Here is a 71,923-nt window from a genome sequence, read left to right on the forward strand (position 1 = left end):
ATTTTTTTAAATAATAGGATGGCTGGGCCAATTCACGCCGGCCCTCCCCGTTGTCTAAACATAAATGCTATTGGAATGTATGGTAATTTTGTGCAAACTTGCATTTTTTTTTCTAACCATTGTAGCACCACAAATACTAATACAAACAAATACACAAACTCGCTCACATTTTTCACGCACACAGCACACCTCTAGCAACTCTTCTATAACCACAAACACAATACACAACCACTTGCATTCATTTGGGACTCCCGCACTGTGGAGGTACACTGTGTGGGTCCCAACATAAATGTGGGTGCAAAAGTATTTGTGATAGTAGAATTTTTACATCTCTAGTGTGGGGGATCCACAGTTAATGTGAGGGAGTATTTTTTTGGTTGTTTCTCAAATTCAGACTAATCCTTCAAAGCTGCCATAATTAATGAAAAAGCTGGCACTATTAAGAGGAGACCTTGCATATGGTAGATAAGAAGAGAACCGTAACAGAATCGGAAGTTCAATCATGATGACAGTATTGGCCAACCAACTCGTGCCACGTGGAACAGTCTCCGACGTACAAAAAAAAGTGGGTCAGACCCTGTTCCAGAAACTTTCTTAAAAAATAAGCAGCTTATTTCACATTTTTAAACTCAAAAATAATGTAAATGAAAAATAAATTTTTAATTTTTTTTGCATCGTATAAAAGATCTCAATGAGATCTTTCAAACAAGATCCATAGTGTATATTTTTAGATTTCAATAAACCTCTCATTTTTGAGCTTGAAATTGCCTTCTTAAAAAATAAGGGCTTTTTTTCGTTTCCGGAACGGAGCCTCAGTCTTGTAGTCAAATATTTTAGTAGTACAGCCCCAAGGGTTATATAGGAGAAAATACTCAATGCTCCTTGGGCAAAGTTGAGCATAAATTTGGATCATAGGTTGGTGTGAAGTCCATCTCCAAGTGTGTAAATTTGATATTAATGTGTAGTTTAAATTCGTGTTCAATTTTGTTCCTGGGCATTGAATAATTTCTCCCAATGGTTAGTTCGATTGCCTTGGTGGATTTGATACACACGCAATCAATCATGATTCGATTCTAATTTGAATCAGACCACAAGAAAATAATTTCTTGTGAATTTTCTAGTTCCGGCGTGGATGATCAGCCTTTGGCCGGGCTGGAGAGAGGATTAGCAGAGGTGCATGTAAGTTGCTCGAACACCCCTAGGCCCCGACAGTCCAACCAAAAATAAATAAATTTAGCACTAGTACATATATATATATAACTTGATAAGTTAAATGGACCTGATTATTAAATTATTACTTAGGAGAAATAATTAGTACTACGTAAGAGACAAAATATGATGTGTACTATATCTCCTATTAAATGATCCAATTAATGGTTAAGTGAAAATTGGTTCAATCTTGCATGTACAATATCGACTTGTGAAGTTGCTTATGACTTGAGTAATGTAAGTATTCCACGTTGCATGTGTTCAATAGAAATGCTTAAAAGCGTTTAATTTTTGGCAATTTTCATCCTTTAAACTCTTTTGTATTGAATTGGTGCATGTCAGATGTAATAGAGATATTGTAATAAATCTGAGTTGGTAATGCACTAAACTTCAAATCTTGTGAAATTTTTTGAGTCAATTTTTTCTAATTCTAAATAAATAAACTAGAAAGAAGTAACCCCTATGCTCTACGGCGTGTGTATAGACAAGATTTCACCATTACCTTAAAAGGTAGAAATTTTTCTGTCGTGTTGGACCTCATCACTAATTGCTCTTCCATGTCGACAATTTCTACTTTTAGCAAAAACAATTTCCAAGAAATTAACTCTATTTTGGCCTTCATGGTCACTGTGCTTTTACATAAAAGAGAATGGAGTAATACAAAAATACTTCTAATAAGAAGTGTTTTTCATGTTGAATTGTACAAATTTGAATGTAGAAATCATAGTTAATAAAGAAAACAAAATAATTATGAAAGTTATTTAATGATTTTTTCCCCTTGGTTGAAAGAACATAACAAAAACATGCCCACATCGATAAGGATTTAGTTTTCAGGGAAAGTAAAGTTGCTAATATTATTTTTCTATTTTACGATTTTTAACAAATCCAAAGTATTAAAACAACCACAAAAATGAACATTGAACTTCTCCAATTGGCACTTGATGAAATAAACAATTAATTAACTTCTTCTCCGCTTATGGTTCTGAACCATTGTAATGGCAACAACCTAAGTCACATAATCATTTAGCAGTATCCTATGCTTCCGTTCTTAATTACTCTAGCAAATTTTAATATTTTGAGATGTTTTCAAAAGTAGCTTTTATACTCGCTCAAGTGCGTCCTTATTTTTGCATCTTGAAGTTTTGCATTTGGGTGTTTGGGAGCTAATTCTAAAATGCATTATCTCAAATGCATTTTTAAAAAAGAACCGGATAATGTATAACCAAAAATTATTTTTGGAGAAACTTTTTAAAGTATGACGATATTATCACTCATAAAATCCTTCTGCACATAATCCTTCTCCCACTTTGTTGGTGCAATTTTGGAAACCCAATTTTTTTTAGAAAACACAATGATTTGCGCCTACAAATATTGCTAAACATTTCAATATTTGCCCTTCAACTTTTTGAAAAATTACTTTATTTTAAAAAGCAAGGGTAAAGGGGGAATTTTATTCATCCAAAAAGTAAAATGGTTAAACAATTTGAGACATGCAAAAGTCTAAGAGGGTAAAAGTCTGAATTGGGATGGATGAAGTATTATTCAATCACCAAATATATCGATGGGCACTGCTAATGCCACAAAGATTTTTGTTAGTTCCACGACAATTTGTGTAATCTGACACTATTGCCCTCAATTAGTCTTCACGTGACTCCTGACCTCTGCCTTAATCTCTAGAGACCCATTGTGCTTTTGATTTCCTCTGTTTTCTTTTTGGCCTCTCTCAAGCTCTATTGTTCATGGCCGGCGGAAACTACTGGAACTGAAACTTGATGGATTTGAAGTTGATGATGAGCATTTCACACCTCTCGCCATTCTACCCACCCTCCTTGTGCATGGCTCTTATCCAAAGGATCTCTAACGTCAGACCAAATCGTGAGAAGATAGAAAAGAAGTTGCTTGCAGAAACAGATTGTGATTTTAAAACTTTCAGTCTCTCCGCTTCTTTTTGTATACCTAAAAGGATTGAAATTTTTTACTATACTATACTCATACCGTGACTTTTTTTGTTTGATATTGAAATTAGGATTGCTCCTTGGTAATGGTGGATAGAAATAAATACAGGGAGAAAGAGAAAAGTGGGTGCAGTGAAAAAAGGGAAATAGATTGCACTCTTCTCAGAGGGAAATAGTTGAACCAGGAGAAAGAGAGGGGTTGTTTGGCTCTTTTAGGGGTAGAATAGTAACTACACACAAAGTGTCGTGGCAATAAAATAAACCTTCGTGGCATTAGCTGCGCCCATATCTTCTCAAACAACCCTTTTGAGTTATGTCCAAACAAGTAGAGTGGTTATTCATGAGGAATGCTAACGCACATCTTTCGACCATAATTTCAAACACAACTGTATCCAGAATCGTTTAATACATATTTATAGCTTCAAACGCAATAATTTCCGGAGTTGGGATTGAAAGTTGTGTATGTAGACTTTCTCTTTATTTAGTTTTGGACCAAATAACATTTCAAGAATTTAAATCTAGTGGTCCCAATTTCAAAACATTACATAAGGGGTAGTTTTTTTTTTTTAAATAATACGAAATAATAACTAAAGAGAGATAGATACACGACGATAATAATAATCGGAGAGAAAACAGGAATCAGTTTTACTCAAAACAACAAAGTCGTGGGGCTCGATCCCCTGTTTCAAGGCAAATTCACGGGGACTAAACATGTTCGGTGAAAATCGGTGTCGGGGCGGCGTCCAATGATAGCCAGTGGACCGCTTCAAGGCATTATCTGATTCAAAAAGATTCTAGGAATATAAAATAGACGGGGCCGTACCGATGGCCACACTTACTCAACAACTGTCAGTCTTCGCTCGTGTCATCAGCACGAGCTCTCCAGTCGAACTTCAGTTGACCGATTCCACTGCGATCTCGTCTCTCCGACCCCATCCTCGCCTTCCTCTTACTACTCTTCGCTTTTTCTCCGCCGCCACCGCCGTCAGTCGCCGCCGCAATCTGGCTTCTGTTCCGGCGGCGGCGTCGATGTTGTCGGAAAACCCAGTCGTGAGCGATATCATCGCCGCCGGAATATCAGGGGGCATTGCGCTCTCTTTGCTTCGGTTTTGGGGGGAAATCGCCAAACGAGGGATCTTTGACCAGGTTGGACTCCCAAACCCCTCTCTCTAAATTCTCCGCGTTTTCTGTTTGTTTTTTCTTCCCTTTATTTGGTTATCAAGAGCATCTGACCCATTTTAAGAACCAAATAACCCATTTTAAGACCCAAATTTAAAATTTGGCCAAAACCCTCAAAAATTTGGGCAAAACCATCTCCAATCATGACCCAAATCCTTCCATTTTTGGGTTTTACCCATTTCTTTGCCCAAACCTAGGACAAGAAAAGGCTGACTCATTTTTCCAACGGCTAGTTAGAGACCTGGCGTACTCTCTGAACTGGGTGTCGACGACCTTGCCGGTGCCGGACTGGGCCTAGGCGATGGCGGAGGCCTTCTCGTAGCCGTAGTGGTGCAGGGTCGGTGGTGGTAGTTCGGAGGGAGAGAGAGGATGCGGTGGGTGTGGATCGGAGGAGGAAGAGAGACAGAGTCGAGAGAGAGAGAGATGGTCTGAGGGAGAGAGGGGGAGTGAATTTGGTTTTGATTGCTCGGATCATCGAAATCCGATCGGAGAAGGCGAGAAATGGGAGGTACGCATATAAGGTTCTCACCTGAAGATTTCTATATATATATATATATATATATATATATATATCGATAAAATTTAGGTTTGATGATCGGAGATGTGCCTACTCAAAATGAGTTTTTATCCAAATTTTGACCCAAATTTGGGTCAAGGCTGGAGATGCTCTTAGGATCGTTTTATCTTACTCGTCCGCATATAGATCTCCCTCCCCTATCGTTTCAGTCACGGGTTGGTTGGCAATCGATGCATAATGATGCCCTTTTCGGCGTTGACTTTGCATTTAAACAAACTCTCTTTCCATAAGTTCCAAAGAAGCCATGACCTTTTGTTTGGAACTTGTTAATAAGGGAAGGGAAACTTTTTTTTTCATTGTTAATCATATCCTACTTTATCCTAGGCGACTTGCGGAGAGGATAAGTGTTTACGGGAATTGAACCCTGCCCATGTGCATGGGAGTATAAGGGAGACACCAACTACACTCCACTCGCACTCGCAAGGAAGGGAAAATTAAGAATGTTTCTTTTCCATTGTTTGGTTCGGAGAGAAAGATGAAAGAAAATGGAAAAATCTAGAAGTTGTGCACAGTATTATTTCCCTCACATTTTCTTTTCTTTTCTTTTCTTTTCTCCCAGTTTTCTCAAATTCCAAGCACAGCAAGGAAAACTTCATTGTACTTAACATTCAATTTTGCCATTTTCTCTCAAACCAAACAATGGAAGAGAAATTTTTTATACTTAACCTTTATTTTCTCTTCTTTCTCTATGTTCCAAACAAAGGAAAATTATGAAGTGCCTCGGGAAAAGCTGATATTACTGTAGCACTCCACTGATCCACCTTTGTGCCTCCCAAGTATATTGACGTGAGAAACTTCTAAGTTCTATGTTAGCCACTAGGCCCACTACATTGTCTATGCCTTTAGCTTCTCTTGCTATGTGCCTTATCGTAGACTTTAGGTATCGTGGATCAGATGTGTTCTTTGCTATTGCATACCAAGTTCCAGTGTGCTGACATGTGAAGCTAGGCAAAATTGTTTTCTGCTTTTGATAACTTAGGGTGTCCGGGCCAGAATCTCAGGGCAAAGTATTAGCTTGGCACAAAATTCTAGAAGTCTGGGTGAAGTTTTTTCTTAGGGAGTGACGGTGCTGTTGTCCTTGATCCTGAGGAAGGCTTGCTAAAGGTGATTGTCTGGACAGCTATGGGGTTATGTGAATTACAGGAGTGGATCCTGAAATCGTGACCATAACAGATGTTTGGCCAGAAAGTTCTTGCCATCTGTGATTTTGGTGCATTAAGGTGGGAAAAATAGACCGAATTGGTGAATTGCAGCATAAGTCAAGCTTCGTGGAAACGTTTATGTAGCACGAGAGAGAGAGTCGGAGTCAGAGTACGAGGGAGATAGAGAGAGGAATAAAGGAGGATGCAAGCTGTGACAGCTCAGTGCGTGAGAAGTTTTATGGAAGTTCTGTGTCACATTGGTGCTAATCTGTGACAGGAGTAAATATTTGTAGTTTTATTTTGGTGATCAAAACCACACAGTACATGGCTTCAAGTTTTCTGCCACAGGACCTGATATAGCCTTGTTTCTTTGATGTATTCTGTTGATTGATTGTAGTTATCATTAACAATCGCTATTTTGTAAGAATTAATTTCCACGTTGTACCCAATTGTTTCTCTGAAGACTATTGCCAATACTAGCAACATCTTTAGATAAAATCCATTGCACTAGAAGCCCAAATACTTGGACACTTTTATTTGGTAAGTGGTAACGTGCCCTTTATGTGTTAGAAACTAACCAGGAAGCTTGTGCATGTGAGCATTGGGCTAGTTTTCATGCTTTGCTGGCCTCTATTCAGGTAAATATTCATATGCCCAAGAAGATTTCGGTTCTGTCTCATGCTCTGTGTTTTCTGATGTTTACTAGTTACTATTGCAGTTCTGGTCATCAAGGAGCAATTCTAGCAGCTCTTATTCCTGGGGTTAATATAATAAAGATGCTTCTTATTGGACTTGGGATATGGAAGGATGAGGCTACTGTCAAGTCAATGAGTAGATTTGGGGACCACAGGTTACATTTCTATAAGTTCTCCTTTAAAACACCTTCATGTTACAAATGGCTTGCCCACGAATTCAAGTACCTTGAAAAGTACCCTTTGCGACTGTGCTAGTTGGGTGGCCTAACCTTCCCGTTGATTTCTGTCTGTCTCTTTCTTCTGTTTTTCTCTGGGTAATCCAGAAGAACAGAGTAGTAGTTCCAATCATCAACAGGATTGTTCTTTTTATTGCAGCATTTCTTTATAGTAGAACTACTCCTTGACTAAATTGGCAGTGAAGAATTGGGCTCTGCTCATCAGGAAATTTATGCGACTTCTTTTCTACATTTTCTTATTACCATGAAGCAAGCAGAATTTGTTAATCTTTTGGAACCTATGATGCACGGACACGGATACCGATACGGACACGGACATTCTAAAAAAATGGGGACATGGACACGGCGGGGGACACGTCACGTGTATATTTATTTTAATTTTAGTTTGACACTCAGAAATTAAAAAAAAAATTACAATTTGACCCCAATTTTTAAAAAAAATTCCAATTTGGCCCCCAATTTTTTTAAAAAAAATTACAATTTGTCCCCTGTCGTGTCCCATCAGTGTTCCTCCCATGTCCCCAGCCGTGTCTCTGTAAAAAATTTAAATTAAATTATGGGACACGCCACGTGGCGTGTCCTCGTGTCCCGACACTGCGATAGTTTGACCTCTAGAGGTGTCGGTGCTTCATAGTTTGGAACTATGAAGCAAGCAAATCTGGAGCTTTCGTTTCAAGCTTAACTTCAACAATCAATACCAAGCTCGACTAATAGTAGCTATGATGATAAATGTACACGTCACCTTTTCCTATTCACTCGAGTTGAAAATAGAAGTTCCTTAATGACCTTCTCTCTTTTCACTTTACAATATGAAGGGCTAGATTCGACTTAATTTGAGTGTTAAGTACCTAGGAAGCTTTTTAAAAGGCTTTTTAGGGAACTTGGAGTAAGGTGAAATATGGGCAAACCAATTCTACAGGTCGGTAATGCTCAAAGTTGGCTCAAGTTGATCCGAATTCTGCAGGTCCAAGTCAAGACAGACCATATGAGCTAACTCACTTACCCTATGATCGATTGATTTGTTGGCTTCTCAGTTTGTTCTTGTTCCATGTATCAGGGAACTTCTGAAGGGACCGCTATACTATGCTTCCGCAATCACTTTGGTTTGTGCTATTTATTGGAGAAGTTCTCCAATTGGAATTGCCACTATTTGCAACCTTTGCGCTGGAGATGGTAATGCACTCTGCAATCATAATGTGCAGTTTTCTTTTCTTTTTTTTAACTGAGTTCCCTGAAACTATTGAACGCGTGATACCAATTTTTTATTTTCAAAACTTGATTTGTTTCAGGTTTAGCTGACATTGTTGGAAGGCGATTTGGAACTCAGAAATTACCGTACAACAGAGACAAATCCTTTGCTGGTAGTATTGCAATGGCAACTGCCGGTTTCCTAGCGTCAATTGGGTAAGTTTCTTTTGTCTGGATCCTTGTGAGGATATTTCAGAATGTGGACTTCTTGTCACTGATACAAGCTTTTGTTGCAGATACATGCACTATTTCGCCTTGTTTGGATATGTTGAAGAAAGTTGGGAAATGGCTTTGGGTTTCTTGTTTGCGTCTCTTGCCGCAGCACTGGTTGAATCCCACCCTTCAAGCATGGATCTTGACGACAATCTCACAGTTCCCCTTGCTTCTATTTTGGTTGGCAGTTTTGTCTTCTGATTTCTGGCTGTCAACTTTCATTAGTATCCAGTTAGTCCTTGATACGTATCAATTGTAAGACCAAATGTTGTACCTTATTTCTTACTTGCCCTCTTCCCTTATTAGGGTTTCGGGTTGTTATTCTCAAAAGGCTGAATGTATGTGAATATATACCCACGGAAATTGGAATTAAATGTTAATCTTCTTATTTCTTTAGGTCAATTAGGGTGGCTCTTATGCTGTGTGGAAATGATGGCAAGCCTTTAGTTCACTTGTTAAAATTCGTCAAGGGAACTGCCCTTTGCTATGGCCATGGGTTTCTGAAAGTAAATGGATGTGGTGTTTTTTTTTTTCCCTTTCAATCTAGTAGCAGTGATTTTCAATCATTGGGATAAGAATGATGGTGAGATAAGTTTTTCTCCTCAAGATGCGGATCCAGGGGTGATATTGCGGCGGGAACAAGATCTAATATAGATCCTCCATCCATCTCTATGAGCGGAGTGTTGGGTCCGACATCGGAGTTGGGCGGGTTTTCGGTTGATTTTTGTTTGTTTGTCAATTTGTTTTTGATTTGTGTGTGTATATGGAATTTCCTTGTACGTCGAACAAATCCGTCAAAAGAAAGTAAAACCAAAACACCCTAACCAAAAAGGGTAAAACGGAAACCTAAAAGAGTACCTAATACGTCACATGCACCAAAGTGCCAGCATCGATCCACTGAAAACAAGAAGGTCCCGTGTCTGATAGGGATGGGATTAATGGATTGCATATGGGCTCCATACTCCATCCTAACTTTTTCAGATCCATTGCACACTACACATTTCTATAAGTATCTAGTTTTCGTAGCCGTTCGGTGGGACTAAATATACTCTCTCTCACGCTCGAAGCACGTGGTCAGCGACAAGTGGGTCGGTTAGATCCCTTGCAAATTATTCCGTGGTGTTAAGAGCAATGCTCCCGGATGGAAATGTGGAGCAATCCGCAATCTATCTGTACGTCCATTTTGTGTAGCCAAAAAAAATGAGACAGATATCAGCAATACCCTATCAAATGACCCAATCAGCTAACCTTGTTGTATTATTCTTGTGGGTGCATAATAGTATATATCTATAATACCACTAGCACATAGGTCCACATGGAGTACTAGAAATTGGAATTCCAATTGAAATCTGAAAGAATATTGAGTGGGTGTGAGATGGGCTAGCTGTGTTGGAGGACTTGTTCTTGGAAGTTGCAACAGATAAGATTGGAAAAGAGTTGAGACACAAGAAGGAAATTTTTTATCTAGTTTATATGAATGAAAGAAACATGGGAAATGACATAATTTGGCATCAATTAATCACTAGTTTTTCCTTCTTTTTACACCAAATCATAGAAACAGAACACATAATTAAGCATGTTCATATTTATTTACAGTGAAAAAGGTCCAACAAACGAAGAGAAAACGTACTTCTTCAACAAACGAAGAGAAAACAAGATAGTAGTAGTTAATAACCTCTATCCAAATCATCCTGATATCTGGATGGCTTCTCCAGCGGCGAGGAATCAGGAAATCCTCCGGTTCTTCAGCATCGACAGGGGATAACTCCACCATCTAACGGGCTCTGAAGATTCCGAAACATTTTCCAGGCCACGGCCACGGTCGCGGCGGCGGCGGCGTCTGAGGTAAGGTACAAAGATGAGAGAGAGAATCAGGAGAGAGAAGATAGATATGATGGTCAAGGCCATGACCTTGCCGTGCATTCCGTAGTGCTTGTCATGCTTTATTTGAAGCTCGTTTTGTTGGGTTCTTGGAGTGTAAGGAGCTATGGCTGGTGAAATTTGGAGTCCGTTAGCTACCAGCAGCCACGGCATTGATTCTTTCCCCTCTCTTTCTCTCTCTCTCTCTCTCCTCGTTCGTATATCGGTATGTGGATCTTTTTGTGCTGTGTTGAAATATAGGACACCAGAAGCAAGCCAAAATTTGCCAATACGAAGGAGGCAGTCCTATGGTACACATCCATTGTCAGAGGGTGTATCTACGTACCATGATTTTAAATTCTTGAATTTTAAAGTAAATAATTTGGAGCACCTATTTATTAAATCAATTAATAAAATTAAAAAAGGACTTAACAGGTAACATGTTGTTCTCTCCTCCATGACTTTTTCTCCCTCTCCCTCGTATGTAAAATACTACAAATTATATAACAAAACCACAATTGTTATGACAACACAAAAAATTAACATTTTCTTTCCACAATGTGTCGTACCAACAGAAATCGATCAAAAGATACTAGATACAAGACCAAAATATGTCGTAGCACAATCAATAATTATTATACCCAAGCAAATTATATAATAGAACCACAATTGTTATGACAACACAAAAAATTAACATTTTCTTTCTACAATGTGTTGTACCAACAGAAATCGATCAACAAATACTAGATACAAGACCAAAATATGTCGTAGCACAATCAATAATTATTATACCCAAGCAAAATACATGTAAAAAATATCACAAATTAAATATCGTATAACTTGACATCCTAACAACCCTGATCGATCATTCTAAAAATACACTCACTAATAATATTTAGATTGTACATTCAATTTATATTTGATATGAAATCTAATCCTCTGTTGTAGTTGAATGTAAGTTAGCCATGCAACCGTGACACAATAATGACAATTAAATTCGTTGAATTTTTTTATGTTTGTTGATTAAGTCACCTACGTAAATTTTTGCCTCGATCAGATTTAGGAAGCTCCATCATCGGCACGCAGATTGACTAATAAAATGATATTTTCTATTCAATTAAGTGTCTAGCTATAAGCCATCAACTTCATTCTTGGTACGAATGACCTAATTGATATTATGTAAATTGTAAAAGAAAGACAATTTCGATAATAAAAAAAAATTCTTACGTGGGGCTCAGATGAGGCATTATTAGATTTTAATGTTGTATTGAAATTGAACGACGAGATTTGTTAAAATATGAAACTTCAATGACTAACTATGTAATTTATCCTAAAAAATAACAACATTCTTTTAAAAAAAAAATAGGAATGAAAGGTGCAAGACTTGAACCCGAGATATTTTTTTAGATAAATGTCTAAACTCCAACACCTTATCACTATGGTACACAATTGAGATTTGTAATTCTAAAGGCTATTAATTATATAATACTTTCTTGTTCGTAGGGGGCTATTTCCCGGCTGAAAATTTGAGAAGACAGGGGCTTCAAATGCCTCCGTCTTAGTGTTGGGCTTGCATTTGTAGATCATATTATAACTTATGTCATTGGTGTAAATCAATATGTCGACTATAATAATTTTTTTTGAAAAAAAGTACAATGACAATAAATTTACAAAATTATTTAGATTGTACAACCACGACCTAGTTCCAAGGACCACCATTAAATTTGGATTGATATGCATAGAGCACCGATCAACGTGTCAAATATATAGTGCCAATTGTTAAGTGCACCGCCTTGAATATTGATAAGATTAGGTAGTAATATAATTAATTTCACCAATTACAAAAAGGGGAGTAATTTTCACACTCTATTTTTTGATATTCACACTTATTTTTTGTACTCCATTTTAGTGTCGAAAGTGTATATATTTAAGACAGTTGGATAATTAATTTTTTTTAGTGACATCTCATTCTTCCACGAAGGAATTTTGATTTTTTGAATTAAATTTTATGGAGAAATAATCTGATTTAGACTAATATTTTGAGAGAAAATTATAGTTGTATTCGAAAATTTGGATCTAGCACTTATTTTTTGGTGAATTTCTTGGATGAAAATTTTGTGCGAGAACTTCATTTTTTGTTTAAATTATTGCGGTATTGCGCAGGAGAAATTAAAATTTGAAAAGTGTGTGGAGGGAATTGATAATTAAGATAATATGGTGGAAATTTTCAAATTTTGAAAAAATTATGTGGTGGGAATTGAAAAAAATTAGGTTAAGTTTCGTACAACACATTGTGCTAAGGTAACGACAATCTATGGTATTGTTATAAAATTTGTGATTATTTTATTCAATATTTGGTATTTAATTTACGTATATATTTTGCTTTGGTATAACTATTGTGGATTTTTTTGACCGAAAAAATCCACAATAGTTATTTTTTTGACCGAAAAATAACTATTGTGGATTTTTTACGACATATTTTTATTTTGTTATGGAATATATCATCACCAAAAAGAATATACAATAGGTTGTGGTAAGGTAACATCACTTTATGATTTTATTATAATAATTGTGGTTATATTATTTAATTATGGTATGGTATTTTGTCGATTATAACTATCGTTAACTGAACAAGCTAATTGAATTTTTTTATACGACACGTTGTGGGTACGAAAACGTCAATTTATGGTGTTGTCATAACAAATTTTGTTATATTACTGAATTTGTGGTATTTTAGACATGTCTTATTATGGAATATTTTAATCAATTTTCTTTGGAACGACACATTGTGGTAAGAAAACGTCAATTTATATTATTGTCATAACAATTGTGGTTTGTTATATAATTTTTGGTATTTACATATGTTTTCTTTTGATACGACACGTTGTGGTAAGAAAATGATAATTTTAGGTGTTGTCATAACAATTGTGGTTATTTTATAGAATCTGTGGTATTTTAAAAATATTTTTGGCTTGGGTATAACAATTGTTGATTCTGGTATGACAATTTTTGATTTTGTTACGGAATATCATACGAGTCAAAGAATTTTTCGTACGACTCATTGTGGTAAGATAATGCCAATTTATGGTGTTGTTATAACATTTATGGGTAGCATTATTTAATTTTTGATATTGTACGCATATATTTGGTTGGGATACAAGTATTATGAATTTTGGTACGAATAATGATGGTTACATAATAACAATATTTTTTAATTATGGATAACATGCTAATGATCTGTTCAACAGGTAAATTTTAAAGTATAAGTCGTAACCAGCACCATAAATATGCATTAGAAAACCAAAAATCAGCATAATGAAAATCATAAATTATCGTAATTTAGATATATGGTATACCCTGTGTACCATAGCTTTTCCCTACGAGGGAATACCCGAAAAGGCTGCGTGTGAAACATGGAAGTCTCACGCTCCACTAGTGCAAGATATGCAAAGCAGTGTGTCTTTCATCCTATTTTATTTGTCTTCTTGTTGGCATACACTACGTAAAAAAAAGTGAAAGGAAAGAGAAACCTGAGGACTGAGGAGGGTCATGTTTCTCCATCTGCCCGCCTTTTTTTTTTTGTCGGGAATGTTGAGTGAAAATAAATACGCAAGAAAAGTGAAGTTAGGTAAAGTAAATGAAACATTTTTCTGTGTGTTCTGATCTTGACAATGAATCTTGTAGGAAAAAATGCAATTTCTTCTTTTAACAGGATCCATTTTGCAAGGAAATATTTCTTTTAATAACTGAACACAAAAAAAGTTAAAAGGAAAATTATTTTTTCTACCATTTTTCTAAGTTTTTACTCTTGAAATGGATTTGGATACACATAATTTCATGCATCTATAGTTTTCCGATTACTTTTTAACAGTATTTTTCCAATTTGTATTGGCGAAATTTTCAGTCGTTTTACAAATTTTTGGTTTTCAATGTCCACTCGTCATAGAACGTCATTAGTTTGATGACTACGCGCGACAAGGGGACAAATCAGTACCGTGGCAATTTGGAAGGGCGTTTGCAGTATGATGATTCTCTCTCAGGATCACTGTGAAGATTTTCATTTAGATAGTTCATCTCTGCAATTAATAGTTCGAATTGAATTTTTTTTTCTAAAGAAGAGTTAACTTTTTTACTGGAAGAGTTCATTTATAATCCGGACTATTGATATGGACAGTCCGGATCTCATGAGAATCTTCACATGATAGAGGATCCAGGTCCGAATTAGATCTTTATCCGATTCAAAGACCACAAGAACTGTTGCATGTTTTTTTCCTCCAAAATGGTAGAAGTTTCATCGATAGAAAACATAGGTACATAAGATAATCACCAAAGGTAGCATCTGTCCATAATCAAAGGACTAGAAAAAGCAACAAAGAAGGGTTGCCTTTCCAGATGTAAACACCCAGACCACTACTACCTGTTATAGCAAAAAACAAAGGGTCACCCCAATCACCGTTCTATGCACAATAGAAAACTCACACTGATAAAAAAAACCTAACATCCGAAGCAACGGGGCCGCCAACCAATTGATCGGATTCGTCGTGAATGGGTCACCCCAATCATAGTCCTACACACAATAGAAAACTCACACAGACAATAAAAACATAACACCTGATGCCACCAAGTCAATCGATCGGATTCGTCGTTGGACCAATACTGTCGCCACCTTCCTTTGTCTGAGAACCTTAATCTCCACCACGAACGGAATCTAAACTGGCGCCTCAATGATGAAGGGGAAGCCAAGAGAAAGGAAAAGAGAAAAAATCACAAAGAAACTCTCATATTTGAAATCGAAAGAGAAAATTCTCATTGAAAAGGAGGGATTAATTTAAAGCGATAGAAGTCATAATTAAGGAGGAAGGAAAACACCAATCGTCGGTAAGGTCCTCCCCTCCCCCGCCGCATGAGAGAGTGAAAACCCTAATGGAGGGAGGAGAAAGAAGAGAGGCGGCTAGGGTTTTTTTTTAAGAAAGAGATGCTCTGAGTTGTTGGGACTTCATTGGCAAGGAGAGTTTTCCATCTTTTTGGTGTTATTGGTACTTGGTACACAAACTACAGTGACACTTTTAACGTTAATAATAAAGGTTGCTTTATAAAGGTACTAGGAGTAATCAAGATGTCTGCCTCCTCGTCCTCGGTCCTCCACACAATGTTCTTCTCAATCCAAAGTCCCTTTCCGTGTTCATTTCTACTCAATCGGAACCATCTGTGGTGGAGATTCGTGGGCGGTGTTAAGGAATCTCGTTTCATGGGATAAAAATCTGAACCAGTTTTACATCACGTATGATTTCTATAGTACACAATAACCAAGGAAAATAGGAGTAAAAGGTAACGGGCTTGTTTGTTTGATAACTTTGGGTATTTTAGTTTTGATAGTGGGTGGAAAGAGAAATAAGATAATGATTGAAGAGAGGGGTAATGAGTGGAGAGAGATAAAGAGAGAAATGAAATTAATAATTGGAGAAATAGTATAATGATTGGAAAAAGATATGGGATAATGATTGAAAAATAAAATTAAAACAAAGTAAAATATCAAAACGAACAAGACCAACATGATTTTGGTTGATGTATTTTCTCGTGTTGGGTTGTTTGATTAGGCTAAGATATGCGTCTTTTGATGATTTGTAAATTGTAAGTGTTGCTGGGTGTTTCTAGCGCTCTCATAGCGTTTTCATATGCTGGTGCGTGGAGCTGAGGTGATCCTAAAAGTTGATCGAACCTGAGAACTAATGAATAAACACACTCTTAAATCCCAGGCAAAGACTTGGCTAATCCCTTGAGGTTTCTGAAGTATATGTTACATGTTGTCGGTAGCAATATGAAAGAGAAAAGTTAAACGTAAAATCAGACTTTGTCTTGGACTTTGTTTTTTTGTTAGAATGATTTAAGGCTTGATTCAATTATCTTGTGATCTTTAAATGAAAGTCATTGAACTACTGTGTTGAAATACTATTTTTACGATCCGAACAATTTATTTCATTTGTTGTTATTTTTTTATTATTTTAATAAAAAATCAAGTTATTCAGTTATCGATAAGAAACTAATACTATAATTGACTATCTTTAGTATTTATTTATTTTTGGAGCCGGGGGTGGCATGTGCCACCCGCACCATATATACCTCCGCCCCTGTATCCGCCGTTTAAATGTGGGTAATAAAGGCCGGATATTAACAGTTCAGACATACTGTCCACCTGTTATATCTGATCAACAAATATGTCGGAAATAAAGAAGTCAATGGGAGTTTCATTGTTTCAATTGTTCTCCCATAAAAACTCACTCCCCTTTTCTCTAGTGGTACTTTCCTTTGTGTCTCTATTAGGTAGTATTTGTTTTGCGAGAAAATGAGAGTGTTGTTATTGTCCGTTTGGATGAAAGATTTGATTTAGGTGGATATGTAATGATGGTGAATTTGAGGGTGGATATGTAATAAGGGGTGATATATTAAGAAAAATGAATTTGTAATGAGGTGTTTGGATAATTTTTTTAGAAAGGGGATTTGAATGGTGGATATGATGGAATTAGATATTAAATGACTGAATTGCCCCCACAAATGTTTAAACTTAATTTTATTTTAGAAAAATATTTTTTTCCGGAACAAATTAAAAGTAAACCATAACATATTAGACTATATGTTATTTATCAAAAAAATTAAAAATTGTACTTAATTGAAAAATGATGAAAGAGTATATATATACTATGTAATTGTAAACTAAAAGTGAACATATATAAATGTAATTGTAAACTAAAAAATCATTACATATATATGTACTAGCGAATACCCGTGTCTGAAGGCACGGCGCAACATATTTTGAAGACAACTAAAGCTACGGGTCGAGCAATGAGCCAATGGAGCATGTCGAAAAAAATGGATAGAAACAAAGTAAAATATGGTATATTTTTGTTGCAAAACTTTGATATGCTAATTACCTATGCCTGTAGCATTCCGCAACAAAAGTTTTTATTTGTTATGCTCCTATCCGTGTGTACATCACTACCAATGATAATCCCAATCACATATACCAAGTTAATTGTATTGATAGAATACACACTGAACTATATTAATCCAAATCACAAAACTCAAAACCAATGCCATGTTGCATTCATAGAATCCAATTTTAACATGCATAAAAAATCTAAAAATCTATATAGAGTCAAATCTGATACACTACGTAGGAGAAAAAAAAAGGTGTTCAACATAGGTTTTATTGTCTTGAAATTTGTCTCTCCATTTGCTTCCCAAGAGTTTTTGTACCAACGCATATCTACTTCATCCAAAAAGCACAATTAGGAACATGAATAACAGCCTAAAAAAATAATTAATGAGTAAGAATCCCTTCTTGTAAAAGTAATGATGACTAATAATAGTTACCTTAATTCTAGATCTTGTTTATTCGTCTCTCAACACCATCATGGTACAATCATGACCTTTGTAAATGTACTTGTGGATATACTTAATAGATTTTATTTCAGGACAAACTTTCACATTGATATGAGAATTACATTTTCTTGAAAAGGTATGTATTGTATGGCACCACATTCCTTTTATCAATTCGTTGATCCCTTACAGTACAGAGGGAGTAAAGTAATAATGGCATTGGTAGACATACCCCATGCATAAAAATACGATTAATTTCTTGCTCATCATGAATCACAACAATTACATTTTTTTCTCGAAGACACGTAACCTTTGTACTGAAAATATAAAACAAAGCAAATATGAATCAAATATATAAAGTCAGATTAAGTAATGCAATTGAGTAAATAGTTCTTACATTTTCTGCAAGTTATCGTCGAGCTGCATAAAAAAATGAAGAATTCACCGAATGTATAGAAAACAATTAATTTGATTATTACGACCAAGGTATAAAATGAAACGGTTTAACTCACACAGCCATAGACGCTTAGATTGTCCATGATAAGTTAAAGTCTCAAGAAGTTATCTGAAATTTGAAAGAGAGTAATAGTCAAAAGTTATCATGGGAATAACAACAGAAAAAGTTTTAAAGATATATATAGACTTCCATAATATTAAATGAGTGACAAAAAACAAAAAAAAAAGGAACACAAAACTCCAGTTTGCGGTGTGTTTTTGGTTAACATCATAATATTTTTATCGATGCATATCTGATAACGTTTAAAAGAGTGTCAATAACAACACATGTTCTAATGAAACGAAGTTTTAAAAAATGAGAAAAAAGGTTTACAATTACTCCATGTGTTAATCTTGCAAAAAAATGTTGTTTTGACAACTATCAAGGAAAAAAAGAATAGGGTGTTACCATTCAAAAAAAAAAAAGAATAGGGCATTAATTAGTTTTGAACTATTTCTTTTCCTATGTCGGTAGATATTAAAAGACATTAAAAAAATGCCCATAGCCTCAAGTAAACACCCCAATTGCTTATAATTTTTTGTAAACATGTCTCTCATCGTTCTCTTCTCTATCATTTCGATTTTAGACTTTCTAGACATTCAGAGCCGACTTCAAAACAAGTCCTATCTCCTTAATTTTAAGGTGTAAATATGGCCGATCTTCTTGTTCTCTTATACAGTAATACAAATCTTAGGAATTTAGGATTCTGAAAATAAGGAATAGATAGGTTAAATTTTTATTTTGGCATCTACATCCATAAACATTAAAAAACGATATGGTGTTAGCAAAATGAGAAGCACAGTCTACCAATATTCTTAAGTCGTTCTATATTTATGAACATAAAAAATCCGTATCAATCTATATCTATGAACATAAAAAAATCTGTATTGTTAGCAAATGTGTTGTTAAAAAATTTGATTAAACATGAAAATCTATAATAATCACCAACAAAACTCCAAACCACAAAAATATTAATGGGACAATTCATCACTTTCCCTCTTTTTTCAATACGTTTAACACAGGCATACATCATCAAAACATCAAGAATGGTATTCCGTTCACGTACAAAGCCTTAATCTTCATAGAATAGCGAAGGGCTATAATTTCGTTCTCGTAACGTCTTTGTTTTTTTAAACTGTAGAGAAGGGAATTTAGCTTCATGCATTAGAATTGGAAAAACTGTTGAAGCAAAAGAACAAAAGATTACCTCACTATCGGTGTCTCGGTGATGTCTGCAATGGTCCTTATGATTCAGCATCAAAAGTTGGAATAAAAAATCATCATTAAATTAGAAGTTGGAATTGAAAACTAATATTAACACATTGTATCGTGCCGATTAAAAAGGAACACATTATATCGTCTTTCTTTTACCTTTACGGGAACCTTTTTTGCTTACCGCTTAACAGCGATGGAAAGGGTGTAGATATTTTTGTGTCTCTGTGTTTGAGAGAGAGAGAGGGAAAATTCAACACCGTAATTGTGATTGTAAAATTTTATAATAAACCCCACAAAATCACAGCCGTGATTGTGATTCCTAAACTGAAAAGGAAATTAAAAAAATTTAGTAACTGGCAGCCGTAATTGTGATTGTGATTGCCGCTTAACAACCGTGATTCTTTCTTACTTGCAATTTATTACGTGATTGAGGGTTCATTCTTTCCAAACATACTTACTATATATTTCCCAATTTATGTGATAATTAATAGAAGTTTAAATGTCAATATTTGGTAAATGTGATAAAAAATTAAATCCCTGAATTACAAGGAATCAATCTCAGGATCTTTTTTTTTTATTAGCCGATTACCAAAATGCGACAATGATAACCATTGAACAACCAACGGTCTAAATTTATAGAAGGGACAAATCTAAGCATTGATTGTCTTTTGGATTCAAACCAAATCCTATCTATATAATAAAATAGAGCTGTGTTTGAATCCAATAGATAACCAACGCTCAAGATTTATCCTTTCATCCTAGATAAATCTTCACTCTTTATTCTACAAAATGACATTTTGGTAAATACTTCATTTTTTTATGACAAACATAGAGCAGGATCTCGGTGAGAAATTTGGAAAACACGTAAAATACTCCCTCTCCCTTACTTTCCCCTTCTCCCCCCTCTCTCACTCTTCTCTCACGAACAACCTCACCACACACACTCTCTCTCTCTCTGCGAATACAATCCGATTTCCAGATCCTTCTCTCTCCCCGAATACGGCCTCTACCTCCGCCACCTCCCATCACGCAGGTTAGCTACCGCCTCGCTCTCCCCGCGCCGGCCGGACGAATAGTTATGGGTTATCAAAGTAGCACGGCCATGATGGGATCGTGAAGAGGCAAATCAATATCAATAGGTAATTATTGATAATTTTTTTAAGGATTATCAATTGGTAATTATTGATTATTTTTTTTACCAGAAACGTTGATTCATGCCCTGTACGTTCCTAGAATGGGTATACTCTGATTGTATTGTTTTCGTTAACTAATCTTTTGTTCCAATACCTTGATTCATGCCCTGTTCACATGTTTAGTTGCAGTATAGAATAGGACCAATTTGCACATGCATTGTGTGTACCCAATTTGTAATCGGTATGTTAGTCTTCGGGCAAACTGGATGTTCCTTAGTTTAATGCATCCAAGGTATTTGTAAAAATGCCTCATACAAATAAAATTGAGACTGTATATTAAAATTGCTTTGTTATAGTTCATTAGCTTCAACTACTATGCCTTATGCAACATGGGTCGGTTGAATTGCATAGTGTTCCTTGAGCTCCTCAATTTTCAAAGATATAATCGTAGAGATACTATTGCGTTATCTTTTTATCATTCGGCTCTTTAATCATAAATGACATGATCGAGTAAAGATATAATCGTAGGGATGCTATTAGCGTTATTTTTTTATTATTCGGCTCTTTAATCTTAAATGACATGATCGAGTTGGAACCACTTCATTCTTTTTTCTAGGCTTTTGTAGCAAACAGCTGCAAAGTGAGACAGAGCAATCTCTTTTTCTTTTTCTTTTTTGCTAGATTAAATGATGTTGCAAGCATATTTTTTCTTCTTTCCTTGGAGCATCTCCAACAGGAGTGGTCAAAAGTAGAGATGTCAAATTATTTTGAAGGCTGATGTGGCAATTTGACATTTTTAATTTGACATCACGCTCCCCCTCTCCAACCCTTATGTCAAATTATTGAAAGCTTATGGTCAATTTTTGAAAATTGACAGTCTAGAGGTTGATGTCAAAGTTGACAAGTTAAGACTTCCTTTCAAAGCCACGTCACCTCACTTTTGGCATGATAGAAGGCATCATGGTTGGATGGCGACTTAATGCCAAAACTAGCCGTTTGATTGTCCACTTCAGCTTTGACATCTCCCATTGGAGATGCTCTTATTTTCAGAATCCTAAAATTCCTAGGAGTTGTATTACCGTGCCTGAAATAGTTGGCCATATATCATTCTTCTTTTGGTATATACTTTAGGTGAAGCTGGGAAAATAATATTTAATATAGTAAGAACTTTACACAACTAATATTGGAAAATACAATATTACCTAATTTTTGTTTACCTTTTCAAATTTCTTAGCTGAAAGAAGGGAAAAAGAAACCTTCAATCCAACGGTTGAGAGTTGCTAAATAGTTGAGTTATGATTATTTCAATTTTGGTAATGATTTATTTTGAACGATTGAATGCTAAATGCATTTGTGGTAAGGATTGGCGTTGGATTTTTGGTAATGAATTTCTTCTTCGGTGATTTTCAAAATCTGAAAAAAAAAAAAACGTTTGCTATTCTCCTCCCCCATCCCCCTCTCTCTAATCCTCAGTTAAATACAACCATACCATCAAAAATCACCAAACTCTCCTTCCGAAACAACAAGAATTGAGGTGAGTGACTCCATATTATATATGGAAATTATTTTCTTTCGGTTTACACCCAACCACGATTCTCTCTATCTCCCTTTTTATTTAATCTGTTTTTTTTTTAGAATTGAGTAAATTGATTTGGGGTCCTTCTATGTTACCCATTTTCTTTTGGTTCAATTTTTGCTCCATTTGGGTTTCCTGTCAAACAATTTTTTTTGTCTCACCTACCATCCATATTTTTTGTTTAGTTAAGGGTGGGTGTGAATCTTAATTTTCTGTTCTCTGTCAATTCTTTTTTTTGGTTGCCCCTACCGTATTTTTTTTACAGTACATGGTAAGTGTAATTGAAAATTTGAGAATGCATAAGAATTTTCTTTAAGTACTTATTTTTTCGAAAACCAAACATGAATCAAATATTTTTACCAGAAAAAGATTGGAATATTGAACTTTCAAAGCACAATATATTTTAAATTCATTTTATTAGGCTTTTAAATGGTTGATTAGTGGTTTAAATAAATTGGAATTGAGATGATGTTGCATTTTAATATACAGTATTGCATTTGAGAATGAGTCATGAGGGAATGCCACATGAAATTTTAACTTAGAAAGAAGAGGGGAAAGTACGTTGCCATAAAAATTCCACGAAGATCATTAATAAATTTCCTACACAGCCAAACTTTTATTGGTATAGGAAATAACATGAATTCGATTAGCATATAAACAAAAGCATTCTGTTAGCCATTAGGACTTTCATATAATTCTGCTCTTTGGACGAAATAGGTATGTTTTGATACAAGAAATTTTGGGAGGGTGATGAAGTGAAAAATTTCAAGACAGTTGAAAAGTGATGAAGACAAGCTTTTGGAACTATGATCTGAGCATGGCATTAAATTTTCTTGCTAGATGATTGAAATGGTATGTGAACTAAAACGCCAAATGTTTTTTTGACAAGTTGCATTGGCTAAACATGCAGTACCAGATAATTAGATATTGAGTAGGTTGAAACTTGAAACTTAGAAAGTTTACAACTTTTTTTATCAATGATGATTCAGTAGAAGTGGAATTCTATTTTTATATTCAATCGAAGGGCTGATTATATTTTGTCTTTTCTTCTTGATTTTATAAAACTTGATGAATAAGTTTAACAATTGATTTTGTATTCTTACATTCTGGAGCTTGATTATTTTTAAGCACATAAAGTGAATTTTGTGATTACAGTTTGGTTTTGCCAATTATGATCTGTAGTTTGTACTGTAGTTGAATTGGCTGTAAATTTAAATGGCTGACAATAAGTTCCTTCGGGTATGAGCGCTACAACTATTAGTTTATTAGTTTATGTGCTGATTCAAGTTAACTGGTGGATATACTTGAGATATTGTTTTTTGTTTTTGTATAGTTGGAACTTTGCGAATGGGATCTTAGCTTTCTAACATTTGATATGAATTGAATATCGATTTCGAGCCGTGCCTTCAGGCACGGGCATTCGCTAATCTTATTATATAGATATGTATACAGTATGTATATACAGATCTTCTCCTGTACCCAACACCTCGAACCCACCCACGCCCCTACCCAAACCCAATCCTCTGCAACCCCTCGTGCAATCCCTCCGCCTCCGCCGTCGACCATCACCACTCCGGCCGTAAGCCTCCTGCTCCGATCAACACTACTCCTTCTACCTCTCTCCGTCCACTTTTCCAAAAACTTTACTGATTCCCCTACTACCAGCAACGAGGGCGGCTCCGGCGATGATGGGTACGACACTTCGTCTCACGAACAGTACTCTCTCTCTCTCGTCATCTTCTTCAGTTTTGTTGTGTTGTGTTAGAGGGCATGTTGGTCATTTGGGTACCCGGATATAGCAACGACTGGGGGTACCCCGTCGTTACCAAATCCACCCGCAGGTGGATTACAAATCCGAACCCAACAAATCAGGGGCCAAATCCGGCTTCTGTTTTGCGCAACCAAACACCGGAGAAGAGGTGGGGCCGGATTACTACTCGAGCTGCGTCGTATATCCGGGGGCAAATCCCTCATCCAAACAGGCTGTTAGAGAAAAGAGCGTAACAAAATCAACTCAAAAATAAAAATAAAAATTTGAGTTTCAGTTGAAAAATGTACAATTAATGGGAGTAATTTGAGACAAGAATCAAATCCTAGGTTTTCCTTTGAAATCGTTGCCGACATATATCCGAAATTCCAAATTAATACGCGACTAGAACCCGCCCAAAAATCGATCAGGTACCCTTCTCTCTCTCGTCGTCTGTATCTCTGTTTGCTGTTTCTAATGCTTAATTTAACTGCTTAAACACGATATGTATGGGACCTGACCTAGTAAATAATCACTTCTTGGAACAGTTGGGATGTCCGATCCACACACCAGGAGTGAATCAATCAAACGCAGATGGAGTAGGCTCCGTTTGGTAGATAGGGTTTGCAAATGAATTGAATTTGATGTTTAATTTCAACAAAAGTTAGAAAAGGCTTAGTTGTAGTGGCTCGAGAACTAGGTATCAGAGATGCATTGGGCCGATGATCATAGCCCTATAGTCCTTAACATGAAGTATTTCAACAAACTCCTATTTGAAATCCAAACGCATGCGTTACTTATATTTGGGCTATTTTCATTGAATAATAATGTTGAATCCTTTTTAAAATCTTGATTTATCCTAACAGAACCTAAGACTTGACATTATGAATGTTAAGGGGTGGGGACAAATAGCAATACCGGATTCTAACCCAATACAAAAAGATTAGGCATTTGGATTATATCTTTCGCATGATTTACAGCAAGTAACCTTTCTGGATTGGGTCTTAGGACCACGTATGCATCGTGTTTTTCCTTTCTTTTTCTGTTTTTGTTTCTCAGAACTGGTTCCCTTTTGTTTAGTATTCTTTTTGTCAACGGAAAAAAAAAACTTCATTGCCTGGTATACTTTTATGTTCGCATTTGGATTGTCCAATGCTCAATTTAATAGCATAAGGATGAAATGATTGCGAGTATTGTTTGAAGGGGAAGAAACTTGTGACACCCCAAGCATGCTTGAATTAGTTTTCGGTTGATAGTTAAGAAGTATGCCACTCAGTGTCGTGGTAAAATGATTGCCACCTTACAAGATAATTGGCTTGCAAGCTATGTAGCACAGATAAGGACACGGGCACGGCCGGAGACACGGACACGGATACGAGACATAACAATTCTCAAAATACGTGGACCCGGATACGGCGAGGAATATTTAGGTTAGGACTGCTATTAGAATGCATTATCGACCAATGGTGTATGCCTATAGCCCGATACACACACATATTTTATATTACACTTTTGGCCCAACACCTTTGAGGTTATAATTAGTTTCCCCCTAAAAGACCATAAAAATCACCCGGCCATGTCCCTAGCGTGTCCCGGAATAATGTTCTAATGGACACGCCACGTGGTGTGTAGCATACATGTCCTCGGCGTGTCACGTGACCCAAGAGTGTCTGAGACGGATACGGCGATTTCTAGGAGTGTCGGTAACAAGCATTTGAGTCTACCAGTATATAACATTGATATGTTGTGCATGCGTATGTATTCATATATAAGTTTAAAGCTAATTGAGCCTGCTTGCTTCATTGACATTCTGCCCTTTCTGCAAGATCACAAAGCTATTACCATCCCAGTTTTAGCTTAGCAAGTGGGCTTGCTACTGGATCTAGGAGCTATCTATAAAGATTCAATGTCAGTACCAAATGATGATAATCCGTCTTCCCATGCACAGGTATATCTCCTACAACTACTAAAAAACATTCCTATGCATTAAACGTAATACTAGTTTCAGTAGTTAGCTTTAAAGGATTATCTAATCAGCGGTTGGATGAGTTGAAGTTTGATTGACCTCCAAAAGTCTTGGTTTATATTCATCAGAGCCTTATTAACTGGGAGTGATGAAAATTTATCCCCTTTCTATACTTGCATTGGTAGTCATCGTCTACTTTCATTATTCCAAGTACCTTTGTGATTGTGGAGCCTTTGTGTTGAACTCAACAGTGTACTCTACTTATTGCCATTGGTTAAGTTTATTCTCAATAAATAAAGGTTTTGATAAAGAAACTTTTCCTAGAATTGCTTCCCTTTTGAGGCTCACTTTTCCCTTTTGGGTCCTGTAGTTGCTGCCAAAAATTCAGTTAGTCATATCTCCATTCAATATTCCTCCTCTTGTACAGTAATCCTGGTGTGGAAAGCTCTTAGAATTCTCTGTGTCGATTAACTAAAAAAGGCTTCCTTTAACTATTGGTTTTAACTTCTACGAATGTTTGTAAGTTCGTCCCGCTAAATTTATGGAGGTGATTCTCAGATTAAATATCTGAAGGCTCTTCTGAAAACTCAACAAGAAGTAGTTTGGTCCATTTGATTTCGTAAATTGCCCCTGCCAATTGCATTGTGTTTTTTTACAGGTTTTTGTCTATGTAATATCTTTTGGCAAGCCATCATTCCTGATGGCAACCATGTCAGGGGTGGGTATATGCTTGAGTATCAATTTTCTTCTTTTTTTGGAAAAGAAAGTAGTCTTGCAGCTATCATCCCTTTTACATCTCTGGACTGTTTTAAGATTTAATTGGAATTGTGAAGTTTGCTGCAAATGTTTACAACCTAACTTTTTTTGGTTGGGATTAAAGGCACCGTGAGTAACAGAAATTGTTTATCCAAGGGCTTATTTTGTTTCTATACAAACAGTCTTTGTGGAAAGTAATGTGTTAGGAACTTAGTAATGCACCAATAAATGATGTTTTCCCAGATTACTTCAATGGAAAAATTGCTTGTTAAATATGCTCAAGCCCTTTGATCATAAAGGAGAGGCGCATACCAGCTTGAGTATTGCACTTGCATCACCATGATTTGTGACTATCCAATGCATAAGTAATCCCCATCCTTGAGAATAACAAAAAGGAAAAAGAAATAATAAGGAGAAGGCCTTCCAATTTGGTGGACAATTAAATCAAGGTTTTGTAAGTCTTGGTCATCTCAACACACGTATGTATGCATAGCACATACATTATAATTTCCTTGCTTATTGTGGGTTGTTTGTGCAGCTCTCTGCTAATGTATTCAGTGACCTTCTTGATTCCATTATTGTTGATGTTGCATCCGAGTGTCATCGGATAGCAAGGCTAGGCCTTGATCGTAATTTGGAAGAAGAGGAAGAGGAATTGAGGTTGTCAGCACAAGCTCGGGCCAGGGTAGCTGATCCAAGTAACAGTGCTGAAACTAACAGTAAGTATGTGGTTGACATATTTGGACAAACACATCCTTCTGTGGCCAATGAAGTATTTGAATGCATGAACTGTGGGCGATCGGTTGTGGCCGGAAGGTTTGCTCCGCATTTGGAGAAATGCATGGGAAAGGTAACTATTTTCTCGTATTGCTCCTCCTGGTTAATGTCAACTGACTCAACTCAACAAAGCTTTGATCGAAATAGCTTTCACTTGCAATGCACAATTCGTTCATTTCTATGATCCCAACAGGGAACGGGAATGTGGTGCACCACATGCCCAAAATTGTGGAACGGTGGGGCTAGACATGTATGGATTACAGCACAAGGATGTAAGGTTTTGATAGAGAAAACAGCCAACAAATAGTATATATTTTTCTAATTATATATGGAAAACACGTTTGAAAAAGCATTTTTGACGAGAAGTTTACCACTGTCCTATTAAATTTCCTTTTGTTGATTTGTCATGTTTTGTTTCTCCTCCTACGGATAATTTTAGAAATGCATAGGAAAACCTTCGGGATCAAGTTGGATTTGGTTTGCTAAATTCACTGTTTTGGGATGTAGCCGTACGCCTTTACCAATTGTTCCAAAATGCAATACACCAGGTTTCAGTGATTTCTTGTAACGTGGGTCATTTATCAAACTACATAAATTCTTCTATTTCCATTAATAAAATCCCAATTTCAGGAAATCTCCAGAGAAGGTGTACTGAGTCTACTGACTGCTTCTTCCAAACTATTCATTAGGAGTACTTCTTAATTATTATCAAACTATTCATTACTTTGTTGCAGGGAAGAAAGGCTCGTCTGAAGACAACAAGAAGTAGCACAGCTGCACAGAATCGGTACTCAAGAGGCAGCCCTGTTTCAACCTACTCTCCTTATTCAACTTCAACTAGCATGAACCGGTTATCAAATGGAACGCCCGGTGTTTCAGGTGAGGAATACTCAAATGGAACCCTAGAAGAGTTGTGAAAGAAATTTGAATGAAGTCAGGCTGACAAAATCGCATGAAGTCAATAGGAAACCATCTACAGTGGACATCCGGGTTACGTGACTGATGATCCATGTTTTTTGTTTCTTTGTTCTTGCCTTTCTTTTCCATGAGAGACATATGGTTGTGTTGTTTCTCGTTAAAAAGCAGCTTCTTAGCTTCCATACCAATATGAATGAGGAAAAGTACACGTTTGTGACTATTCTGAGTACGCAGCTTAGGTTTAATTATCCATTCCCCCGAACTGGGCTCTTGTTATGTACCTAATTTCTTAAAATCATATTGTATTTTTTTATTGGCATTAGAAACTACGCAGCAGTAGGAGATATAAGGAGTGAGATAAGTTGGTGTTCCCTAGGGTAGCGGGTTAGTGTTATCCTTGGATGTATAGAAATATTTTTTTTTGTGGTCAAATAAAGGGGCCCTGAATATTTATCAAAGTCCTTTATTGTGAAGTACATAGATCCGGTTCTCCTCACTCAGAGCCAATCGGAGGTCTTCTCCCCTCGAAGTGAGACTCTTTTCTCCTCTCATTCTATTTCATTTTCTGATACGAAAAAGTTTGTATCAGTTCTAGATATCAGTGTATATGACTACTGTTACACTGTTATAGTTTCCAGGGGTGTTTGGAAACTAAGGAAAGTATCAAAAAGTTGTGCTGCATTTTGATTCTATCTTTGCTTTCGGCCGTACGTTTGATGCCAAGAATAGAGCCTCTCCCGAAGTCTCTGAATCATTCATTCTGCTGCTAAGGAAAGAGCAGCTAAAGGAGCTGCTGCTGCTGCTGTGTGTGTGTGTGTGTGTGTGTGTCAAAGATCCTTTCTCTGTGTGTGTGTGTGTGTGTCTGTCAAAGATCCATTCATGGCCGTTTCAAGCATTTTGTTGGTTGGAAGTTGGCAACTCCAAAGTAGACTCTCTCTCTAGAAAGAAACCGATTTTCCTTTCTCTTCAGCGTACAAAGTAAGCTTCTTCCTCACGGTGGGGGGGACCGGGGGAGGCTGCCGCCTCCACCCCCGCCACACCCACCACCCCTCCGCCTGTTAACCCACCCATCCCCCCCTCGAACAAGCAACCCTTAGTCCCCTGTGCCGATTAGCGCACCCGATCAGAGCGTGTGTTGTTCTCCGCCACCTCTCTGTTGCCTCCATTGGTGAGTCTCTCCAATCTCCTTTTCCAGTGAGGACGCCGGAGAAGCTCCTCCGTTTTAGCCACGCACGCTCTTTCTCAAATGCCCAGTCGCTCGGACACCCCTATTCCCATTGTCCCTTGCCCCGTTCGTCCATTCGGTTGTTTTTTTTTTAAAACCTGATCGGCCTCCCTCTTCTAATCTCCCCTTCCCGTCTGATCGGGCTCCTCTTTTTTCTTTCTCTGATTGGATCCGACTCCCCGTCGAATTCGATCGGGCCTCTGTGCGTGGCTGAGACCTTGGTTTTGGGTGTTTATGTGGTTTTAATTGCAGGTTATTGGGAGTTTTGTTTCGCGGTGGTTGCTGGTTTTGGGCTACCTGATCTGCGTCGGTTGCCATTTCTATATGGGTGCGATCTGGCCAGCGGCATGGCCCCTTCGGTTGGAGTGGGCTCTGGCTCTGGCGGGTTATTCTAGTTGATTTGCTCAGGGATTTGTGCCTCAAGCTACCTCGGTTGTGGTTCTTTTGTGGTGCATTAGTTTAGATTTTGTTTTAAGTTTTCTGCTGTAATTTTCGGTGCGATGGGGTGGGTAGGTCAGTGTTTAGAGCGGTGGTTTTTTGGCTTTTGTAGTTCATCGTTCAATAACCGCAGTTGCGGAATTGTCTATGTAAGCCGCGCACACAATTTCCACTCGTCCCACGCTGTGCTTTGTTCCTTAGGCCTTCTGTTGACTTTCGCTCGTCGTCGGCATCCCTAGACTTTTTGTAAGCCTTTATCTTCTGGTGATAGCATAGCATTTGGTGTATTTTGTGTTTGCGGGGTAGTATTTTGTGTTCTGTTCCTTAGGTCCTTGTGAGGCCTCCGCTCGTCGCTAGTGTGTCTAATAACTATTGTAACACAGCGATAGGACACTATACTTTTATTATTCATCAATGTATTTCTATAGTGTTCCAAAAAAAAAAGCATTTTGTTGGCACACTTAATAATGTTATTTCCAAGACCCAAAAGATCACATTAATGCGAGAGATTTGGAAAGAAAATTCTTTTAGATTTTTTTTTTGAAATCAGGCAATTCATTAATTCATACCCGAAGGCAAATATTACATTGCAATAATAGGATTGCACCAAACTACCTAATCCGAGATACGAGTACTGTATTAAGCACAAAAGCTACAGACTCAATGACATCTTGCAAAAGCACCCGGCACAAGTGTCGGCCTAGAAATCCCGTCCGGGACTAGACAGAGAGATACCAAAATGGAATTTCAGCACAAACCATTAAACACTAAGCACAAATATGTAATCACACAAATATCTTCTCCCAAGGACATGCCTCAAGGGCCGTCGGCCGAAACTGGATCAGGAGACCCAATCTTGAGCCGTGGAAGTACAACGATTTCGTCCTTAATTGTTTGCCTCAAGGGCCGTCGGCCGAAACTGGATCAGGAGACCCAATCTAGAGCCGTGGAAGTACAACGATTTCGTCCTTGCTCAAAACAATTAATTCCGTTGCCGGGACTTGAACCCGGGTCTTTCGGGTGAGAGCCGAATATCCTGACCAACTAGACTACAACGGATGTTGTCTTAAATTTATCACCTGTTGATTTATAACGGAATTCAAAACTTCGAAACGGAACTATCTTGGGTGTGTTCCGGTTTCTCCAAAAAAAAATGTTTTTTTGAAAAAGTATGTAATTTTAAACTCAAAAATCATGTGTTTACGCAAATAATTTTTCGACCAATATGGATCTTATTTAATAGATCTCATTGAGATCTTTAATACGGTGCAAAAAAAATAAAAAAAATTATTTTTCATTTTCGTTATATTTGAGTTTGAAAAATTGAAAAAAAGAACCTAAACTGGGTTTAGCCTAGTGAGTTGGGTGCCTTTCATCCCCAGGTGAAACTCGGTTTCGAGTGAGTGCAATTCTTAAAAGAGAGTGAATATTACCCTCTCTTTTATTGGTTGAAATGGTGTGAACTACATCACAAAGTGATGTTATGCTTACCATGCAATACACTTTTTGGTAAGCATGATATCACTTTGTGGTGGGATCTACATCATTTCAACCAATAAAAATGAAGGTAATGTTCACCCTCTTAAGTGGAGGGTGAACAAAACTCAACTCGTTTCGAGTCTTGCCTGTAGCAATGGGGTGTGGGGGTAAACATTTATACTCATTTGTACTTAGGTAGTGCTGTTGTGACGACATGTCATCTTGGATAGTAGCTATGGCTCAGACTGGACATTCCACAGTGGGTAAGCAGCCTCTATGGTCACGCCCAAGGGAGTTGCTACGCTAGTCGTCCCATCCCACCATTTTTTTGATCAATCACTTTTTGATCTGAAAAGGAAAATTACTTGATAATGTTTTTAACCAAATATAAAAAATTCTTTGATAATATCATTACGTGTAACGTGTAGGACTACGAAGTTACTCCCCCAAAGTACATAGCATCATAATACCTGATCCCGAAGAAGTACATAGCTACATTTTCTAGTAACTGCGGCTTCCCAAAAGAATAAGAATTCGGATGGATTCTGTCCCGATATCTGGGGCGTTCTCTTCTTGGTGATTAGTAGGAGTAGTAATTATCATTAGTCCAGATAAGAGCAAGGCAAATATATAGAAAGCGAAAAAAAATGCCTGATATTCGATTATAATCATTAACGCGGGACAACACTCTATACAGATTAGATACATGGAGGGAATGTTCTTTCTTCCAAATACCATCTTCCGAATCAAAACCACAGAAAGATGTTATCTACCTTTCAGTGCCAGAGTTCAACTAGTCAAACAGTTCCCAATTCTTGGTGATTTTTGAAGAAGTTTTTTGCCTTGGGTTTGGAGCAGTGAGGCTCCCTACTCCCGAATCAAACTTCTCCCACTTGGTTGTCACCGACATAGCACTGCTGCCGTTGGCAAAAGGATTAGCATTTCTTGCCTTCAGATTGTCAAGCGCATCCACAAAACTCTGGACGCGACGGACCTGCACAGGAACATCGATTGAATGACATCTCCGTCATTGCAATTCATAGTTGCACACTATTATTGACTTGAAATCTCTTTTAGTAAGAATGCATACGAAACATTCACAAAACAGCTTAAAGGAGTCATAGAGAAACTTACTGACACAACTTGGTTGCAGTTACTTGTGAGACAAACTGGAATTTTCTACTGGTTAATAATTTAACATAAGCAGGATGACCGTTAAAGGTTTGGCGTGTTTCTTCAACATTTTGTGAGGCAACATTCTGAAAGAGATGAAGATGTGCTAACTTGAACAGTCAAGTCTGCTAGTACCATAGAGACATTAGAGGCATGAATGAAACAAATATACTCGTGCACACACTTGGAATACATAAATGCGCTCATGTACCCAAGCGTGTGGCAGACTTCATACTTCATTGAGGCATTTCTTTCGAAATTATATGGACATCACTCAAAGAAAGTTCCTTTCCTTACATTTGGAGACATTAGTACAAAAATGCATTAGACCTCTGCTGCAGATCATATTGAAGGATTTGGGAGTGTGTTCCTTGCATAGAAACTAGAACCAAGTCCTTTCAAAAGATTCACAAAGTTATCAAACAGCCGCATCTCATCTCTTAGTGACATAAAGTCAATGCAACAACTAACCTCGATCCGCCTCTGCACTTTTGCCTCGCCATCAGCCCGAATAGCATCTAATTTAAGTAACTGCACCATGAGTAACTCCGTCAACACAACAAATTCCTTGTCTTCGGCCTGGGAGCCATTTTCAACAGTTTTCGCCAGGGCAATGACCTAACCAAATAATAAAAGTGAATAAAAGTATTAGGTTTCTTTGGCGCCATGTAAAAGGTTAAATTTTCCCCATGATTTATCAAGGGATCCTGACCTTGTCCGAGAGCTTATCAACGTCAACTCTAACTTTAGCAACAGCTTCGTAGGCCTGTAGCATGTACTGATTTCTCTTCATCTCCTCGAATTTCCTCTCTTTGCTAGCTGGGTCTTCTACTAATATCACCTTTGACATGTCTGTTACACCCACAATGTGCAGACATTCCTCATCATCCTTTTCTTTACCTCTAAACAACAACCTCTGCTCCTTAGGCTTCAGACCAGTTTCGTGGGCAAGAACCCTTTTCAGATCCCCTTCCATTAGACCAAAAGAAGCTATTAATCATCCATTTCATGGAACAGGAATGTAAAAATTGGTAGTACCAATTACTGAGATGAGATTAAAGTCCAAAGACAACCACCGAAACCTAGCATGATCAGATCCCGTAACAGGATTCATAACATTCCGAACATGTATCATACCTTTCATATGAGTCGCGTTAATTGTAACTTAATTACTTAGCCTTGATGTAAGTTGTAACTATAGCTAATAGCCTCTCGGTAGTAAATTATACTACATGGGACAATTTTTAGATTTTCACTAGTTGATCCCAGTTAGTTTTTACCACATCAATTTGTAGAAGTGGCTCAAAATGTATCTATAGTCCAAACATCCCGGATAACATGTGAACTCATTCTTGATTTGATTACCAAATGCCCACTTGCTAAAGCAAGAATGCGTCATCATTGCGGAGAAGGGAAAATAAACTACAAAAAGCGCCATTAACATCCACTAAATTATGTTGAAATCATCAATCCGACAAAGCACACTTCAAATTAACTGTCTCAGGAACTAAGGATTGTGGAAGGAAAAAAGACTTCATGGAGAAACAAACACTTCAAGTTGCCATGGTGCATGAACAAAATATTTATTCACAAACTTTAGTCTGTGCACAGTTCATAAACCATACAAAAGGGGGCAAACAAAAAAGAAGCTGCTTTTAATCTCACATTATTAAAGAGAAAAGACAAGAAAGATGACACTAAAAATATTTAAAACCAGAAATGGGCAACACTATTGTCTAACATAAAAGACACAAAGTAAAGCAAATGCACAAATCTATTCAACAGCGAAAAGAAATTCCAAAAGTGAATTAGAGAAAAAAAGGAAAGTGGGGATCGGTACCAAAAGTGGATTGAGAAGGGACATTGATTTCGTGGTGAGAGGAACCGTGAGAGACCTTGATCTTGATCATGGAATCCCCACTAGACCCAAGACCTCTCTTCTGAACAAGCATGCCTCCAGGCCTCAGCTCCCAATCAATTCTGACCTCCTCATTGTTGTTTTTGTACCCAATACCAGCACCAACAACTTTCTTTGAAGGTTTAGATGATCTTTTCATACCCACCAAGAAAATTCCCTAAAAATTAGAAACAAAAAGATGTGGAAAAAGAAAGGTGGGGAACCCACTGACAGCAATGGCATGAGGAGGGGAAGGGTTTGCCATTTGAGTAATTCAGACTCTGAATAAGAACAAGAGGTTTTGGAACCCACTGACAGCAACTTTCCAACCGACCCTTATAGCGGTTGGTGGGTTTCTAGTTAGGGGAAATTGCTGGACAGTGGACAAAAGGGCAAATATTGCCCAAATGATGGACCAGTTCTTGCTGAATTCATCTAGACATGAGAAGGACAAAAATAATTTCCCATACATGGAGAGGTCAACCTAGAATGACTAATATGCCCCTGATGAAAGAAACCCTAATAAGTTTCCCCATTTTGAATCCCAGCTACTGTTCCCTCATTCCATCCTTCCCTTGTACGCTGCTGCTGAAGAGAAGAGAACGGCAGGGGAGGGTTCCGTTCCACCGAAGAAGACCGTTCTGCTGCAAGACCATTCTCCCTCACCTCTTCTTCCTCTCTCACTTTATCTCTCTGTAGCAACAGTACTCTCTCCATTCCACCGCAGAGAAGCAATCTCTTCTCCTTGACCAAGGGACATCGTACACATCTAGTACGTATATGTTTTGGGTGTTTCAATTATTTTTGCAGTTTTCTCTCTTTTCTGTGGAAATTAACCAGACAATTTCTTTAAGCGAAAAATGCCTCTCTGAAAGATAGACTGAGGAGGTACCTATTTTGTCATGCATAACATGTGCTCGATAAATTGTTGAAGAGAAAGAAATAACCTATATTTTAGACGTAGGATATTGTGGGTGTTTCATTCTCCTATCAGCAATGGGCAATGACCTATATTTTAGCTCATTGAATGATTGTCCCTTTATGAAGGTGTGTTGGTTTGTATGAAATATGGTTCTTGTTCAAGTTGTTAGCTTTTGGGATAAGTTTTCTCCTTTCTATAGTGATGTGAAAACAACGCAAGCAAACCATTTCGAGGGCCGTCACTCAAGTATTTTTTCCATTGACAATGTCCTAGCACCATAATTCGTTCCAACTAATGGAACAAATTAGGAACTTTCTAAGTCTAACAATGTGCAAGGCACAATAGTATGACTGCAACAGAAAAAAACAATGTGTTGTCATCCATAATTCGTTCTAACTCATGTAACATGTTTTTCCTGAAAATAAAACTGTTGCTCTTTAAGTTACCTAATGTTACTCCTTGTAAGAACTTTTGTTGCTATCTATGTAAGAATGTATGCCCTAGACTGTTAAGGGTAGTGACCTATATTTTAATGGTTGTCCCTTTACAAAGGTGTGTTGGTCAATCTGAATCCACAATTCCACGCACAAAACCCTCCCCCCTCTCTCTCTCTGTATGTGTCATACTCTGTATACTCATAACTCCATAGTCCACAGCATTGTTACAAACACAAATTTAGAAATTTGATCGATGAAGGCTTAAGGAGAGGAGTTGGCTGCAATGGACGATTTTTGTAGCTAATGACAATTGAATTCACACCATTCTTACACACACAAATCCCGAATTTTGATCGATGAAGGCTTAAAGAGAGGAGTTGGCTGCAATGGACAATTTTTGTAGCTAACGGCAGTTGAATCCACACCATTCTTACACACACAAATGTAGAAGTTTGTAACTAATAGCAGAACCAGAATGTGGTATGTTTTTTTTGTAGCTATTGACAGTTGAATTTGAACTAGTTGAACCTACTTTTGTTTGATAGGTACTGAATCTGTATTTGGCTATGAATCTGTATTTGAGTTTCATCTTTGATTTGCAATGATTGCTATAGTTTGCTGCACTTTGATTGATGCACTTTATTGTACCAGTTTTTAGATGCAGCTTTGTTTCCAATTTTGGAGTGTTGAAACCATTTCATTGCACAAAAAAATGAAAGGTAGTGGTGAAATCATTTCATTGCAATTTAAGCCACAAATTTTATACACAGACACAACTTAGGACACAATAATTACTTCAGATTCAGCACTTCAAACATGGACACAACTTCATGGTAGATACTTTAGATTTCTAGCAGTTACACTCTTGTCAACGAAAAAATGATCAATAGGGTACTCATTTAGAGTGTTTCAAGAGGAAGAGGATGAGGAATGCATGGCTAGAGATGGATGGAGGGAGTTCACAGGAAGGGAGGGAAGTCACAGAAAGGGAGAGAGGGCAACGGATGGAGGCTGGTGGTGTACTCTTGCTGTTGTACTTTGTATTTTCTCATTCTTGTTGTGATAGTCATGTAACGTGTTTTTTCCTGAAAATAAAATAGCTGCTCTTTAAGTCACCTAATGTTACTCCTTGTAAGAATTTTTGCTGCTCTCTATGTAAGAATGTATGCCCTAGACTGTTAAGGGCAGTTAATTCAATTTTAACTCACTGGTTGGCTGTCCCTTTACAAGGGTGTGTTGGTCTATATGAAATGTGGTTCTTGTTTCTTAAGGGCAGTTAACTCACTGGTTTCTTAAACTCACTGGTTCTTGTTTCTATATGAAATGTGGCTGTCCCTTTACATTTTAGGTAACATGTTTTTTCCTGGGAATAAAATAGTTGCTCTTTAAGTCACCTAATGTTACTCCTTGTAAGAACTTTTGATGCTCTCTATTTAAGAATGTATGCCCTAGACTGTTAAGAATGTATGCTCTATATTTTGTCTTTTTAGGTATGGAGAATAGGGAAAATAAAACATTGACAAGTTTTTGCTATTGGGGCGGAGAACGGAAGGTAAATGCCAATGGCACCTTCTTGTACAACGGTGGGATGTGTGTAGCAGTTCTACTTAAGGAAGGAAGTCAACTCAATGAGTTACGTGAGAAGGTTTGTGGTGCCCTTCACATTAATTTCGAAGGTAAAATGTTTTTCTACAACACGAAGAGGGATAAGACGAAGTATGTAACATTGAATGACGACAATGGTGTTGCAATGTTGTTCCACTTGAACGAAGATGATGTCGACTTATTTGTAGAAGATTTAGGCCAGAATAATGACCCTATCCACAATACCGCTTACAATTCTACAAGGTTAGATGAGATGTTTCATTTTAATTTATAGTTATTATTTATCTGTGTGCATTTGAATAACCATATATATTTTATTTTGTTAGGGAATCGATGGTCACTGACAATAGTAGCTCGCCTGGAGGAATACTGGCAATACCTTCTCCCAGTCAGGTGACCAATAGTTGTAGCCAAGAGATGGGGTTGGTGCCATACTTGCCGGACAATGCAAATGAGATTTTAACTGGGAAGGGTCAACTATTTGAAAGCCCCGACCTTTTCAAGCAATCAGTGTTACTATTTGCTGCATCCAACAAGTTCAGCTTCACTTATTTGGATAATAGTAGAGCCTACTATCGATTGGTATGTAAAGTACCAGGGTGTCCTTGGAAGTTAACTGCAAAATGTGAAGGTTCAAGTGATTTGGTTCGTGTCATCATGTTAAGGAATGAGCACCTACACAATGCAGAAGATGCTAGTAATTATAAGTTGACCTTTCGCAGTAAACAAGTGGGGTTGCTTTTCAAAAACCGAATTGTGGACAAGCCTGAATATTTGCCGAGGGATATTTGCAAGGACTTTGAGCATGTGTTCCAATGTCGTCTGAATTACAGTCAAGGTTGGAGGGCGAAAGAAAAGGCTAAGGAAGCCATCACAGGACCTCCTTCGATGACTTTCCACCTAGTCCCATGGATGTGTCGGCGGCTTGTTGAAGCCATACCAAACACTAGGGCAATATGGACGTCAACAAATGAAGCCAAATTCAAGCAACTTTTTGTTTCTTATGGTTGCTCCATTGCAGCATTCCGATCAGGTTATCTAAGGCCAGTTTTGAAATTGGATGCATGTTTCTTGACCGGATACTATCGGGGCCACGTTCTATCGGCTAGTGCACATGATGCAGATGATGGGTTGTACCCCCTAGCATATGCCACTGTGTGTAGTGAGAATGATGAAGACTGGTTATGGTTCTTGGTTAATCTTAAGGAAGTTCTTGGAGGATGTCAAGTCGTCTTGGTCACCGATCGGAATACTTCTTTGCTCAATGGTATAATAAAGGTTTTTGGCGGGGATTGTAATGCATGGTGTCTCCGTCACCTAAAGGAAAACTTTAGCAAGTTTGCCAGCTCAAAGGGGTTGAAAGCTGAAAGACGAAACACGGCTCTAAAGGTGGTTAATGATATTGCATACGCAAGGACGGAAGACTCATTCAAGTATCATTTAGCCAAGTTGTATGGAATTTCGGAAGATCTATCAAAATGGGTGGAAGATAACAATCCAAAGCACTGGTCTAATGCTTTTTTCCCTTACAAGAGATGGGACAAGATGTACACGAACCTTGCTGAATGTTTCAATTCTTGGATATTGCCATTAAGGGATTTGGACATCATACAATTTATGACGGGACATGTGTCGAAGACCACTGAATTGTTGCTCCGTAAGCATACCGAGGTTAGGAAATGGAAATTGCCGGTTGGCAAACAAATTGAGAAGGAAATTAAAAAGTCTCAAGAATATGCTCGGAAATTTACGCATCGAAACTCTTCGCCTACCGAGTTCATTGTCGCAAATGACACTAGAAAACTTTATGCAATCAAGCTGATCCCTCGGCATTGCAGTTGTCTTGCTTGGCAGATGTCCGGAATTCCTTGCGCTCATGCTGCTCGTGCTATTCAAAGCTCTGGTTTTTGTATTTATGACATGGTGGATCCTTTCCTCAAAAAGGAGATGCAAATGGCGATATATGATAATACCATGTCCCCAGTGCCGTTGCATGACATGCCTAGTCCATCATCATTTTTGGCTGTGAACGAGCTGAATGATAATAACGTCAACAACGGTGTTTCTTGTACTGATCCTTTTTTACATCCCCCCGCTGTGAAAAGGCCGGCAGGGCGACCAAAAAAGAGAAGGATTGAGTCACAGACACAAGAAAAGGGCACAGTTTTTTGCAGCCGATGTCGCGAACCAGGGCACAACCGTAGCACATGCCAATCCGCAATACCGAGATGATAGGTACACTCACACAAATGTCAAACTCTTTTTCCTTATCCTTACTAACTACTCTTACTTTGTTTCATTGGATATTACACCAACTTTGCAATACCCGGATGATAGGTACACTCGCACAATAATTTTTTTGGCTTTTGGCCTTTACAATTTACTTCGACTAAGAAATTTAGTTGCGAAATTATCGTAATTTCCGTTGATGGAGCTTATGTGTCCTTTGGAGTTCATTTGGATCAGCGGACCAGAGAGTAATACATGTACCCTGTGCACTGATATGTTCCATTGGATATTTTTGATAAATTTCTTTGGTCCCGATAGAATCCTGCCTCACCTCCCAATTATTTGAGTGAATTCATGTGCGCCTAATTGAAATCTGGTCTTCATCCTATTTTCTCCCCATGTGTGTAGCCATTATTATCGCGTTCAACTGGAAGCATATCGATATTTTAGGGTGCTTGCACACACTTATTTATGCTTTTGTGCTTTGATGTAGAAATGAAATTAACATGCTTATACGGATGTGTTCGTGCAGGTGCATTTTGTGGATAGTAATAAAGATGGCTGCAGATAATAAGGTAAGATTCATAAGACTGGTTGTAGCAGTTTCTTGTTCATAACTTTCTATTATAGCCAATGTAACTAATAAAGCCTTTGAATTGTCAAGTTTCTTTGCTCCATAGGGTTTGTTTGTTCATATCCTAGTTTAGTCCATTTTTTGATTGGGTAAGATGTTGTTGGTGTTTTTTCTAGTTGGTTAATTGGAATGGAGCGTGTATCCTACGAACAAAAATGCTAAGCTAACGGTTTTTTGTAGAATGTATTTCGAGTTTTCTGTTTTTGAACTCTTCTTTGTATGCTTGTATGGCTTTATAGGAAAATCTGCACCACTAGTTGATTGATGAGAAGGCTAGAGATCAGTTTGTTATTCGTTCAGGTTCAGACACTGAAGTTTTGTGGAATGATGCAAGACATTTGAAGCCTGATCCTATCTACAAACGCCAAGTGAGTTGCTATCATCCTAGTTTTGTCTTATTATCTCAGACTTCATGAAATCTTAATGATCCACCGTGTCTCCTAGAAAACAAGTTCATCCCACAGTTAGAGGAATTGGTTGGCTGCCCTAACCATTGTTTTCCTTGTTGTAAATCTTGTTTTTTGGTTATAAACAGTGATATCGTGCATCCTTTCTTGGCTGTTTTCGACAGAAACTTTTGTGCAATGGTCCCCTCTTAGGAACTTAATTGGCTACAGTTCATATACAGGGAGCTGTTGTTTGGGCCGGTGCTAGCTTTAACTGGCTTATGCGTTATTCTCATCCCCAGGTTAATTTCCATAATTGTTTTAGTATTCTATACTCTGCCTTTTATATTCTAGGTTTTGAATTGATGCGTACCTTTTGTGTTATTGAGTGTAGGTAAAGTTAATAGATTTCTCTCCTGGTGGGAGATTTTTGGTGACTTACAGCAGCCATGAACCAAGCAATCCTCGTGATACTCATGTAACATTTTTTTATCCTCCACTACTATTCTTTTTTTAATTTTTACAAAGAATTGTTTCCGTGAGGGACCCCTAATGTGAGTTCAAATTCTAGAGGCTGGTTATAAATATCTTCGATATGACAACTGGAAATGTGATGAGAGATTTCAAGGGAAGTGCAAATCAGTTTGCAATTGGAGGTGCAGTAAGCAAGCGGCGTTTCCTGGTCTTTTTTCAGGTGCATTCAAAATATCATAGATTTGTATGGATGCTTTGTGGCTATTGTTATTCATACTTGTCTCATGTATGAGTATCACTGTCATTTGCAGAAGGGGTTGGGGAAAAGATGATAAGTATTTTGCCCGAATTGGTAAAAGTGTTATCTCTGTCTATGAAACATACACCTTTACTCTTATTGACAAGAAATCCATAAAGGTTGAAAACGTTATGGACATTAGTTGGTCGCCTACTGTTCCCAATGTTGCTCTCTTTGTTCCTCAACTTGGCGGAGGAAACCAACCTGCAAGGGTGAGTCGAGCTGTTCCATTTACATATTCCCTTCTTATTTTATTTCTTTCTTTGAAAAGTGGAAGTTTATTAACTTGGCATGCTTTTCTCAGGTGAGTCTCATGAAAATCCCTACCAAAGAGGAGTTGAGGCAGAAGATTCTTTTCAGTGTTAGTGATTGCAAAATGTATTGGCAAAGCAGTGGAGAGTACCTTGCTGTGAAGGTTTACCGGTATACAAAAACTAAGAAGAGCACATACACTGCCGTTGAGCTTTTCCGCATCAATGAACGTGACATACCCATTGAGGTTTTGGAGCTAGAGAACAAAAATGACAAGATTATTGCATTTACTTGGGAACCGAAGGGCCACAGATTCACTGTCATTCACGCCGACAACCCTAAGCCTGACATTAGTTTCTATTCCATGCGTAGCACTCATAAATCTGGCCGGGTTTCAAAGCTGACTACTGTGAAGGGAAAGCAGGCTGATGCTCTGTATTGGTCACCAACTGGATGTTTCATCTTACTTGCAGGGTTGAAGGGCTTCAATGGACAGTTGGAGTTCTACAATGTGGATGAGCTTGAAACCATGGCAACACCTGAGCATGTCATGGCAATGGATATTGAATGGGATCCAATTGGAAGGTAATTTGTAGGAAGAATTTGGTTAGAATTATGTTCGAACTAGTGGAAGAACGGATGGTACTCGTACTAACTAGTCACAATCCACCATTTTCTCTTAAACTTGCCCACACTTGTGTCTCTCCCCTTGTATACTGGCCTGCATAATGTATTTCGAGTTTTCTATTTCTAACTCTTGTTTTTATGCTTGTATGGCTTTTCAATAAAATCTGCAGCAGTGGCTTACTGAAGAGAAGGGTAGAGAGCAGTTTGTTATTCATTATGGTTCAGACACTGAAGTTTTGTGGAATGATGCAAGACACTTGAAGGCTGATCCTGTCTACAAACGCCAACTGAGTTGCTATAATCACTTAGTTTTGTCTTCTTATCTATACTTCTGAGAAAGTTTTTGTGACTTACAACAACCATGAACCAAGCAATCCTCCTGATACTCGTGTAAGATTTTTTTATCCTCCACTACTATTCTTTTTTTAATTTTTACAAAGAATTGTTTGCGTGAGGCACCCCTAATCTGAGTTCATATTCTAGAGGGTGGTTATAAATATCTTTGATGCGAGAACTGGAAATGTTATGAGAGATTTCAAGGGAAGTGCAAATCAGTTTGCAGTTGGAGGTGCAGTAAGCGGCGTTTCCTGGTCGATTTTCAGGTGCATTCCAAATTTCATTGATTTGTATGGATGCTTTGTGGCTATTGTTATTCATACTTGTCTCATGTATGAGTATCACTGTCATTTGCAGATGGGGTGGCGGAAAAGAGGATAAGTATTTTGCCCGAATTGGTAAAAGTGTTATCTCTGTATATGCAACAGACACCTTTACTCTTATTGACAAGAAATCCATAAAGGTTGAAAACGTTATGGACATTAGTTGGTCGCCTACTATTCCAATTCTTGCATTCTTTGTTCGTAAACTTGGAGGAGGAAACCGACTTGCAAGGGTCAGTCGAGCTGTTTCATTTCCATATTCCCTTCTTCTTGTTTTTTTCTTTCTTTGAATACTGGAAGTTTATTAACTTGGCATGGTTTTCTTAGGTGAGTGTCCTTCAAATCCCTGGCAAAGAGGAGTTGAGGAAGAAGAATATTTTCAGTGTTAGTCATTGCAAAATGTATTGGCAAAGCAGTGGAGAGTACCTTGCTGTGAAGGTTGACCGGTATACAACAACTACGAAGAGCACATACACTGGCATTGAGCTTTTCCGCATCAAGGAACAGGACATACCCATTGAGGTTTTGGAGCTAGAGCAAAAAAAATGACAAGATTATTGCATTTGCTTGGGAACCAAAGGTCCACAGATTCGGTGTCATTCACGGCGACAGCCGTAAGCCTGACATTAGTTTCTACTCCATGCGTAGCACTCATAATTCTGGCCAGGTTTCAAAGCTGACTCCTCTTAGTGGAAAGGAGGCTAATGGTCTGTACTGGTCACCAGCTGGACGTTTCATCTTACTTGCAGTGTTGAAGGGCTTCAATGGACAGTTAGAGTTCTACAATGTCGCTGAGCTTGAAACCATGACAACACCTGAGCATTTCATGGCAACGAATATGGAATGGGATCAAACTGAAAGGTAATTTCTAGGAACAATTTGTTTACGATTGTGTTGAAGGTGATGAAAGTCAATTGGCAAGTTCGGGCTTGGTCAAAAACTTGCCTATGATTTGAAGTGAAAAGAAGCTTATCGGTTCCCTGCCCTAGTATGTCCTTAGCTTTCAATAAACAGTTCTCTTGAATTTGCAAAGAATCCTTGCTTTTTTTTTGACGCACATGTGGAGATAGAATATTTGTTTTATTTCTAAAATAAATTCATCTAATTGTCTTTTTTAAGGTCATCTCCTTGTGATTTCAGGTATGTTGCAACTTCAGTTGCTTCGGTTCACGAGATGGAAAATGGTTTCAACATCTGGTCTTTTAATGGAAAGCTTCTATATCGCATACTAAAGGATCACTTCTTTCAAGTAAGATTTCAAGCTTTTGGGGGGAAAAAAAAGTGATCTGCTTGTGCAACGTTTATCCTTTACTATGGAAAATCCTCAATGTAATTCCGGAAGCTGTGGATGAAAAATTGAGTGCCACATTGACTTTCATAGACAATCAGTCATTACTTCAAATTTTTTTATACTTTGAGTGCAGAGTGCATCTGGTCCATTTCCCCTTCTCCTTTGTCTCCCATCGGCATGGGACCGAGGTCAAGGATGGACTAGCAAAACACTCTTCTATCTCCTCTTTTTCTCCATATCTACTTCTTCTCCTAATCTTTTACGGACACCACCATACCTACACTGCCCAAACTGCAACATTGACTGTTGAGTTCGTTTTACAGATTTTCGGATTTGGAATTAATTGGGTGTATGGAAAATTTCCTTTTGTGTTGTATTGTTTCTGTCTTGGCTCTGCGTTTGTTTGCGAAATTCGCATGATTTTCTCTTTTTCATGTCCATCATTATATTTTTTTTTCCCGATCAAACGGAAATTCATGTTCATCATTATATGCACGTTAGATGTCTGATATAATATCCTCATGTATGATTTTCGCTTCATGCTTTGTATTTCTATTCCAACATACTTGTATGAAGGGTAAACAATTGAAAACCCCCATCACTATTTGATCTATTGGACCCGATTTCATGTTTATTCACTATAAATTAACGCGTTTTTCAACATTAGAAATGAAATTCAGTTATAGGTTGCAAAATATGTTACAAGCAACTCTTTTTTTCATCTATTCCTTCCTCCATCTTTCCTTCGCACACACACGGTGAAGAAATTGTATTTATTACATGAAACGAGACTTTACGAGGATTACAAGAGACTTTATTTCTCTCTGCATATCAATATCATTGCAGTTCCTGTGGCGTCCAAGGCCACCATCCTTCTTGAGCCCAGAGAAGGAGGAGGAGATTGCCAAGAACTTGAAGAACCACAGCAACAAGTATGAAGCGGAGGACGTGTCGCTGCTGTTGAGCAAGCAGGACCGTGAGAAGTGGAAGATGTTGAAGGAAGAATGGGAGAGATGGGTTTTGGAGTGGAAGCGATTACACGAAGAAGAGAAATCAGATTGCCAGTGGCTTAGGGATGGAGAAGCCCGTGACGAAGAAATGAGGCAAAGGAAGTCCAGGTTGAAGAGTTTCTTGATGTGTTGGAGGAGGTTCTATTCGACTTTGGGCAGGAGTGAGCTGATAGATGATACACTCCCTAACATAGTTTGCAGAGCAACACTCTCCGCCTTACACTTTATTTTAAACCATGAAATTGTGTTTTGAGGAATTTTGTTCATTCACCGAGATCATAAATATGTGGTGTTTATTATCTGGTGTGTTGAAAGCATTATACTGGAGCAACTTTTTCAGTTTCTGGATCCTGGATTGTTGGATACATATGTTGCCCTGTCTATGAAAATATGTAACACCATATACACGACAAGCAGGCCAGTGAATTGTCATTTCAGCTTCTTGTTTTCTTTCTTACCCCTGACACTTGCTCTGTCAGTCTACATATGTGGTAAATTGTTTGGAAATTAAATTGCCCCTTCTGGAAAATATGTTGCCTTCTGTATGAATTTCAGGTGAAGTTGTTTATATGTGGCTATCTACATTTTTTATTGACTTGTCATCACAATCCCCAGATTCTTCATGAAGGCAGCTCATGTTCGCCTTTCCACCTATCCTGCAAAGTCTGTTGTATGAGGTGGTGGGTTTTTGGAGCCGATTGCGCTGTCGGCGGTCGAAGGAAAAGATGGCGAAGTTGGCACGGAGTTCATTTCTAGACCCAGATTTCTCCTTCGATTTTTTCCAAACGTGTAGTGTTCTTCATAATAGTTTTTTCTTTAGGTTTTGTTAGTTGGAGTTTCATGTTGGTATTCCTGTGATGAAGGATTTAAATTAGCATAACAAGTTTAAATTACAATATACAAGAATGACTATATCTATATTCCTTACAGCATGTGCTCCACTGCAAAGCCATGAGTGTTTCTGCCGCAATTGTTGGTCTGGTAGTAACACCTATAATAGTTATATAGAAGGCTTCTGCAACTACCAAAAAAGGACGTAATGCCATTAAAAAAAAACGTAAAGACATTCCTTCAATCGAAGCTGGAACTCTTCGCCGAAGTCCTTCAATCTTCATATGAACACAAATTTAAAGACTAAACATTTGAAAAGGAGAACTGGGTTTTCTACTGCGTTGTCACTTTTAACCAGACATTTAATTGAACTTTCAAGTTAAGACAACAACTATTATATTGAGAACCACGATGGTTAAAACAACAAGGTACAACAACTTAACATAACCTACAATCATAACTAGACATGACTCTTTCAATTGTCAACCTAAGATAGCACTTGGTTGATGAACAAGTCGTACCGCGTATGACTAACAACAACATCGAACCCATTGCCATCATGCCAATTAGGCTCCACTTCAAACTTGTAGCTCTTATAGGGGATCAAAACATCTCCATGGAATTCGCCGCGCATGGAGTGAACGTTGGTAAATAGCGTCTCACCTGAAGGACCAAATTTCCTTTGGCAGTTTTCAATGTGAGGTGCCCCTACAAGCACAACAATGTCTGGGTCGTGAACAATTACAAATGCACGAACCGTGCGAATGATTTCCTCTTCTGTACTCCCACAACATTCCCATACCATTATTTGCATACTTGGCTCGTTTGGAATGTCAGGCAAGTTGTGATGTTGTCCCCACTGCACCATCGAGCGGACATCAGCATCGGCTTGCTCCTTTGATTTTCGAGTCTCCATTTTCATTGTATGCCATCTGGCTCCGTTCCATTCCAGGGAAATTTGTAGAACCATGTAGAGCTCATTGAAAGTGTAATTCAAGGTAATAAGGTGGGCTTGATTGCACCCTGCAAATACCTCAAACTCTAATGGCGCACTTGTAGCAATGTCGTGTTGGAGGATTGGAGGATTTCCTTGTCTAGGCATTGTTTTGTTTGATGAGTTATGAGAAGGTGTGATGAATTTATATAGGTGAAGAAAATTTTCTGCTTGCTTTTAAGAAATTAAGTTGCCCCGTTTATGAAAATACATGCCCCTTTTATGAAATAAAGCTGCCCCATCTGTCAAATAAAGTTGCCCCAACTGGAAAATATGTGGGCCACGTGTACGAAAATAACTTAACACAATATACACCACAAGGGGGGCCAGTGAATAATGTGGGTAAAGAAAAGGGCTATGGACTTCTCAACCAGGTGGTATTGTCATTATAGAAGACATACGGCCACATAATTAATTTTTATTTTGTAATAATTCAAACGTTCCTTTTCACAACAAGGGGGGCCCGTAAAAGTTGCTATGTCAATTCGCTTAAGTCGCTCTGTCTTTTGAATAACGTTGCCCATACAGGGCAAGAACTTGCCCTGTATATGACCATGAGTTACAGCATAATCACGACAAGGGGGGCAGTCAAAGGTCCTTTCCTTTCCCCTTTCTGAAATAGGGCCATGACAATTGCTCTGCAATTTGGTGTGTTCAAGGTCTGCAATTTATGAGAAATAAGGTCGGTGGCAGCTATTCAATAGGTCTCAGAGAATCTGACTACAACTCTCTTATTGGGCCCAGTGAATGGTCATTTCAGCTTATTGCTTTCTCACCCGTGACCCTTGCTCTGTCTGTCCACATATGTGGCTCCTCTTATGAGATTAAGTGGCCCTGTCAAGAAATTATGTTGCCCTGTGCATGAAAATTAGTTACACCATATAGACGACAAGGATGGGCCAGTGAATGGTCATGTCAGCTTATTGCTTTCTTTCTCACCCGTGACCCTTGCTCTGTCACTCGGCATATGTGACTCCTCTTATGGGATTACGTGGCCCTGTCAGGAAATTATGTTGCCCTATGCATGAAAATTAGTTACACCATATAGACGACAAGGGTGGGCTAGTGAATGGCCATGTCAACTTATTGCTTTCTCACCCGTGACCCTTGCTCTGTCACTCCGCATATGTGGCTCGTTTTATGAGATTAAGGTCGGTGGCAGGTATTCAATAGGTATCAGAAAATCTTACTACAAGTCTCTTATTGGGACCAGTGAATGGTCAAATCACCATTATGTTTTCTTACCCGTGACACTTGCTCTGTCACTCCACATATAAGGCTCCTTTTATGAAATGAAGTTTCCCTGTGAGGAAAATATATTGCCTTTTGTGTGAAAAAAAGTTACACCACATACACGACATGGGGGCCCATTGAATGGTCATATCCCCATTCTATTTTCTTACCCGTGTCCCTCGCCCTGTCCATCCACATATGTGGCTTTTTTTTGAGATTAAGTTCCCCCTTTTCTGATAGGAAGATGCCCCTTTTATGAAATTTTATTGCCCTATTTGAGAAATTAAGTTGCCCTGTCAGATAAATATGTTGCCTCTTGTCAGGAAAAAAAGTTACACCATATACACGACAAGGGGGCCCATTGATTTCTTAACCGTGTCCCTCGCTCTGTCGATCCACATATGTGGCTTTTTTATGAGATTAAGTTCCCCCTTTTATGATATAAAGATGCCCCTTTTATGAAATTATAAAGTTCCTTTTATGAAATTACATTGCCCTGTCAGATAAATATGTTGCCTTTTGTCAGGAAAAAAAATTAGGGAACCGGATGTTTGGATGGTGGTTGAAAGGTGTGCTTAAATGTTGTAAGGTGATTTGGGAGTGTTGTGAATGTGCTACAAGTGGTTTGAAGTGGATCCGGTATATGAAGGAACAAAGCCAGAATCGGCCCAGTCACTACCCGTAGCCCAAAAACGTGCTACCTGTAGCCGAGGATCAGAACCTATGCATTATGGAAAATTTGGTACTACTACCCGTAGCCCAAAAACGTGCTACCTGTAGCCGAGGATCAGAACCTATGCATTTTGGAAAATTTGGTACTACTACCCGTAGCCCAAAAACGTGCTACCTGTAGCCGAGGATCAGAACCTATGCATTTTGGAAAATTTGGTACTACTACCCGTAGCCCAAAAATGTGCTACCCGTAGCCGCTGGAAAAGTTTAAAAAAAAAAATAAAAACCCCACGATCCAGCCCCACTATTAACCCAAAACCCTTATTTCTTTTTTTTTTTCCTGTTTCACCCGATGGAACCCCAAATGATCTCTCTGCTCTCTCTCATCTAAAAATCCTCCAAATCTCACCCCAAACCCCATCAATCTGGAAGCCCTACTCTAAATCAGCAAGTTCCAAACATTAATTGCAAGGTTTCAAGTTGGGCTTTCTCAAATCAGTCCGAAATTCTCTCTCTCTCTCTCTCTCTCTCTCTCTCTCTCTCTCTCTCTCTCTCTCTCTCTCTCTCCCAACAAGGTAAACTAGAACCTCTCTCCATAAATTTCGAAACCCAAACCCCCAGTGTTGGAATTTCGTGGTTTTGGGTTGTGTTTCATTTTGTATGATTTCTATAGTTAAGGCAATCATGGGCAAGAAACGTGGGTATCACAAGAGTTACCGAGGGGATGGCAGCCGGCCAACGATTCTCAAACCAGCAACGGGTGAGGTTGAGGAACGGGAGGAACGGGTAGCGGAGGGAAAGAAGAAACAGAAATTAGATGAGGCCGAGAGTGCTAAGCGCGACTGGGTGAAATCAGTGAAGAAGAAGGGGGTAACTTGTGAGCGATGGGTTCGTAAAGCCGATTTGACTGGCGACCCATTCATTGAGGTAATTAAAGCTCAAGGCCTTCACTTTTTCTTTAAACCTATTGCTGGCTTTCGTGATGGTGTAGTTCGAAATTTTTACGCAAATATGGTGTTCAATAGGGAATCAAAGCACATTACCTCTACTATTGGTTCAAAAACAATAGTCGTGAACCCTGCTGCAATAGCCACTTATATGGGCAGCGAGTACCATCGCCCACCCTCTGAAGATGTCACATACCCAAGTCAGGCATGGTTTCACCCTCTTGAGGAAATTAGGGATGCACTCACTGATAAACCTAACTCCTACACAAATGATAAGTTTGTTTCCGGTAAATTGAGACCTGCATTTCGCTTAATTAACAAGCTTGTGCACTTCAACCTCAACCCTCACGGCTCGGAACCAACTCCCTCGCTTAATGATGGAACTCTGTTGTTTGTGTTTAGCCGGTCGGAGGAGAAAGTAGATTGGGCATCTCAGATTTGGGACGTCATGGCTGATTTTAAGGACAAGGGACCGTCAAATGCCAATATTCCGTTTCCAGCCATGATAACTAAGATGTGTGAGAAAGCTGGAGTGAAAGAAGAGAAGGGGGATAATCTGGGTCATCAGGGGTGCTTTAAAGCCATTTCCAAGGTCACGGAGAGAAAAAGTTCCAAAATGTCTCGTCCTTCTTTGAAAGCTGGACCATCTCGACCCAAGGCAAAGAAGGGCGCTGAGCGAAAAGAGCAATGGAATGAAATAATAGTGAGCAACTGTGAGGCTATTCGGGCAGCTCAAGTTCGGATTGAGGCAGACCTTCGGCGGAGAAAGAGGAAAGAGGGGAAATTCATGAGGTATCTCAAGTACTGTGCTGCAAAGCTTGGGGTGTTCACCAATGAGCCATATGTCCCAACTGCGGAGGATGAGCAGCCAACCACTTCGGAGGAAGATGAGGAGGCCGCTGGGTCGACTGAGCCTCTAAGGGATGATAGAAGGAAAGAGAAATGGGTTCGAGTGGCCTCAGAAGAGGAGGATGATGAGGAGAGTGAGAGTGAGTAGATGAGGGGGAGGTGGTAGTCGTAGTAATATATTAGGACTTAACTCAGTAGTTTATTTTATTTCTTTTTTTGTAGCTTTGCTGTTAATGTTTGGTTCAGCTAGCGTGCGGCAATTTGACTCTGGTATTTTGCTCGGGATGGTGTTGGCCAAGGGTAGTTAAACCAAGCTTTATTATGGCAACCACCCTCGCTCTATCGATCCACATACGTGGCTTTGTTATGAGATTAAGTTCCCCCTTTTATGATATGGAGATGCCCCTTTTATGAAATTATAAAGCTCCTTTAATGAAATAAAGTTGCCCTGTCAGGTAAATATGTTGCCTCTTGTCAGGGAAAATTTACACCATAGACACGACAAGAGGGCCCGTTGCATGGTCATATCCCCTTTAAGTTTTCTTAACCGTGTCCCTCGCTCTATCGATCCACATATGTGGCTTTGTTATGAGATTAAGTTACCCTTTTTATGATATGGAGATGCCCCTTTTATGAAATTATAAAGCTCCTTTTATGAACTAAAGTTGCCCTGTCAGGTAAATATGTTGCCTCTTGTCAGGAAAAAACGTTACACCTTATACACGACAAAGGGGCCCATTGAATGGTCATATCCCCTTTAAGTTTTCTTAACCGTGTCCCTCGCTCTATCGATCCACATACGTGGCTTTGTTATGAGATTAAGTTACCCCTTTTATGATATGGACATGCCCCTTTTATGAAATTATAAAGCTCCTTTTATGAAATAAAGTTGCCCTGTAAGGTAAATATGTTGCCGCTTGTCAGGGAAAATTTTACACCATATACACGACAATGGGGCCCATTGAATGGTCATATCCCCTTTATGTTTTCTTAACCGTGTCCCTCACTCTATCGATCCACATATGTGGGTTGGTTATGAGATTAAGTTACCCCTTTTATGATATGGAGATGCCCCTTTTACGAAATTATAAAGCTCCTTTAATGAACTAAAGTTGCCCTGTCAGGTAAATATGTTGCCACTTGTCAGGAAAATAGTTACACCATACACACGATAAGGGGGCCCATTGAATGGTCATATCCCCTTTAAGTTTTCTTAACCGTGTCCCTCGCTCTATCGATCCACATACGTGGCTTTGTTATGAGATTAAGTTACCCCTTTTATGATATGGACATGCCCCTTTTATGAAATTATAAAGCTCCTTTTATGAACTAAAGTTGCCCTGTCAGGTAAATGTGTTGCCACTTGTCAGGAAAATAGTTACACCATACACACGATAAGGGGGCCCATTGAATGGTCATATCCCCTTTAAGTTTTCTTAACCGTGTCCCTCGCTCTATCGATCCACATACGTGGCTTTGTTATGAGATTAAGTTACCCCTTTTATGATATGGACATGCCCCTTTTATGAAATTATAAAGCTCCTTTTATGAACTAAAGTTGCCCTGTCAGGTAAATATGTTGCCACTTGTCAGGAAAATAGTTACAGCATACACACGATAAGGGGGCCCATTGAATGGTCATATCCCCTTTAAGTTTTCTTAACCGTGTCCCTCGCTCTATCGATCCACATACGTGGCTTTGTTATGAGATTAAGTTCCCCCTTTTCTGATATGGAGATGCCCCTTTTATGAAATTATAAAGCTCCTTTTATGAAATAAAGTTGCCCTGTAAGGTAAATATGTTGCCTCTTGTCAGGGAAAAATTTACACCATAGACACGACAAGAGGGCCCGTTGCATGGTCATATCCCCTTTATGTTTTCTTAACCGTGTCCCTCGCTCTATCGATCCACATATGTGTCTTTGTTATGAGATTAAGTTCCCCCTTTTATGATATAAAGATGCCCCTTTTATGAAATTATAAAGCTCCTTTTATGAAATAAAGTTGCCCTGTCAGATAAATATGTTGCCTTTTGTCAGGAAAAAAAGTTACACCTTATACACGACAAGGGGGCCCATTGAATGGTCATATCCCCTTTCTGTTTTCATATCCCCCTTTTATGAAATTAAGATGGCCCTTTTATGAAAATCCCCATCTCTGAAATAAAGTTGCCCCCTTTGCTAATTGTGTCGACTTCATTGTACTAAACCCCTTTAAATTTAACTATTGGTTATTTAAATTTTGTATGGTAATATATAAAACAAAACAGTATGACCAACAAAGCTTCCATTCGTTGAATGGTAAGGCAGTATTGCATCATTGTTCCAACCCATTATACAACAACTCTTTTTTTCTCGTTCTTCTATTGAACCTTCGGCATGGACTCCTACTTTATAATATTGTGGCACCCAATGTAGATGCCCCAGCCTATAAGGTGGCACTTTCACATTGATGGAAACTTGTTTGACTTTGTACCCCACGGAAATCATGTACCATGCAGGGATGTTGTTAATGACATCAGCTCGAAACACCCTTTCAGCATCAACACATGCATTGATAGCTTCTTCTAAATCTTCCATTACAAACTTCTGAATATATGGAAGAGTTCTGTAGATGGAATTTAACAAGTTAATGTGGGGCTAAGGACTGTTGAACCAGGTGGTATTGTCATTTCTAGAGGACATAAGGCCACATAAAATAACGTAATTTGTAATAATTCAAACGTTCCTTTTCACAACAAGGGGCTAACATGGTAAGATTAGATTTGATGCCTTTCAAGCATTCCATGTAGCCTTGGGAAATCCCCAGCGAAAAAACACCAAGAATTTAGAGAGAAAAATTCTAGCCAATCTTATTTCAGTAGTTCGACACAATTGGGGGATGGAAATGGTTATAGGAACATTAATTCTCAGTCAATTTATGTATGAAAGAAAATACACATCTGTCCTCATTTATTTGTGCATTTCCAATATCATGGACATCACACAAAATGGTCAATGTCTTCTAACTTTTTTTATTAGATGATTATGAAAACTTTGTATACAAAACCTAAATGACATCTTTTAATTGCTAGAAAAGATCTTGAAATCTTTTTCCACCAACAAACAATATATGTTCACCTGATAAAGGCATGACTGTCAGAAAATGAGAAACAATGTGGAGTGGGGACAGAGGGAGTACAAGGAGCGACAAAAGACTCCAACTAAGCTTTAAAGAAAATCAGTGCTCTGATAGTTAGGGGAAACAACTTATAGGCTACCGGTATGAACATTCCTTCAAGTAACTCCACACGTCAACAAACAGAAGCTCAGATGCAAGTTCGAAAGAAAATGAAGTAGGAAGAGAAACTATTCACAATGAGGAGTATGTCATTTATTTCCCAACTAGTTTTAAGGAGTGAAGTCCAGCTTACCGTGCTATCAAATTGTGCCTTAGTTGCTCCGCACTTGAGCGCAATAGCAATGCCCTTAGAAGGATATCCCAAACAGTACCAGGTGCTGCATATGCAGATATCAATCAAACCACAAAGTAATCCAGAAAAGTAGCACATTCATAAGAAGTGCTATAGGCAGTACTTCAGGAATACCACCTACTTGAGATACCATGGGATCTACCACAATAGGGAATACACGCTTACGAAACATGGTAAATTTTGAAAAATGTCCACTTAAAGCACATTTCTTGGCGCACTATGACAAACAATTTTTACGCATCTTCCAAAGAACTACTCTGTTCGAGTTTTAGGCAGTAACAATTTAACTTTTTTACGCATGAGGTAACTACTCTCTTCGAGTTTTAGGCCGTCATAATTTAACTTTTTAACGCATGAGGTAAAAGATAAAGAAACAAACAGTGAAAAAGTTAGGGAACACTGAATCCAGCACTTTCAAATATCAATGTGCCCTGCCCTGTTTTGAAAACTGCGTTCCAATTCGCAATCACTAGGGTATTAGCATTTTCCGGTAGCATAGATCCAGACATAGGCAATGTAAGACAATTCGTGTGGACGATTCAATCATTCTAATCGAAACACAAAGGTGAAAGCCCAAGTTCATTACTCTGGTTCAGCCCATCAGTGGAAGGGCACCATGGGAGCTCTTTTTATTTTATTTTTTGCATGGCAATATAGGACTACAGAATTAACTCAATATGGAACTCTGAGAATTTCAGATTTTCGATGCTCAAGCCTTCCCTAAATATCACTATCTGTTGATGATCTAAATAAAACACAAAAATAGTAAGCCTCAAGTTCCATGTGAATTAAGAAATGAGGGATTCAAACCTATATGTAGCTACTGCTCAAGAACTTCATGAAATGTTGGACAAAGACAACCGATACCTGCATAATCTCAGCCGCATCCGGCCCACACATGGATGCCTAGCTGAGAGAAGCAACAATTTTGTAACGTATTTGGAACTCAATTGTTCAATTCAGATGCATGATAAACATGAACCACCAATTTAGTGGGCCTAATATCCAATGGCTAACAAATGGCATGTATTCAATGCCCTAATATAGTGGACATCCTGGAAAAAAACATCAAAATTTGCAGTTGTGAAACAGCTCTGGGCTATCATTATAACATTTCATACAGGCCCCTACAAATGCCAAGAGAAAACGTATAAAAAAGAAGAGGTTATAAACACATGCACCACAAATGGCATACAGAAAAGAGATGGGAAACTGAAAATCGAAGTTCAATGTTCTATATATCAATGGCCCCCTATATCAATCTCCAGAGGGAAATTAAAGCTTTAGTTATGAAAGCTAGAACAGTTTCTAAATTCGATCATTCACCCAACGACAATGTATGCTACTTGCAAACACAAAATTGAAGCCGTTTGCTAAGCCAGAGTAGAAATGGATTCACAGATCCTATGGAAGGCCGACTAGGGCATTCTTATCAACAAATACCAGAGTCATTACAAATCTCTTCGACAACAATCCTACAAAACATTGAGACAACTACATGGGCATGCGATATGCCGTACGAGGCAGGAGCATCGTCGTCGTTCTTTAGAACTATAGTTATATTCATTATAACACCATTATCCTAAAGTGCAAATGGAGAAAAACAAAAGCAAAAGCATGAAAAGTACATTTATATTCATTATAACACCATTATCCTATCTTTTTTTTGATCGGCCAGGAACTATCTATCTTCAGAGCCCATACTTTTCTTTTATCAAATGCCCCCCGAATGTTTCTCTTTGTATACCATCCAAAAAGTATACCAAGCAGAAACTCCAATCAGATGCCGAATACACTACTTTAACACTTCAAATTCTAGGACCAAAGCCAACTTCCCAACGAAACTAGGCGGCTAATGCCAATATTGCTGAATTTTTTAAGCCACCACTTTAAGTCCCAACTGCCAAGCTTATGCAAAATACTTGAAAAAGTCTGCACCTTTTCGGATTGCACTTGGCCATGTGAACTCAACCGACCAAAAACTGTTATGAGTAGTTATTCAGTCAAAATAGGTACTACAATTGCTTCCACCAACATCTTATGAATCCCACAAACATGCACCATAATTTTATGTTTTGATCAAGGAATTTTCTAATGGAGAGAAAAACCATAAGACGCAGATAGAAAATCCAACATGATAAACTCTGAGCCACCAATCCAAAAATCCTCCAAGTTCATAGCTGATCTTTGAAACTGATTTGTGTATCTCTGGTTTATCTTATTCCACTGACGGAGAGCCAAAGAGCCAATCTCCAACAGTCCATTGGTGAAAATAATCAACTATTTTGGTGACTGAGATTTGCCATGTTTTCTGATTCTCTGGGGAAAACAGCGGTAGTTTCTTTCTTAGCGGTAACTATTTTTTGTGTTGTGCTTGCAATATTATGCCGTATAGCTTGTGATTGTACCTTTCTAACGACAACAATGAGGGAGAAGGCCATATTGCCTTCAAATTCAGGATATGCTATATGTAGATTTTTCTCTGTGGTGATTAGAAAGCCAATATATGTGGAGGGCATATTTTGTCGAACATGTGGCGGGCGAAAGATTTCAATCAAGATGGGGAGGGGAGAGCGTTTTACACAGAAGTACATAGCAAATATAGGAGTAGTAGACAATTTATTACCTGTTCTGAGATTAGGATTGTTGGAGGAGGGTACTGGTCTAGTGACGCGTATTGATTCCTGTATTTGAATTTCTATAGCAAGCAGAGGTGGGCGGAGATGGGGAACGCACCCTCACCACTCCAGTCGGCGAGTATGTTGTGATGATTGATCGGTTGGCAAGAGAGAGAGGAGCAACGAAATGGGTTTCAGAGAGCAACAGAGAGAGAAAGAGGGGGTTTCAGCTAGCTAGGGTTTCACAGAGTGATTTGATTTGGGTTGGGAGGGTTTCACGTTTTGTGGAGGGAATAGAGTGAACGACGTCGTGTAAGAGAAGGGGTATTTTTGTCTAGGTCTGTTTTGAATTCCATGTCTTTGGAATTAATGTTCCCCCTCCCATGATTTATGAATTCTGAAAAACTGGTCCATGTGTTGGGCATATTTTTCCCCTCTTCCCACTGTCCTGCAATTCTCCCAAAACTTTTTTTTGGGGAAATTACCGGACAGTGGTCCATGGGGCAAACAATGCCCAAGTGATGGAGTAGTTTTGAGGAAATTCATGTAAATATGGGAAGGAGAAAAGTATTTCCCAATACATGTAAAGGTCACATGAAAAGACTATGAAGCCCCTCATCAAAAAAACACTAAACCTCAAATCCACCCATCCATCGTTCTCATTCATTTGCCCCCAATTCCCACACGGCTCTGAACGGGACGACCGACTGGAAGTGAATAACAAGAGGTAGGGTTTCTTGGGTTTCTTCTGTTTCTTTCCTCCTCTCGACCTCTTCTCCTTCACCTCTTCTTCCTCTCTGACTTCATCTCTCTATGGTACAGTACTCTTTCCATTCCACGAAAGAAGAAGCAAGATCTTGTCCTCCAAACGGAAAACGTACGCATCTGGTAAGGAATGTTTTGGATTGGGTGTTTCAATTTTTTTGCAGTTTTCTCTATTTTCTCTTCTCTCATTTCGTCTATGTGTCTTTGTTTGTACGCAAATTGGTTTTTTTCATTGTCTGAGTGAGGAATAGAAGGGGCAATATTGAGACTTGCCCATTAGTTCCCCCTAGGAGAAAAAGGTACTATATTGATACCAACATTTGATCCACCATTCTGTACCCCCATTGCAATGGAAGTTTGTTTTTCCAGAAAATATAATAGTTGCTCTTTAAGTCACCTAATGTTTCTCCTTGTAAGAAGTGTTGTTGCTCTCTATGTAAGAAAGTACGCCCTAGACTGTTAAGGGCAGTGACCCATGTTTTTAACTCACTGAATGGCTGTGCCTTTACCCTTCTGTGTTGGTCAGTATGAAATGTGGTTCCTTTTTAAGTTATGTAACACTAGCGAATGCCCGTGCCTGAAGGCACGGGTCAACGTGACGTAATATTGCTTCAATTGACAAAGCCAACTAATAATATCAATTACTAAATTATGATCAATGAATCAAATATAAATAATAAATTCAACAAATCAAATTCTCCATTAAATTTAACATGAAAAATGAAAATGAACCACAAAACATGGGTTAGATCTTTAAAGATTTAGCTGCAAAAAGTATTCTCAAAAAGAGAGAGACTAAATGCACATAAGTGAAAATGTCATGAACATGTATTTTTTGCTCCCTTACACTGAGGTTGCTTTCTTTTTCCGTTGTACACTATTTATGTTCTAGCAAATTTTCCGGTACCCAAAAACAATCAAGCCCTAAGATCTGATCTTATGCCTAGATAACTACATAATACACAAAGGTGTCCAAATAGGAGATAGTTAGGCACAATAGTTGGCCCATATTTCAGGTTCCAAACTTGAGGTGCATGTAAACTTGTCCAGTAACTAAGGAGCCATTTGCCTTCTCCGGTTTTGTAAACACCACAAAAACCTCATTTTCCTTTACTTTCATCCGCGTTTAGCTTAAGAGTTCTTGCACCAAGAGGATACCATTTAAGTAACATAGGAGAAGTAGCAAGAGGATTTGGGGGAGGGGGAATTTAAATGCGTCAACACATTTAGATTTGTAAGACTCAATTTTTCTACAACTATTTGGAACATTGGAATCAATTTTATCAAAAAAATTCCTATTTCTATCTTTCGAAATCTTCCATAGGGTAATTGGACAGAGAATACACCAAGGAAATACACTTAGGTACTTTCCTATGCATCCAAGTTGTGTGGGGTATTCAAGTCACTCAATCCTATAGAATTGCTCACACCATTCCTCTGCACCTGTATCGATATAAGGTGAAGTATCCATTTTTAGCTAACAATCATTCAGTGAGCTTTGTTACAATCATTTAGCTCACTGAATGATTGTCCCTTTACGAAGGTGTGTTGGTTTGTATGAAATATGGTTCTTGTTCAAGTTGTTAGCTTTTGGGATAAGTTTTCTCCTTTCTATAGTGATGTGAAAACAACGCAAGCAAACCATTTTGAGGGCCTTCACTCAAGTATTTTTTCCATTGACAATGTCCTAGCACCATAATTTGTTCCAACTAATGGAACAAATTAGGAACTTTCTAAGTCTAACAATGTGCAAGGCACAATAGTATGACTGCAACAGAAAAAAACAATGTGTTGTCATCCATAATTTGTTCTAACTCATGTAACATGTTTTTCCTGAAAATAAAACTGTTGCTCTTTAAGTTACCTAATGTTACTCCTTGTAAGAACTTTTGTTGCTATCTATGTAAGAATGTATGCCCTAGACTGTTAAGGGCAGTGACCTATATTTTAATGGTTGTCCCTTGACAAAGGTGTGTTGGTCAATCTGAATCCACAATTCCACTCACAAAACCCTCCCCCTTCTCTCTCTCTCTGTCTGTGTCATACTCCGTATACTCATAACTCCACAGTCCACAGCATTGTTACAAACACAAATTTAGAATTTTGATCGATGAAGGCTTAAGGAGAGGAGTTGGCTGCAATGGCTACTTATGTAGTATTGGACGTTTCGCAAGGAAATTTCTGCAGAGTTGAAGTTTTTACATGAATTAAAGAAAGAAGAACCACATTTCATATAGACCAATACACCCTTGTAAAGGGACAGCCAACTAGTGAGTTAAAATTGAATTAACTGCCCTTAACAGTCTAGGGCATACATTCTTAAATAGAGAGCAACAAAAATTCTTACAAGGAGTAACATTAGGTAACTTAAAGAGCAACTATAATATTTTTAGGAAAAAAACATTTTACATAACTTAGCACATAGATTCAATTTCCTAAGCTCTGAGGGTACGTGTGTGAGTCATTGCTAACCGTGCATCTCATTGTCCTAACGTATTGCTCTGATACCACAAAACTCTGTAACGACCCTAACCCGACCTTAGGGGTTAAGCCAAAACAAAGCGCCGATGGAAATCCCACCAAGGCCATATCAAGTAACAAACCTTATAAGCAATGACAAAGGAACAAAATATATATTCAGCGGAAACAAAACATATATTACCATATCGAACATCACAGGTTATATACATGGTTTTCCTTGTCAACCACTCAGAGCTGTGCCTTCTACATATCTTACAAGATTCAACTACAAACAAACAAGCCTCTAAAGTAGAGCTTCAATATCTACAACAAAAGTAAAGGTCTAATATTTACAGCCTATCCACACAAAAGGGTCCATGTCAACCCTTTAATCTTCGCATCCTGAAAGGTGGAGAAAAATACATAAGCTAATGCTCGTATGAGTAACCAATACATAATTTACATGCTTTCCATGGAAATGATAAAACATTTCATAGAGATTTCAAACATAGAAGCATAGCCTTTATAAAGCACATTCCCCATAGTTGGTGTATCTACCAGGTGTCCCCGGTAGTGGATAAGCTTCGACGTCTTAGCATTACCCCTAGCGTATAAGTGTCACATAGTAGGAATGTCTTTCTAGATAGGAAAACATAGCCACCTTTCATTTATTTCCATGGAATTCAACTCAAAGTACAAAACATGTAGAACAAGCTTTGAATTGAAAAACTTGCATAGAAGCATGTAATTTAGGTATTAAGTCACTCACCTCGATTCACGTGTCACACCAACCTCCTAGAAAATTAGGCAACAAAACCATGATTAGAAGATGCTAAATAAGCCTATCTTTAATGAACATAAGGTCCTAGAGTGTAAGATATGAAGTTAGACAACCAATTTCAAGAAATAATTTCAGAATCTGCAATTTCATCAACTTCAACTTAAAATCTGACTTTGCACGGAAATAACTAAGGTACAAACTCCACATACTTTTTAAGGTCTATGAATCTAGTTTCAAAATCAGAAAACGGTTTGTAATTTCATCGCTCGAGCTAAAAATTATGGCCGTTTCCCCAACATGTGTCGGCACAGACTGCACAATTCCGAAAATGAGTGATGCTAGGTTAAGAATTTCTATAGAGCTCAATACTTCGAACTTGATCCTGAAATTTTTACCATAGATAGAAGACTCATAGAGGAACTCTCAGTAAAATTCTCAGAAATTTAAGAACTTTCGAACTATCTCAATAAAATTCCCCAAAATCAGACAAACATGAATTTTCCAATTCTCCAGAATTCTAAACCAAGTAATTTCTGTTCTAAACTACTTTAACTACACAAAATCCAAACATTCAGTAGGGCTTTCATGAGTTCTTCAACTCCCAATTCCAACTAAACTTGAAATCAATCTACTAGAGGAGCAAGGAATATGAATTTCACACTAAGAACTTGGAATTCATACCTACTTGAATTTCAATCAACAAAGCTAGGATTTTTTTCCTTCTAGCTTGGTTTTCCCTTTCCTCTTTCTCCTCTTCCTGTTCCTATTTGGTTCTCTCTCTCTCTCTCTCTCTCTCTCTCTCTCTCTCTCTCAGAGATGAATGAAGCGGTGAAATTCTCAGGAGGAATACACGTACGTCTTTTTCCTTTTCTTTTTCTCTTCTTAGGAAAATTATCAAGTGTGTAAGTAACCATGTGCTATATGTATTCCAACCTAACTTAGCAAATAAGATTAAGTCTATAACCACATAGTTAATAGAAGCACAACAATTATCCATGTATTAAGCATAATTAAAATGAGGGTTATTACAAATACATACAAAATATTAGACATCCACCTACTTAATACCCAATTCTAGGGTTTCCTTGACCTTTTCTCCAAAAAAGTATAGGCTTTTCTTAACTTTGCATCAATCAACCAAAAAATAAAATCCATATTTGGCCAAGTTGGACGGCATGTTTGCCTCTGAACACAACTTCCAGATTATAGATAATCATCATTTCGTTGGTCAAAAACAATGCCAATGTCCATTGTTTTCCCAAAATCACACCTAGTAGTACTTATCCTTGTCCACATATTTCCTACATTCTTATCAACTGAACAACTATTGTCCTTTGGAATTAATTTGTTTTCAACTTACAAATGTTACAAACTTGGATACATAGGTTTGCAGATAACATAAACAAGCATTGAAACAGTAGTAATGTCATCACAACAACTTGATAGTATCAATCAAAAGTTACACTAGGGAAGAAAAGGAAATAAATCGCATTCAACGAATGCCCATCAATGAATGGCATCACTTCTATTTGTACCAAAGCTAGTAAAGAGTTTCCATCACACTAATCCTGCGCAAAGGCCAAAGGCCAAAGGGACGTATGAGAATTGGAACAAAGAGTTAAACTTAACAGCCTCAACAGTTACACATACAGTTCATAGATCAGAGTTTTCAGAAAGGAAAAAATCTAGTGCTACAGCACACAAACAAATGACCTGAACACAATAACAAAGAGGCCACTCTCTCATACAATGAAAAAAAACCAATTTGCTTACAAACACAGACACATGGACGAAATGAGAGAAGAGAAAAGAGAGAAAACTGCAAAAAAAATTGAAACACCCAAAATATATACGTACCAGATGCGGACGTCCCTTGGTCAAGGAGAAGAGACTGCTTCTTCTTCGGTGGAATGGAGAGAGGATTGTAGCTTACAGAGAGATGAAGTGAGAGAGGAAGAAGAGGTGAGGGAGAACGATTGTTGCAGCAAGAGACCAGAGGCGGAACCCTTTCCTGTTCTTCTCTCCTCTTCAGCAACGTACGAAGGAAGGAATGAGAGAACAGTGGGGCTGGGATTTCAAATTGGGAAAATTTAGGGTTTCTTTCATCTGGGGCATATTGGTCATTCTAGGTTGTCCTCTCCATGTATGGGTAATTATATTTTTCCTTCCCATCACATAGAAATTCCCAAAAACTGGTCCATGAGGTGGGCAATATTTGCCCCTCCTTCCACTGATTGGCAATTTCCCCTTCTAGTTAACTAACGCTTTGGGCTCTGTGCATCAGAGAGAGAGAGAGAGAGAGAGAGAGAGCGCCCTAAATCGAACCTGGAACCAAGAACAATACTATTGTTGATTGATCAAAGAAGTAAAAGAACATTCTTTGCAGGATTTCTTTGCAGCGTAATCTTGGACCAGCAGCCCGTTGGAAATGGGCCAGCTGGTGAGCAGTATAGCACTATTCTATTATCTATAGCTAGTACGTTGTTTGTTGGCGTGTCGATCGCAAGTGAAAAAGAATAGTACGTTGTTTGATGGTGACGGATCACATTACTCACTCAGCCGTTCCAGCTACCAAAGCTCGATGAGTCCCGGTCATCAGGAGCCTCCCATGGTAGCGGTCCCGTCACTACGGATTGATTGATTAATTGATTGTCCCTACCTAACTGCTACTACTATACGGTAGCGGTCTAGGGAGTGCAATTGCTAGATCACAGGAGAATGAAAGAATAGAGTACTACTATTTGCACCTACGGTTATCGACGACCACGCGTGGCCGTCTCCGGCCATCAGACGGCCGATCTGAGCCGTCTAAAAATTTAAAAAAAAATAAATCGAGGGGGCATTCGCGGGAATTAATGGCATCCGATGTGTGTAAGATGCTTGATCTGAACACTCTTTTTTCGTGTATATAAGTGGCCGGAGACGGCCACGCGTGGCCGTCGGTACGGTTTCCTTAAGTGCAAATAGCTTTTTAGGAAAGAATAATAGTTTCCCGTTCCGGTTTCTTAAAATATGAACTTTTAGAAATGAAAGGTAATTTCAAACTCAAAAATTATGTGTTTATGCTAATAATTTTTCTACCAATATGAATCTTGTCTGATAGATCTCATTGAGATCTTTTAAATGATGCAAAAAAATTAAAAAATTATTTTTTATTTTCGTTATATTTGAGTTTAAAATTATCTTTTTTTTTAAAAAAAAAATTTTAAAAGAAAGCGGAACGGGGCTAACAAGAGCACCTTAGGGAGTGCCGCTTCGCTTGTTTTACAAATCATCTAAGACTGCTACTTGCATTTTCATTAAAGTGACCCGAAATGATGTTGTTTGGGTTCAGATGGAGTAATTTTTTTTTATTGGATGTCGGGGTTAGTTTGAGCGCACATTGACTAATTTTGAGATTCTAAAATTTACGATTGTGCAAATTCTCCAATGACCCCAAGATATGAAATTTTTGACCACTGTGGAATTTGAGCAGGCAACTCATGGAGTTCAAGCGAGATACAGGCTTCAAACTTTCCAAATGATAAACCGAAACTGGATAAGCATGAACTTGGATAGGGTTAGTTGGCCTTCGAGAATGCTTTTTGGGTTTAGTGATCTTTTTTTTTTAATAACCAAGCATACAGGTTAGGTTATGCGCACTTAAATTAATCCTTTAAAGCTCCTCATTTAAAGCTAGAATAAAATTCTGTATGAACTGGCCCCCAAAAAAATTGATAATACTTAAGAGATTTCTAGCATGAGAGTTTAAGTAGGAGTAAATCCCTTAGTCCCAAGCTAAATCCTTTGGGTTATTTATTTATTTATTTATTATAAGTAGTTAAGCAACAAATCCTTGGTTTGCTCCGTATGAACTGACCTTCAAAAGAGTTGATAACGCTTTAGAGATTTTGAACCTAAGACTTTAGGAGGAAGTAAATCCTTAAATCTCAGGCCAAATTCTTGGGGTTCAGCTGTCGAGGGTTAGTATTTTCTATTCACACTCAATTTTTTTCCGTTTATTAGTTTTGCTCCAATTTTTTTGTGACTTAATTACTCCTATTGACGAGAGGAATGCGAAAAGTAAAGAACTGTGAACCCAAGTTATTTTTTTAATAAAGTCAAAATTAATTCGAAAAGCCTGCCTGTTTTGAATTATTTTTGTCTTTAGTGAACTTTTTAAAAATTTTGATCACAATTTTTTATCTTATAAATTTCTTTCATCGAGACAAACCAATAATCCACACAAAATCGACATGAAACTAGCAAAATGACAAAGCAAATTGAATAAGAACTAAAAAATAATTTGGCTCAATTATTTAAAAAAAAAAATCTCATATTCAAGTTTTACTTTGTCCAGACTAGAAGCTGATGCAGCTATTTTTAGGGGCCTGGCGTAGAAAGAAAGCAAGTGTAGAGAGGGAGGGGGAGAGAGAATTTGGGGTGAGTTCCTCCCCACCCCCTCCGCCGTCTCTCTTCTCCTCTCATTCTCTCTTTTTGTTGGGCTCATGGTTATAAGGTGGTTGAGACTCTCTCCTTAAAGAGTTGACATTTTCTGTTCTCGCTTCCATTTTTGGACTCAGGAGTCAAGTTCGAGGTTCTGAATTTGGTTTTCTTAGAATTAATATATATATATATATATACCAGCGACGAAGACGGTGGCTTCTGCCTCCGGCCTGCGGTAGGACAAGTTCGAGTTGGTGCGGCGGGTCATCCAAGAGGGCTTGCTATGTGTTCATATCTCACTTCTCAGCTTCGGTCTCTCCAACCCCTCTTCACGAATGTGCGTATGTATTCGACGGGTCCGGCTCCGGCGTCGTGGTTCCGTGTGATTTTTTTGGTTTGTTGTATTTTATTTTATTTTGTTAGTTTCTGTATTTTGAGACCAGTAATGTCCCCTCTTATTGTACTATTTTACTTATATATAAATGGAGTTTACTTTCTGTTAAAGAAAAGAAAAGAAACAAGAAGATGTTAACCTCGCAGCCCGGATCAAAAAAAAAAAAAAACCTCGCAGCCCAAGAGGAGGAAAGTCAGCGGCCCACAACCCACAACTAATAAAGTGATTTTAGTTCATGAAAACCAAAAAAATGTATGACATCAGTGAGATATTTAAAGGATCAATTTTTTTTTTTTTTAAAGCAAAGAAAGGACTTTATTAATCTTTCCTCAGCAGAGTACAAAGATTAAAAGTGAGGAAGTGCAAGCCGGCATCACAACGATAGAAAACTCCAAAAGAAGGGGAATTGAAGTTTAAAGAATCAATTCTTTTTCGTTGATATACATTTTTTTTCCGTTTGCGGTGGTTTTTCCGCTGCAAAAATGCTACCACCACAAACCAAGTGTACACACACACACAAACATATTCACATTCACTGTGGGATCTATACACACTGCACACGTGCGTCCATTGTGTGTGGAACCCACAATAAATGTTTTTTTTTCTTTTTTGAACAACAAACCAACAAATGGTTCTTTCTGTTGTTGGTCAAACTTTTTACCTTCTAGTTCATTTTGACGAGGAGTAAATAAAAAGCCTAGGGAATTAGGGACCAAATTGAACCAAGAACAGTCAAAACGGGAAAAATTCTAAACGAACGAATTCAACTTTAGTAAAATCCCAAACAAAGCTCAAGTTTTTTTTATACTCCGTCTTTTTTGGGAAAATGACGGTCCATGACGTATTTTGATAATTAATACCCGCCAAGAACATGTTAAAAACATTTGTTAATGCTGAAAATATTTTTAGCGAGTATTCGTATTAATTATCAAAACAAATCATTGGCCGTCATTTTCTTATTTTTTTTGAACTGAACACAGCTCAAGTTTTACAGGATGGACAAATAAACACCCAACAGAAACCGTGGGCTAGGCCTAAGCCCCCAAACATAAAACCCCACGGCCCAGTCAGCATTGTTGAGGTGGTTGATCCAAAATCTAAGATATTACGGGGTGTTTGGAAGCCTCATTTTTCAGCTTTTTGCATTTTACTTTTGTTTTATTGATTTTTTGAATTATGTTCAGAATATATTTTAAATTTGATAAGGTTGCACTTTTCGGATAACAAGTTGCCAGCAGCAAAGTTCTATTTTAATTTTTTTTTGGAAAGGCGAAGAAAGGATTTTATTAAACTCTGGTCGGAAGAGTAAAAAGATTAGATGAATAGCAAGCCGGCATCACAACGATAGAAATTTACTCCAATAAAGTCGGCACCTCCTCACCAATCATATGCCAATCGAAGCCCCAAAAGGGGGAAGAGAAGGTTGCCCAAAATGCAACCAGCAAAGGAATAAATACAACCAGCTCAACCCAAAACATTCAAAAGGGGAAAAAAACTGAAATGATCCCTATAGTTAAGTGTTTGTGTTAACTTAATCTCTGTAGTTATAATTGACTTGATTTACACTTTGTATTTTTCATTTTGTTTCAACTTGGTCCAATTACTAACCGCCGTTAGTCCTTTTAACAGCAAAATCAAATGGCATTTTTTGGCGGTTAAAACAGTAATTCTCTCATTCCCCTCTTGCCCTAATATTAGGGGTGTGCACGGGTTGGGCGGTCGGGTTTGACCCCCGAACTCGACCCAGACCCGACATGGCGGGTAACAAATGTTTTAGGCCCGCAAACCGAACCAAAAAGAGGTAAGAACCGTCCGCGAGCCGATTTTTTACGTCGGGTTGGGTCTGACTAAAAACCGAATTAATCTTTATAAATTGGTCGGGTCGGGTAAGAAACACACCAACCTGGACCCTGAACCAAAATTTGATTTTTAACAAAAAATGAACCCGTACCGGTTTGAAGCATATGTTCGACCCCGCCCGAGACCCTTCGGGTTGGGTCGGATCCACGGGTAGACGGGTTTTTTGCACAGGCCTACCTAATATACCTCTGAACCAAAACACAGCTCATTTTTTCATTCTCCATTGATAAGGAGGCCCCTGAGATGAAATTTGGTTATAGTTTTCTGCAAAAAGTTACCCTCTAATTCAGCATTTTCATGATCAGCCATGAGGCAACATAACCACTGGTATTGTTGATAAATGCCAAAATATACATATTTTGGCCCTCCAATCTACATTTATTAGTTTTTTATTTTTGTTAACTGATTTTTTATGATGTGTTTTTATGTTTATAGGTTGTTCGAGCTCGGTTTCCAATAATTTGAGTAAAAAGAAGAATTTATAGAAGTTTTGGATCAAAATGCAAAGTCCTTCGAAATTGAATGGCTAATATCTTATTATATGAAGTCCAAGGGGCTTTTATGTTATTTGGGGATTAAAAAAGCCTACTTCTATATAAGTCAGTGGTACTGACTTCAGAAAGGGGCGGGCCGTGGAAAAGATTAAAAAAAAGGTGAACAGCAGTTTCGGACGCAGAAGATGAAGAACGGCTGCCATCAGTAAACTTCTTTTGTTTCGAATACTGTTTAGTTTTCTTATGAGTTGTTTCCCTTTCAAGTTTTTGACGCTTTATTCAATTATTCGCACGTCGGTAATTCATATTAATTTATGTTTTTTATTAAAGTTTGTTGTTGGTATTCAATTAGGTGTTATCTTTTGTTTATTTTTCATCTCTTATAATAGAAATATGTTTCAATTTAGGGTTTCTTGTGATTCTTGTTCAATGCATAGTTAATAGTCGTTTAGGTAAGGTCGCGGGGTGATTAGTACACCATAGCCAGGTCGGATATGTCTTGCTCCTATTTTGAAATAAAAATGAAAAGGCAATTTTAGGTTATTAAAGAACATTCGTTAGACGAATCCGGGCATCTTCGGAGCCTATGTGAACGGGATAACGGGGGTCCAAAACTCATTCTTCGCTGCGTATAGATGAACGGCGACCACAAAGATTCGCATCTTTCGGGGTATCTTTTTCTCTCTAAAGTCAAATGTTTTCAAGAATACCGAATGGAGTAAATTAGTCTAGCTTGGTTGCGAGTGCTATGAACCCCACGATTGTGCCTTTTATTTATTTGAAAGAATACAATCAATTTGTTAGTTTTTATTAATCTCAACCAAATCGACAAGGGGTGGCTACCTAAGAGCCCATTTAAATTATAACAACCCGAATTTTTAGTCAGCACACATCACCGTCTCTGTGGATTCGACTCCGGACTTACCGGATATTGTGCTACGTCGGTCTCCGCCCTACGCTTGGGGCAACCCATTAATTTGGGACTCGGAATCGGTCAAGCAATTGTCTACCTGTTCAACTTATGAACAAATATTGAAATGCCTTATTTTTCTGCATAGTACTGAAAATGCATATAAACCATGTTCAAAAGTCACAACATGATATAGATCTAAAAGTCACAACATGATAAAAAACTATATCCAAAAGTCAGAATATTACGTAAACTCAGTTTTTTGTCAATTTTGTCCTTATTTAATTTTTTTCGCATTTGTTAGTTTTTTGTCAATTTTTTCAGAATTATTACTTTGTCATGACGAGAAGAATCTAAAAAGTAAAAAATTACCATCGAAATCCATTTTTTTTAATAAAGACGAAAAAATTAGCTTATTGGTTTAGTTTTGTTTTTAATGACTTATTTTTGTCTTTATTTAAAAGGACTAACGGCAGTTAGCAATTGGACCAAATTGAAACAAAATGGAAAGTACAGAATATAAATCGAGCAAATTACAACTACATGGACTAAGTTGACACAAACATTTAACTACAGGGACCATTTCGATTTTTTTCCCTCTCCTTATTTTTCTTTGTTTTTCCCTTGCATGTTGGTTAAGGTACATTTTTCCACGGACGTTGTGTTCTTTCGTGTACATACAAGAAACCGGCCTACACTAATTAACCTAGCTAGTATAAGGGATAGGAAATGAGACCCTACGGTAAGAATCGAAACCAAGATTACATCCCAACAAAAAGAGTGACTTACTATTTGGGTCATTATTCTCGTTTTCCATGGACGTTGTTGTTTTAGTGAAAGGGGTGACACTAAAGAAGTGCCATATGCCATCCTTAACGTGTTGAACATACACATTTATAAATACTGTAAAATATTTGTATATGTACACATACACACCAAAATTCATCTAATTACCATCTATTGAATTTTTATCACCATTGAAGTTGCCATCATAATCATTATGATCATCATCATCATTACCATCACTGATTAATTTTTTTTAATCACTATCATCATGCTAATCAATGTTAGTAGCACAGTATAAAGTCGATAACTAACTGAGTTGAAAAAAATAATTAACTTTTATTATCGGAAAAAATAATAACAATAATTATTAACTGAGTTAGCTCAGTTGACCACTCTTGCTCATTTTTTTCGTTAAAAAGTTAATTAGGGATCAAGTATCAACAAAGACGAATGTCGGTTGTCATTATTTCTCCTTTACTGTGAGAGTACTTTCTCAAGTTTGTCGTTATGGATCATGAAGTTGTTGACTTATTATTTATATGCACTACTGGATTTGTTTTCAGACTTCCTCATATATATATTCCTACTCATCATGACATTATATACAAAATTCACCTACTACGTACATGCCAATTGAACGGCAAAAATTGATAATTAACAAGGTCGGTCAATTATTAGAGCAAAATCTGCTTCTCGTAATTAATTAAGGTGTTAATGAAATTATAAATAGAGGCTAATGAGGTTTTCCTTCTTTAGTAGAAGAGATTAATCCACCCCTAGCTCATGCTGCTTTGTCCAAAACCTAACCTAGCTAGCTAGCTCGAGCTATCATTAGTCACTTAAGTCTAAACCCTAATCAAACTTGAATGGGACGTTCTTTTCAACATTAACTACGGCCATTGAAAGTGAATCAAAAGGCACCAAAATATGCACAAGCACTGCAAATTGCTTTCGCAAAAATCAGCTGCCCTAATTAGTAGTAAGGATTTTTGCCCTTCGTCACACGGTAGGGAGGCGGTTAGATAGATAATATCCTTTAATTTGGACCAATTTTGTTCGTCACATTTGAACATCGGATTGAACTATATATTTAAGGTGATCGCATAGTCAATATTTGGTTAAGATATTTACGACTCATATTAAATATGCCTCGGTTGTGAAGATATTCATGCTCAAAGTGTGGGATATGCAATATGATGAAGCTAGCGTGCTAGTTTTTATCCAATGATCGCTATTAATCTAGTGGGATTATATTTTTCTTGATCACTAGTTCAGTCGACGAACAAACAGGTCCTCAAAGTACATGGAGACAAAACTAAGATGGACCAATGCTTAGAAGTAGCCAGCTGGGGTGATTAATTAGTATCCCGGCCTGTCACAACTCACAAGCTAGGCAAAAAGATAGAAATTTTCCAACAAATACAATCAGAAAGATGGGCACCAAAATAAAGGAAATCTATTTGATAGATTTTGTGCCACAGGGTCTGAAAGGAACAAGAGATCGAATTAAACGCTCCCCGGCCGGCCACCACAACAGATGGAAATGGACTTATCAAACAATATACATAATACACCCTCCTTGTGGGTTACTATCAATAAGGTTGGTGGTATTGCCTATTCAATCATATGACTAAAGGGTGAGGTCTGTTTTATTACGAATTGACTTGTTGCATGTAAACAAAATTTTCATATCTAATGTTGGGAATCTTTTGTGATCATTTCATTTCCAACTATATTTACCCACATTGAGGGTTGTAAATTTGAAAATATCACTGTCATGTCGTTCTGAACCAAGTACACATATAAAGTCTTGGCTTATTTGGAAATTATTTTCGGTTATTTTCTCCGGTGATCCCCTCTTTTTTTGAAACAACTAAAATTAATATCACGCATTGAGTTGGGGAAGAAAACCCAACCGCGAGTCTAATTCTTGACGCGACGAGCCACCACGCTTGCCCTTAACCACACATACGGACCGCAGGTTTGCTCATACCTCTCTTGGGTCTACAAAAAGAGCTCCGGCCGGGGGTGTCTTCGTCATTTCACGCAGCCGGGCCGTTTCCATCTCTTCGTTTCTCAAGGGCTTCATGCACCACAAGTCTTCCGGGCACGAGAGCAACT

At 38.0% G+C, this 71,923-nt stretch overlaps 4 protein-coding genes, 1 non-coding gene and 1 pseudogene across 8 annotated transcripts in view; 3 read left to right on the forward strand and 3 right to left on the reverse strand.

Annotated features, from left to right (window-relative positions):
* Positions 1-3,765: 3,765 nt before the first annotated feature.
* On the forward strand, positions 3,766-8,856 carry LOC131314289 (farnesol kinase, chloroplastic). The gene is made up of 6 exons (XM_058342825.1): positions 3,766-4,310; positions 6,633-6,700; positions 6,781-6,912; positions 8,051-8,166; positions 8,283-8,397; positions 8,478-8,856. Exons 1-6 carry the CDS (start codon positions 3,990-3,992, stop codon positions 8,653-8,655), a joined length of 930 nt encoding a protein of 309 aa, XP_058198808.1. The 5' UTR covers positions 3,766-3,989; the 3' UTR covers positions 8,656-8,856.
* A 14,714-nt stretch (positions 8,857-23,570) lies between these two features.
* On the forward strand, positions 23,571-28,551 carry LOC131314290 (SAGA-associated factor 11). 4 transcript variants are annotated; one of them, XM_058342827.1, is made up of 4 exons: positions 23,571-23,827; positions 25,685-25,806; positions 27,119-27,430; positions 28,092-28,551. In XM_058342827.1, exons 2-4 carry the CDS (start codon positions 25,765-25,767, stop codon positions 28,272-28,274), a joined length of 537 nt encoding a protein of 178 aa, XP_058198810.1. In that variant the 5' UTR covers positions 23,571-23,827; positions 25,685-25,764; the 3' UTR covers positions 28,275-28,551. The 4 variants fall into 4 exon arrangements, with proteins under 4 accessions (XP_058198810.1, XP_058198811.1, XP_058198809.1 ...); XM_058342828.1 differs by having other exon boundaries at positions 23,571-23,803; XM_058342826.1 differs by having other exon boundaries at positions 23,606-24,289.
* A 2,373-nt stretch (positions 28,552-30,924) lies between these two features.
* TRNAE-CUC (transfer RNA glutamic acid (anticodon CUC)) lies at positions 30,925-30,997 on the reverse strand. The gene has a single exon. It is a non-coding gene; the product is annotated as a tRNA-Glu (tRNA).
* A 1,051-nt stretch (positions 30,998-32,048) lies between these two features.
* LOC131314291 (BAG family molecular chaperone regulator 4-like) lies at positions 32,049-34,850 on the reverse strand. The gene is made up of 4 exons (XM_058342830.1): positions 34,431-34,850; positions 33,303-33,559; positions 33,062-33,208; positions 32,049-32,411 (listed from the first exon to the last, which is right to left on the reverse strand). Exons 1-4 carry the CDS (start codon positions 34,645-34,647, stop codon positions 32,211-32,213), a joined length of 822 nt encoding a protein of 273 aa, XP_058198813.1. The 5' UTR covers positions 34,648-34,850; the 3' UTR covers positions 32,049-32,210.
* A 7,662-nt stretch (positions 34,851-42,512) lies between these two features.
* Positions 42,513-45,607, forward strand: LOC131313827 (eukaryotic translation initiation factor 3 subunit B-like; annotated as a pseudogene).
* Positions 45,608-71,495: 25,888 nt separating this feature from the next.
* Positions 71,496-71,923, reverse strand: part of LOC131314292 (probable N-acetyltransferase HLS1-like) — a 1,708-nt gene continuing 1,280 nt past the window's right edge. Inside the window, exon 2 of the mRNA XM_058342832.1 lies at positions 71,496-71,923. This exon is cut by the window's right edge and continues 871 nt beyond it. Within this exon, the coding sequence (XP_058198815.1) occupies positions 71,790-71,923 (134 nt within the window). The 3' untranslated portion in view covers positions 71,496-71,789.

Source organism: Rhododendron vialii, chromosome 13a, assembly GCF_030253575.1.
Source record: "Rhododendron vialii isolate Sample 1 chromosome 13a, ASM3025357v1".
Lineage (NCBI taxonomy): Eukaryota > Viridiplantae > Streptophyta > Magnoliopsida > Ericales > Ericaceae > Rhododendron > Rhododendron vialii.

What these genes read in the sequence shown, in the direction of transcription:
- LOC131314289 (XM_058342825.1), top strand. Translation starts at nt 3,990, where the DNA reads ATGGCCACACTTACTCAACAACTGTCAGTCTTCGCTCGTGTCATCAGC. An exon ending in AACGAGGGATCTTTGACCAG is followed by an intron (nt 4,311 to 6,632) that starts GTTGGACTCCCA and finishes TTTATGTGTTAG; the next exon opens with AAACTAACCAGGAAGCTTGT. An exon ending in CTTTGCTGGCCTCTATTCAG is followed by an intron (nt 6,701 to 6,780) that starts GTAAATATTCAT and finishes TTACTATTGCAG; the next exon opens with TTCTGGTCATCAAGGAGCAA.
- LOC131314290 (XM_058342827.1), top strand. Translation starts at nt 25,765, where the DNA reads ATGTCAGTACCAAATGATGATAATCCGTCTTCCCATGCACAG. An exon ending in ATCCGTCTTCCCATGCACAG is followed by an intron (nt 25,807 to 27,118) that starts GTATATCTCCTA and finishes TTGTTTGTGCAG; the next exon opens with CTCTCTGCTAATGTATTCAG. An exon ending in TGGAGAAATGCATGGGAAAG is followed by an intron (nt 27,431 to 28,091) that starts GTAACTATTTTC and finishes ACTTTGTTGCAG; the next exon opens with GGAAGAAAGGCTCGTCTGAA.
- LOC131314291 (XM_058342830.1), bottom strand. Translation starts at nt 34,647, where the DNA reads ATGAAAAGATCATCTAAACCTTCAAAGAAAGTTGTTGGTGCTGGTATT. An exon ending in CCCTTCTCAATCCACTTTTG is followed by an intron (nt 33,560 to 34,430) that starts GTACCGATCCCC and finishes GTCTAATGGAAG; the next exon opens with GGGATCTGAAAAGGGTTCTT. An exon ending in AAGTGCAGAGGCGGATCGAG is followed by an intron (nt 32,412 to 33,061) that starts GTTAGTTGTTGC and finishes GTTCCTGTGCAG; the next exon opens with GTCCGTCGCGTCCAGAGTTT.